Source organism: Nicotiana sylvestris, chromosome 12 (genome assembly GCF_000393655.2).
Source record: "Nicotiana sylvestris chromosome 12, ASM39365v2, whole genome shotgun sequence".
Classification (NCBI taxonomy): domain Eukaryota; kingdom Viridiplantae; phylum Streptophyta; class Magnoliopsida; order Solanales; family Solanaceae; genus Nicotiana; species Nicotiana sylvestris.
The window spans coordinates 120,749,771-120,821,437 of record NC_091068.1 but is presented as its reverse complement, the minus strand read 5'-3'; the positions used below and the strand labels follow the sequence as shown (position 1 = coordinate 120,821,437).

The following is a 71,667-nucleotide window of genomic DNA, read 5'->3' as shown; positions in this document are numbered from 1 at the left end:
GATACCATGAACCTTATAAGGTCATTCCCAAGTTGGACTTAACTTTCCCGCATTGGCTGCCCTCGAGGATTGGAAAACTTTCTTGAGTACGTAGTCACCAATCTTAAAGTATCTGAGACGAGCTTTCCAATTGTAATACCGCTCAATAACTTATTTTTGTGTTGCCATCCTTATTAGTACATTTTCCCTCCTTTCTTCAAGCAAATCCAGGTTTACCCGAATCTCTTCTTCGTTCGATTCTTCGGTAGCTTGAATATATCTTGTACTTGGTTCCCCTATCTCGACGGAATTAAGGCTTCAGCTCCATACATAAGTGAAATGGTGTTTCTCCCATACTTATTTTTGTTGTTGTTCGGTAAGCCCATAAGACTCCAGGTAGTACCTCTGGAAAATTACCTTTAGATTCTTCCAGTCTTTTCTTCAAGTTATTGATAAATGACTTTATTTGTTGATTCAGCTTGTCCATTACCTACCAGATGGTAAGGAGTCGAAGTAATCCTTTTAATTCGCCAACTTTGGAAAACTTCTGTGATTTGTGCACCTATAAAATGAGGCCGTTATCACATACGATTTCTTTTGGTACCCCGAATCGACATATGATGTTCCGCCATATGAAGTCTCTGATCTCTTTTTCTCGTACATGTTTGAAGGCTCTCGCTTCTACCCACTTAGTAAAATAATCAGTGAGCACTTATAAAAATCTTACCTTGCCTTTGCCTTGTGGTAGTGGACCTACGATATCCATCCCCCCATTCATAAAAGGCCATGGTGCAACGACCGGATGTAATAATTTAGCTGGTCGATGCATGTTGTTACCATGTCTTTGGTACTTGTCACATTTTGCCACAAAATTTTCTACGTCTTCTTCCATTTTTGGCCAATAATAGCCGGCTCTAATGATGGTTTTTACCAAAGATCTTCCTCCAGCGTGATTTCCACAGTGTCCCTGTGTATTTCCCTCATCACGTACTCTGTTTGAGAAGGTCCGAGGCATCTTGTTAGAGGACCACCGAACATTTTTCGATAAAGATTGTCTTGCTTTAAACAATAGCGATCAGCTTTTTTTGCGAAGTGCTTGAGCCTTTTTCTTATCCTCAGGTAAAATTCCATGATGCAAAAAATTGACAATCTCGTTCCTCCAATCCCAAGTTAGATTATTATAATTTACCTCGTTTTTGTCTTGATCGAGTACTGAATGAAACAAATGAATCATGAAAGCATTCTCTTCATTTGTCACTTCTACAACAGATGCAAGATTAGCTAGGGCATCTGCCTCGGCATTTTTTTCCCTTGGTATTTGCATGACTTTCCAAGTTTGAAATTGCCTGACCAAATCCCGTGCCTTTTCTAGGTATTGCTACATCCTCGCCTCTCTGGCTGTATAAGTCCCTTGCATCTGGTTTACAACAAGTTGTGAGTCGCTTTTGATTACTACCTGCTTTATTCTGAGCTCTCGTGCTAACTCTAAACCTGCAATCACAACTTCATATTCTACCTCATTATTAGTGATTGGATGACACTTTATTGCTTGTCTTATGGTTTCACCCATAGGTGGTACCAGGATAATGCCCAGACCTACTCCTTTTACATTTGACGAACCGCCAGGAAATAAGGTCCATGTACCTGGATTAGATTCGTTAAAGGCCTGCAGTTCTTTTTCTGCTTCTAACTGTATCCCTTGGCTAAAATCTGCCACAAAATTAGCTAAAACTTGTGATTTTATTATAGTTCTAGGTTGATATGTAATGTCATATTCACTTAGTTCTATAGCCCATTTGGCTAATCTACCAGATAACTCTTGTTTATGCAATATATTACGTATGAGGTAGGCGGTTACCACAGAAATAGGATGACATTGAAAATAAGGTCTTGATTTCCTAGATGCCATAATCAAAGCTAATGCAAGTTTCTCTAAATGAGGATATCGAGTCTCGGCATCTAGCAAAGATTTCCTAACATAATAGATTGGTGATTGTTTACCTTGATCTTCTTGAACTAATACGCCACTTACCGCCACTTCTGAAACTGAAAGGTAGACAAGCAATTTCTCCCCATCTTTTGGTTTGACTAGCAATTGTCGATTTGATAGGTATGCCTTTAAATTCTTAAGCGCTTGTTGACATTCTTTAGACCATTCAAATTGGTTCTGCTTTTTTAAAGCTGAAAAGAATTTGAAGCATTTTTCTGATGACTTGGAAATAAACCTGCCTAAGGCTGATATTCTTCCTGTCAGCCTTTGAACTTCTTTTTTGCTCGTGAGTATGTCTGGAATCTCTTCGCTAGCTTTAATCTGCGCAGGATTTACTTCAATACCATGGTTAGAAACAAGAAATCCCAAGAACTTACCTGATGAGACGCCAAATGCACATTTCTCAGGATTTAACTTCATGTTGAATTTGCGAAGAATCTGAAATGTATCAGTCAAGTGTTGAATATTGTCCCATGTTTGTTGTGATTTGACCAACATATCATCTATATACACTTCCATGGTTTTGCCTAAATGTTCTTGGAACATTTTGGTCACTAGCTTTTGGTATGTGGCCCCAACATTCTTTAAATCAAATGGCATGACTTTGTAACAGTAAGTCCCCCTGTCCGTGATGAAAGAAGTTTTCTCTTCATCTAGAGGATCCATTTTAATCTGATTATATCCTGAATAGGCATCTAAAAAACTTAACAATTCATGCCCTGCAGTAGCATCAATCAGCTGATCTATATGCGGTAATGGAAAAGAATCTTTAGGGCAAGCTTTATTCAGATCAGTATAATCTACACAAACTCGTCAGTTACCATTCTTTTTAGGTACTACCACAGTATTAGCTAACCAATCTGGACAGTTTACCTCATGGATAAACCCAATTTTTAAAAGTTTCTGCACCTCATCTTGAATCACCTGGTTTTTGAAGGAGCCTTGCTTCCTTTTCTTTTGTTTGACAGGTGGGTATGATGGATCTTCATTTAATTTGTGGGTCATTACCTCCGGTGGTATATCTATCATGTCTGAATGGGACCAAGCAAAATAATCTGCGTTAGCTTTTAAAAATTCAATCAACTTACGTTTCATTTCCGGGCTGAGGTTGGTTCCAATGTAAACTTTTCTATCTGGCCAATGTGCAAACAGCACCACAGCTTCCAGCTCCTCGATCGTTGTCTTGATATTTTCATTTTCTTCTGGTTCCTGAATAGTATCGGGCCTCGAATCTACATCTGTTTGCACATCTTCATTTGAGGTTCGTGTTGATGCGTCCTCAACTTTATTCTGTGATTGCTATTTTTCATCACTTTTTGCATTTGAATCTGCCACGGAATTAATGCTTCGTGAAGCTTGTTGGTCACCACGGATTTGCCACATCCCCCATTGTGATGGAAACTTGATAACTTGATGCAGAGTAGATGGAACAACCTCTATTTCGTGAATCCATAGTCTACCGAGAATCATATTGTAATCCATATCCATTTCTACCACCTGAAATTTCGTATCTTTATCCTTCTACGAATGTGGTGAGTATTATCTCCCCTTTTGTTACGACACTCGAGTTGTCAAAACCAGATAAGGTGTGTGACTTGGGTATCAGCTTATCATCAACTTGCATCTCGTTTACCACTCTTAACAGAATGATATTCACAGAACTACCTGGATCAATCAAAACTTGTTTTACATTAGTGTCATGTACAAGTAAAGAGATTACCAGTGCATCATTATGCGGGGTTAGCACACCATCTACATTTGCATCATCAAATGTAATACTTTCTTCTTCCAAAACTTGTTGAACTCGCTTCATGTGTGTGACTGTAATTTTTGAAACTTTCTTTGTTGTCGCCATTAATCTCTTCTCCTCCGCTTATGACATTAACCATCATTTTTGGTGAAGGAGGTTTAGGGGGCTCCTACCTATTTTTCATATATGCTTGCTTACCTATTTCACTAAGCAATTCGGTTAGATATCCTTGCTTTAATAAATGTTCAACTTCACCTTGCAGGAATCTACAATCCACCGTTTTATGACCATGATCGTTGTGAAACTCGCACCAAAAATCAGGATTTCGCCTATTCGGGTTTGATGTCATTTCCTTTGGCCACCGTACCTTGTCTCCCATGCTCCTTAAAACATCCACCAACTCGGATGTGCTAATATTAAAATTGTAACCGTCGATCTTTGCCTTCGAGCTTCTGTCATCATCTCGCGACTCTCACGTGTTTCGTTCTTTTCCTAACCTTGATGATGAACCTGACTCCCTATCTCGTGATTTATGATCGTACCTCGGGTTTTCCTGTTTTGAACGAGAGTCTCTTCCTGATGGTCCAATGTAAGGCTCGTACCTATTTTTCCGGACCTTTTTTTAGTTTCAGCTCATCTTGTACTTACCTTTCCTCTTTTCAAGACTGAGTGATGGTATCCTCTTCTATCTGCAGCTTCGTGTTGTATCTGTTATAAACATCATTCCAAGTTGTTGCTGGAAATTCTCGTAGACTTTCCTTAAGTCTTCTCGTGGCTTCTAAACTTTTCTCATTTAAATTACTAGCAAATGTCGTAGCTACCCAGTTATCAGGTACACGTGGCAACATCATCCTCTCACGCCGGAATCTGTCTACGAATTCTCTAAGCAACTCTGTATCTCCTTATTTTATTTTGAAAATGTCCTCCATTCTTTTTTCAACTTTTTGAGCTCCCGAGTGTTCTTTGATAAATGAATCTACAAGCTCAGCAAAAGAATCTATAGAATTTTTGGGTAAAAGAGAATACCATGTTAAGTGAGTGTTTTGCCGAATTTTTCGACCAATACTGATTCAATTTCTTGCTTGGTCAAGTCGTTTCCCTTTACACCAGTTGTGAATACAGTTACATGATCTTGTGAATCGGTTGTTCCATCATATTTCGGAATATTAGGCATCTTGAATTTCTTCGGAATTGGTAGAGAAGCAGCACTTGGCTTCCAAGGTTGTTGTGAGTATTCGTCCATATCTATTCCCTTGATTACAGGTGGCACTCTAGGTATTTGCTCTATGCGGTCGTTCTGCTCCTTGAGCTGTTTCTGCAAAGTTAATACTAAATTTTGTAAATCAAAATTAACTGGGTTACCTGGTTCTCCATCACGAGATTCGTTGGAAGTTCCGTCACTACCTGAATTAACGAGTCCTGAACGAGGATTTTCCAGGGTGTTGTTGTTTGGAGTTGGTGTTGGTGGTACAACTGGCAACTGACTGGTAAAAGCCTGAAGAGCATTGCTGACCTGTTGAGCGATTAATTTCTTCAGAGCTTCATCGATGGCTTGATCATTTGCAAGTCTATAATTTTCATTCGATTCAGATCTGTCAGGAGACCCCTCTCGTGATTGTCACTAAGAATGTTGTGGAGAAGGAGGGGGAGTTTTGTCACCTTGTTGGTTCAGCTGTTGTGATTTCCTTGGAATGGTAAATTTTGTTGGTTATTGTCGTTGATATTCGACATGATTGTTTTCGATAAATAATCGATTTGGAAAGCACAAGATTATCAGATTCCCGGTAACTGAACCAATTTGTTTAACCAGAAAATAGGAATTTCGGTCAAAGATTACTTTTAGAAGAACTCGGGTTACTAATAATCAAATATAAAACAAATAAGAGAAATTGACTTAAATGATAGCAGAATAAGTAAAGGAAAGCAAAGTAAATCAATGTATTCCAATGATATTCTGTGTCTTTACAAATGTTATTTCTCTACTTTTATAGCTATTTCTAAGTAATACGTTTCTTTCCTCTCATAACAGAGCCATTATGCGCATTTAATGGCATTAATGTAACGTTATAATTGGCAATCGTAACTGTTTCGTAAAGATTCTATAACGTTTCCCATCATTGATGCTCATTAATCACGGATAATACGTATCTATACTTTTTTGCTATCTAGGTTCACTCTTCCGATGCCTCTTCAAATTATCAAGAGGTCCGAATAACCGTTCCTTCCTGTTTTCTTGAATATTTACCCGGGCCTGTTAAGGTTCGTGCCTCTTCGACTATTCTTTGCCAGCTGTCATTCTGTTATTGATCCACGTGTCTTGACGTGTCAACACTTAATTAATTCCAAATGTTAACTTGATTTTTCAATACACTAATCATGGGATTTCTTACTGTATTTAGGATTGTATTAAGGGTAGGACTCCCCTACTATATAAAGGGGGTCTGATAATTTGTAAAACACATTATATTCAAGTTACATAAAGCAATATACTATCTTCTTCTTTTTAAAGCTCTCAATACTTTGTTATTCTGTTCATACTTTCCACCGAAGTACTTGTTTGATTCGAAGACGACCTAGCTCGAGGATCAAAGCTATACATTTCTTTTGGTTTGCTTTATTTCTATTTGCAGTTAATTTTAATAACAATATTACGTTTTTCTCAGTTTGTGCCAAGTAAAATCACGTGTCCTTAAAATCACAGTATAAATTCAATTGTTATCCGTTTTTAGGGTAAACACTCACCAAGTGATCTAGTCCTCAACACCAATGGCCACGTCTTAGTTGGAACAAAACTGGAAAGGGGAACAAAACTGAAGAGGATTCCAAATGAAATAATCCTTCTTTTTTTTACAGTATTTTTTTTTACACTTAACTACAAAATAAAATATGTTCATGAACCACACTGAATCAAAAGACCCCATAAGGTTTAAGGGGCTCGGATTAATTAATTGACAAAAGGTACTAAGTATCAAAACAAAGTTAATTTGAGTTGCTCCTTTTACAACTTAATTTCTCTATACAATTGCTATTAAATTAGTGTATATATATCTATGATGATAAAAATGACAAAATTCCATGAAGCATAAGTTTCTTCAAAGCTTCAACAGCAAAAATTGTTGGAGTCCTCCCATCAAATTCAGAAAAGAAAAACAAGTACTATATTCCTCGTCAATTGTCCTCTACAAAAACTTTGAATATATAATCGCGAAATCGCCTGGAGTATGCCATTGGATCAACTGCTGAGATTGAGTTAGGGTCACATTGGATAGACTTATATGCATGTTCAAGCTTTTTGGTAATGTCATAGTCTTGAAGTATGTCTATTATTCCAAAATATAAAGTCACAGCATATAACTCTCCTGTTGGTTCTCCTATTAGCTGAAAGTCCAAATCATTTTTCCTGTTTGTCCTTTCAACTCTTGCAGGCATGTTTACTCCCAAACTTGTGCTTGTCAACCTGCATAAAATAAGTTGCACTTTGATATCCACTCAAGTAGAAAAAACAATTCAAATCTTAATGCGACGATACAATTATTAGATGGTGTACTGTTGGGTGTAGGAACAAAGATTCACATTGGTAGCTGAAAAGATATAAAGTGTAGGGATATCTTAATGGTATGAGACCTTCTTGCTTGGCGAAAGCGGATAGTATCACACTATTAAGAGTATATTTGGACTGGTTGAGATAGAATTCAACTTATATACATTGATGGTGTAAATAATTATACGCCATTATTGTATTTTAACATGTTATGACAGATGAAAAACTTACCCTGCAGCATTAAGAAGTAATAGATCCACATCTGATCGAGAAAACCGATGAACCGGTTCAATTTCTGAGCTGCCATTTTCTGCAACATGAAAAAGTTCATACTTTCTTGTTTTTTACAACAATGTTTGATCCTTGATTATGAGGAAAGCAGTTAACAGGTAAAAGAAATGAGTTGTCCAAAAGTGAAGAAGATTTACTAAAAGCTAGAAGATAATTTCTGCCATGATTGATAAATGTAAATGCTAGTGTTGTGAGATTAGCACCCACCAATAGGTGTTTTACAGCCAGAAGGAGTTTGATATCCAGTAACAGTAGCATTTCCTTCTCTAAAATGAACACCAACTAAAAGACTGTAGTCCATCACTCTTTCCTGTTCCAACAGCTCACAATCCCTATCAACTTGCCTGCAAATTGAAAGTAATATTAGAGCCAGAGGGACTCAGGATATAAACTTAATAGGTTCAAAGTTTTGAGTTCTGTGAAATTATTGTATATGCCAGAAAGCGATGGTTCAATGAACACATAATCAGAATTATAAGCCCACCCCTGATAAGAGTTCTTTCTTGCAACACCAAAATAATATTTATAGTTAAAAGACCAGATATTGGTATTGATATCAAAGTTAAATAGTCAGTTAACCTGAGGAAACAAATTTTACCTCCTGAATTCTTCAAACCATGATTTTTGTAGCCTGAATATGAAGTTCAGATCAAGGTCTTTAAGAGTTGTTGTTGTATCAATTTCTGATTCTGGTTTATCTGTTATTCTGCCAAATGTTGATCCTTTCAAGTCAAACCGTCTATGAATAGTGTAATTGGTGCAGAAAAGATTTCCAATGATCACGAACCGGACCTAAACCATTGAACAGATTGGAAGTTTTTAGTGGTGAATAATTTCTAGCAACTAAATATAGTGTACTTTTCAATGTATTATTATGTGAATACCTTCTTTTGAGCTGGTCCATTTAGCTTCAGGCAATGCAGGCCATAGTACTTAGTCACAAGGGTGTTCTCAAAAGAACGAAAATGATTGTAGTAAGCGCTGAGCATCCTTATAAGTACCTAATAAGCACGCGTTGACAGGAAAAATCAGAAGAGCAATCATGTGGTTTTCATAATCAAGAAATACTGATTCTCGGATCATGTGTATGAGAGAAGAAAATAGCCACATATATAAAGAGCAGAACCAACTAACTCTAAATTCTAAAATTCGCTACTGATGGCAAGTACCTCAACTTTGAACCTTATTTCATTGCAATTAAGCGCATATATTATGGAGGATGTTAGAGATCTCACCTTTACTTCTGCCTTTTTCATTGTCTTGATCATGTATCTATCGTCATTTGTCAAGTAAAAAAAGCTTCCACTTTTTCCAGGAGAGCTTAGCTCTCTGAGAGGGCCACAAATGGAGAGCATATACTCTGTTGCATCCACCTTAAATAACATCCTTAAAGCCCTGGACAATATATTGGTCGAAAATGCTTATTGTCTTTTTGCAGATAAAAGCCTCCTAACTCTGTTTCAATCACAGTATACAAAGAAATGAAGTTGTCAATGTTGCATGCTGAGGAAGTATTACCTGAAAACTTTTGGGCAATAATCTTTCCATCTGAATTCACAAGACTGATGACGCGGCGTATGCTTGGATCCTTCAGGCGGAAATCTTGTCCAGTACTTCTCTTTTGGATCAAAAGCTGATGGCTCCAGATCAAGTGTTGGAACAGGACCAAGCTTTTGTATTGTATGCCTATATGTTATTCACATTACAAGGTATCATACACAAACAAAACGTACTCTTCTCAGCCTAAATATGCAAGATGACAGACACTTATTACAGGTTTTCACTTTTCAGAAAGGATTTAATTTGTATACACTGACAAGTATATAACATTGTAATTTGGCCTATTATAGCATGTCTCTTACCACTTATTCCAAGCCACTGATAAATGTTTATTATATAGAGTTAACTGCAAGTCCCGTTTAAGTGATCTAATTGTGCAAATATGTCTTATTTCGTCAGTGCATAGAACCAAAACTATAGGCAAAAGGTACTAAAATGGTTCATGTCTTGTAATATTGCAAGTTAATACCTTGAAATAACTGCTAAATTGACATAGTAAAAGGGCAGCCCGGTGCACGAAGCTTCCGCTATGCGCGGGATTCGGGGAAGTGCCGAACCACAATGGTCTATTGTACACATTCTTACCCTGTATTTCTGCAAGCGGCTGTTTCCACAGCTTGAACCCGTGACCTCCTGGTCACATGGCAGCAACTTTAAAAGTTACGCCAAGGCTCCCCTTCATGTATAAATTGACATAGTAAATTGTCTTTATTTACACCAGTTTCTCTAGGCTTTTCATGTATAAAAGATAGGAGTTCAAGAAATGAAAATGTAACAGGAATTAGAACTCTATATGAAGTAAATTTAGCTACCTGATTCCCAACTGCAAATTGAGCATAAGTTCATAATTTTTATGCCCTTTAGAAATGGTGACTCCTTGCCTTTTAACAACCTTAGGAATTCTAATAGGACTACCTCCTTTATATCCTTCAGCTTCTTGCAAACTAACCATGGCTTCAATATCTGAACAAGAATTACTTGTAGTAGTAGTAGTTGTTCCTATTCCAGTAGTAGTTGTTCCTATTCCATCTGATAACTCCATTCTACCAAATTCCTTATCTACTGCTGCATCTATCGATATCCTCCTCGGCCTACTAACGTTGTTGTCCCCAGGCTTCGATGATATCCTAACCGCGAGTTTTTTCTGTGAAGGCAATATTGAAACCTTCTCATTTGGAGAAATTGTACATCCCATCAAATCAACATTGAAAACTTGTTGAGGATCCCATTCAAAATTCCCTCTTTCTAATAAAGATTCAGATGGATAAAATGTACCATTTAATTCATCTGGATCTCTACTCCAATTACCAACATAATAACTCCCATCACCCCATCTAAATGTCCCTTTCCCCTTAGGCAATCCATCTTCCCAATTTCCTTCATATAAATTCCCATTACTCCAATACAATTTCCCATTCCCACAAATTGTACCATTTTCCCATTCACCAATATAATAATTCCCATTTTTCCATGTATACTTCCCATTTCCTTGTTGTAATCCTCTACACCATTCCCCATCATAACAATCACCATTTGCATATTCTTTAATACCATGTCCATGTTTCAAATCCATTAACCAACAACCTCTAAATGTATCTCCATTTGGTGCTGTATATGTTCCATTTCCATCCATATAACCATTCTTGAAATTCCCTTCATACATTGCACCAGATGGCCAGCTAAATATACCTTTTCCCATCATTTTGCCTCTAAACCAATCTCCTACGTACATACATCCGTCTGTCCACCAATATTTTCCTTGTCCGTGAGGTACATTATCGACCCAATATCCAGTATAATAATCTCCATTTGGAAGAAATTTTTCTGAGTGATATAATTCTCCATTTGTGTGACCTTCATTAATATTTTCTTCTAATTCTTTTTCTTTGTTAAGGTCTTGATCATCTACCTGTGTTGGTCCATACGTGCCGAAAATTGTGTGTGCTCGTTTTCTGGCTACCAATTGTGTTTTCCTTACGGTTGCTTCCAATGCCTTCATTATATAATTCTTCTTCTTCTTCTTTCTTCAGGATCAAAGTGATGAATATTTTCTCAACATGGATTTCATCATTGCTCAATATTTTTAATTCGATATTAGCGAAAAGGACAATAGATTTTCTCTACTTTTATTTTGGTCGAAAAAATGGATCAATAAAGTAGCTATGGTTCGAACATGCAGGGACATGCAGAGAGATAGAAATTAGATCACTCAGTTTTACTTTTCTTGATCCATTGTGTGTCTCTTTCTCTCTCCTCCTTACGTGTGATGTAATGAAGGAGACAACCAACAGAAACCAAGAACATAATACGTATTACTTGTCCATTTTTTCCAATATTTTTAAAAAAAATACTACCAAATTTTATTTTATTTTGGTTATCAAAAATGCAAAGGAAATAAACTGTAGTCCTCTAAAAATATATACGGACGCAAATATGTGAAAGGGAAGCAAGCATTATCGGAAGAATTATTTATTTTTCATTATTTTCACAAGTTGAAATTAAAGAATTATCCAACCATAACATTTTCCTATATACTAATTTGGGTAAAAAAGTAAAAAGGGCAAGTTACATATTGGACGGTTAGCCAAAAATAATTGCATTCTCCAATCAAATATATATAAAAAAATATGTATATATACATTAATATATAAAAAATATAAATTTTGCCGGCTATCATTTTTTGGAGTGCTGTACTTTGTAGTTTTCCCCAGTAAAAGAGTCGGCCATTTTGTTTCCTTTGGGTGGTTGAAAGGAGGGGAGAAATTCAAAAATAGCCAGATTTACAAGTGATTATTCAAAAATAATCACAGTTTCAAAAGTAGTCAAAATTTAGCTACTTTTCATGTAAAAATAAACCTGAACGAAAATACTGTTCAAAATCCGGAAAAATACTCCAGCATAATATACTGGAATTATACTGGAACTCCAGTCTAATATATTGAAGTTCCAGTATAATATACCAGTACAGCATAGGAGTGGCAAATGGGCGGACCGGGTCGGATATGGTTGGAGTCGAAAACGGGTAATGAAAAAACGGGTAAATTATCCAACCCGACCCATATTTAATACGGATAAAAATGGGTTAACCGGCAGATAATATGGGTAACCATATTATCCATGACTTCTTACATATGATCATTTTTGGGAGAATTCTTAGTCTCCCTAACTTGAGGAACCCCTAATTTGAGGCTTTACAAATGTAAAAGTAAGACCCATTGGTTAACCATTGGTTATCCATTTAGAAAATGGATAATATGGTTTTTATCCATATTTGACCCGTTTTTAAATAGTTCATTATCCAACCTATTTTTTAATGAATAATATGGGTGGTTAACTATTTTCTTTGAACCATTTTGTCACCCGTAGTCCAGCATAATATACTGGAGTTTGGAGCACCGGTGCTCCAGTCTCCAGTATATTATACTGGAGCCAGCAAAGTATACCAGTCCAGCATAATATGTTGAAAGTTCATACACAGGTACATTGAACTCCAGTATATTATGTTGGATCGGTCTCTGTTGCAGCAAAATAGTGGCTATTTTTCAATGACTTGGCAAACATTGGCTATTTTTGAATGACCCGTCCGAAAACTGGCTAGACTGTGCTATTTTAACTGAAAGGGGGGCTGGTTAAACCGCGAAAACAAACTAATATTTGATGTTTTACGTATATGACATTTTATGCGGCTGAAAAATATAAGAAAAAGCATAAGCCCGAGTAATTATATTTGGGATAAAATTGGATTATTAAAGTAAAAAATCTTGTAGGATTATATTTGTTTTGGTTGGAAAAAGGTTACTTGAATTATTTATTTCGTTATTTAATTTGGAATTCTTGTGTAAGCGTCCACACACATATAATTTATAAACGATGAGGCGAAATTTGGAAGATCATTGGCAAGAAGTTTTTCCTGTTGGCAGAGTGGGATCATTTAGACATGGTTTACCAATATAAGTGGAAATTTCTCGAATCTCGAATTAGCTGCATTTGAACAAGGCGGAGAATTGCAGGGAAATAAAGTTTTATCTTTTTGGTTGTAGTGAACCACAATTGGTTTATTTTTGATGTTTTAGACTTCAATACCACACAAGAACGTGTCGCGTTCAATTTTTCGCTTAAATTGATTATGAAAGGATCTGATTCTTCTATGTGTTCCAATTACGACTGTTGCGGAATAATAAGTACAGAAATTAAAGAACATAGAGATTCTTATGTGAAAAATACCTAGCTCAAAGGTGAAAAAACCACGACCTACTACTCAGTAGAATTTTTCCTAACACTTCACTAAATTACTGAGCCAAAACAGCATTTACAAAACTCTTTGTAAACCTAAGGATTAACTCTAATCCCGTTGTAGCAACCAGCCTCTAACTGTTGCGACAACTTCAAGTTAACTCTAACTTGAATACTCAAAGTACCTATTACAATTGCTTCTAGATAAAACTGAAAGGTACAATATGAAAACACCTGCTACAATTGAATTAGAAATAAAGAGAGACACATAGAACTCTTTATGGAGCTGGTTCTTCAATTTGGTTCATGTAGCTTCAAGTTTGCACACTTGAATCACGCTCGGACCGCTTGCAAAAACCCTTGCTATTTTGCTCTCAATTCACGTTTAATTTCTGCGTTTTTGTGCAACACTGTAATGTGAGAACATCTTGCAATTTATAGAGTTAGTAGATGAAGAAATAACTAGAGTTCTGATGCAACTCTTCCTTAGTGGAAGAGTTCTAGTTTATTTCAACTTCTAACTCCTTCCCTATCTTAGATAGTGTTCTCTTTGATTAAGGAGTCCTTCTCCTTATCAATTATGCAACCTTTTCGATCAGGAGATATTAAATACACCAAGTTAAGCTTATCTCCTTCACGTGCATCCCATATGCTCGAATATGCACGTTCTTATGAACCTGAGGGATGGGCCTGGTTCATGTCTGAGTTCCTTTGTCAATCTTCAAAACTTAACATTTACTTGGGCCAACAAATTCCCTCTTTTTGATGATGACAAACTTTGTGCTTTTCATACACTTAGGCCCTGTCAGAACTCAGCTCAACATCAATGCAAAGTTAGAAATTTTTCACTTATCATCAGGGACCAGATACATTAGGTTATAAATATTACTGTTCAAAGTGTAAACATCACTTGTTTAAAGCACAACTTTTTCCCCCTTTTGACATCATCGAAAAGATGCATAAAAAATGTGAGATAACTAGATTTTAAAGCTTACTCATATCCACTGAGACTACTTCAAATGCAATCATGGATTAATCATCATAGATCAAGCTAAGAATTTTAACCATCAAAGAAATATAAACAAATAGTTAGAGAAATAGACAGTGAATTTCATTGATGATTGATAAGATTCTACCACAAAGCATAAGAAGAAATAAAAATACTGAAAACATGATCAAAAGAAACAAAATGTCCCGAACTGGGTCACTGGTTGATCTACACTAGGCTAGGAGGCTTAAGGCTGAGAAGAACTAGGTGCTTGCTTTTTGACTTGGAAGGTTTTTATCATATCTTGAAGAATGCCATCATTCTTCTTTTTTCTCTTGCCCAACTCAGTTCTGAGAGCATCTCTCTCTGTCTCCACCTCAACCAACCTCTTCTTCAGCCTTTCAATCTCAGCATCTTTAGCTCCACTTTCTTGCACCAAGGCTCTGACATTGCTATTCACTAGTACCTTTTGGATGAACTAGGTTCTTTAAGAGTGACATTGACTTCATAATCGCAAGCAAGGAGAGTATTAACTCCACTTTCATAGGTACATTGAAATGTGCAGGCACAGTTGTGAGAATGAAGCCATAGGGAATGGTATGAGTTTTGGTGCCATTGATAACTCGATCAAGAAGCTGGATTATAGTTTTCAGTCACTTTCTTCTACAGGTCTGCGAGGGTTTCCTCTACAGATGAACCGAGTTCATCTCTCCAAACAACCATTGCACTTGCGTCTTTGGTTGAACTTACAAGAGTGGGTGAAGAATCAGCCACTCTTGTCCTCTTTCCCCTCATAGTACTCCTAGCACCCCTAGCTCCCCTTTTTTCCCTTTCATTTTTACCACCAACTTCTTTAGATTCTGTAGTCTTAACACCTGCTATAGATCCTACCAGTACAAATCTATTTTACAAATCTGCAGCAACTTCAGAAATTGTCTCAATAGTAACTTTAGAATCAGAAGATACCTGATCAGTTTCGGAAGAACCGCTTACTTCCCCCTCAGTAGCAGACGTAAAAGAATCTAGGTAGTTTGATACGGTTAGGAGTCTTGAATGGAACTGGTTCACTTATAACGAATAATTTCAAAAGAACTTTGGAATTTGGTAGAACTCTGCTCATGATCCAAATATTATTATTTCAAATTATGTAGAGTGTAGAAAACATACCGTGTTATCTTGGTGAACTAGGTTCTTCACCGATAATTCTCTTGTGTAAGTCTAAATTTGCCAGAATAGAGAAAATATCATTAGAGATTAATGAGTCATTTTAACACATAAAACAAGAGTATACTATTGAAAGTATAAGACTGAGCAAGATTTAATCTAATTATACACAATTTACAAACTTCTAACCAAATATTTTCAATTTTCAATTTTTTTTTCATTTTTTTCATCATTTTTTTTCATTCATTTTTTTTGTTTAACCTTGAACTGGTCCTTTTAGGTGATCTTAATCATCCCTAATTCCAACCTGTTCCTCTCAAAGTGATCTCTACTTAAGGCTTTTGTGAAGATATCAGCAATTTTCATGTCAGTAGCACAAAACTCCATGGAGATCAAGCATTTCTCATAACTGTCCCTTAAAAAATGATGTCTAACATCTATGTGCTTAGTCCTCTTATGATGAACCATGTTCTTTGTCATACTAATAGCACTAGCGTTATCGCAAAAAATAGGGATGCAACCGACATCAATTCCAAAATCCATTAATTGCTGTTTGATTCACAACAATTGAGCACAACATGAAGCAACAACAACATACTCAGCTTCATCAGTAGATAAGGCCACTGAATTTTGCTTTTTAGTAGCCCATGACACAAGACATGAACCAAGGAACTGTGCCATACCTGATGTGCTCTTCCTATCCACAAGGAACCCTGTATAATCAATGTCAGCATATCCCAGTAGGTTAAAATTACTACCTTTTGGATACCAAAGGCAAAGGTCAGTAGTGCCTTTCAAGTATCTCAATATTTTCTTGATAGCAATCAAGTGGGACTTCTTTGGATTTGCCTGAAATCGAGTACAAAGACCTATACTGAAAACAATGTCAGGTCTGATAGCAGTAAGATACAAAAGAGAACCAATCATTCCCCTATACAACTTCTAATCAATAGATGAACCAGGTTCATCTATATCCAATTTCGTGGATGTTGCAATAGGAGTGTCAATTTCTTTGGATGTTCCGTCCTGGTTTTGTTACTGAGGAATAGGTTCATGGATAGGTTCCCTCGAGGTTTGAGGATCAGTTCCTCTCTAGTCAGTTCCCCCTGTCATGTTGCCCTGGGTGGAAGGACCTGTTCCATCACCTGTTCCTTCCTATGATGCATCTTCAAGCTGGACTGTGGTTTCACCATTTGAATTTCTTATCAGCCCAATCTCTTCATTATCTTATTCCTACTTTTAGAAAGAATGTTAGTTTTTAAAAATGTATATATTTTCTACATACATAGTTCTTTTATTGTATATCTTATAAGCTTTACTATGTGAAGAATATTCCAAGAATACTCCCTCATCATTTCTGGGATCATACTTACCTAGGAAGTCTTTGTCATTATTGTGCACAAAGCACTTGCATCTAAATGCCCTAAGATGGGATATATTTAGCTTTCTCCCTTTAAGTGACTCATAGGGAATCTTCTTAACAAGAGGTCTAGTCATGCAACTATTTATGATGTAGCATGCAAAAATTCAGCAAATTTAGCATTTTCAAATTCAGTTCCATGATCAGACCTAATTGATGCAAGTTGATTACCTAGTTGTTTCTGAGTTTTTCTAACAAAAGAAGTAAACATGTCAAATGCTTCATCTTTAGATGTTAAAAGCAATGTCCAAGTAAACCTAGAGTAATCATCAACAAACTCCATCACATATCTTTTACCATCTCTGCTTAATGTTCTCATTAGTCCACAGAGATCCATATGGACTAGTTCCATCGTGCTGGTGGTGCTTACCATTTTCTTGCATTTAAAAGAGGATCTTACCTGCTTCCCCCTTGCACAAGCCTCACAAACTTTGTCTTCCTTAAACTTGATGTTAGGCAGCCCTATCACTAGATCCTTGGAGACTAATTTGTTGAGTTGACTCAGACTTGCATGTTTAAGTCTCTTGTGCCAAAGGAGGAGATCATTGCCCAACACACTTAAGCAAGTGAGTTCATTTTCTGAAAGTTTGGACAAATCTACAATGTATGTATTGTTTACTCTTTTTCCCTGCAAAACAATCTTATCAGTGGTAAGATTAATCATAAAAACATTTGGTAGAGATTAATGCTACCAAGTTACCTATATCACATAATTGTGATATACTGATTAGACTGTACTTTAGGTCATCTATCAAGTAGGCATTCACAATAGAGTGGGAATCAGTCTTACCTACCTTTCCAACCCAAATGATCTCACCTTTCTTCTCATTTCCAAAGGAAACATTACCTCCTTTGAGGTCCTCAAGTGAAAGGAACTGGTTCTTGCTACATGTCATATGCTTTGGGCAACCACTATCCATGTACCATATTTGGCTGCTCCCCTTCATTTGGACCGGCAAAAGAAATTAGGAGTTAGTCTTAGGAACTCAAACTAGTTTAGATCCTTTTCTATAGACAAAAGGGTGAATTAAATTCTTTTTGGCCCAACCTGGCAGCTTATTTTTCCCTTGAACAAATTCTTTATTCTTTTGACTAGCCTTTTCTTTTGGAATACATTCACTTTTATAGTGATCGGTTTTACCATAGTGTGTGCAAATTTTATTCTCAGTTACTGTGAGACTTGCTTCTGGGATCCCACTTAGGTACATGGGTCCCATAGCCAAGTCCTCTCTTATTGCTACTATGGTATTCATATAGCCATGAAAGTGAATCGGAGGACCTATTCCATTAACAGGTGTCACACCTCCTTTTTCCGCACCCGCGGGGGCGCAGGGGAGTTTTTTCCAATTAAAGGACAATCGAAACGGGATTTGTTTATTTATTTCAGAGTCGCCACTTGGGAGATTTAGGGTGTCCCAAGTCACCAATTTTAATCCCGAATCGAGGAAAAGAATGACTCTATATTACAATCTGCGCACCAGAAATCCGGATAAGGAATTCTGTTAACCCGGGAGAAGGTGTTAGGCATTCCCGAGTTCCGTGGTTCTAGCACGGTCACTCAACTGTTATATTCGGCTTGATTATCTGATTTTATACAAATATGAACTTATGTGCAAATTTTATCTTTTAACCGCTTTTATCATTTACTGTTATTTTTATCAAGAATGGCAACATCGTGGAAAACACACCTCGAACCACGTTACAATCAATGTACCCGTGGTTAGAGCTACATTTCAACTCTGTTGAGATTGGGATTTGGGTCACATAAATGTGCACCCGAGTTTAGGAAGATAACATTATTAAATACGTGCCTAAAGCAACTAGCGTATTGTTATTTTTGGGAAGGGCCGTGAAGTTCGCTAAACGGCATGTCCCGAATTCTAAGTATTTTAATATATATACATTCAGAGGGCCCCGCAGCTTGTGCATTTTTGTTTGTCGAGGCTCGTCTCATTCATTATTTTTAAATGGAATTTGCAACGTCATGGAAATGCATCTCCAACCACGTCACAATCAATGTACCCGTGATTAGAGACACATTTCGACTCCGTTGAGATTTGGATTTGGGTCACATAAATGTGCACCCGAGTTTAAGAAAAATTAAATTATTAAAGGCGCTCCTAAAGCAATTAGCGCATTATTATTTTGGGTAGGGCCGTGAAATTTGTTAAACGGCCCGTCCCGGAATCTAAGTATTTAATGCATATATTTTTGTGAGGGCTCCGCAATCTGTACATTTTTTATTTTTGGCGAAGCTTGTCTCGTTTTTTTTTATTATTTATTTATTCTTTTATTATTATTTTTTTTCTTATTTCTATTTTTAAAATAAAAAGGGACAAAGCTAAAATACCTACATTTTGGCTACTTTGCGAGGTCACGGGTTGTAGATTGAACTTATTTGATGAAACGAGTATTTTTCCGCGAAATTAAAATCACTACTATAATTTTAACATTACTACTACATGTGCAAACAATTATTAAGACAACTAAAATAACTAACATCTTACAGAATGTGTACGAACACCTATTGTGACAAACATCAATAATCTAAACATGAAGAAAAAAAAATGCCGAACAACCACTTGAAGTAACGAAACCAAAGGAAAAGACATTCACGGCCACATTTCAATATCATACGGATTTAATTAACAGGAAATAGCAATTCACACACATCATACGTATATGTCTCGCTCGCATACTATCCGCATGAACTAGGACCGTATTTCGCCAAACACATGTACATATTACTAAACAGCAAATATGAAGGACACGGACAGAGATGACCTACTTGATATTATCGTCCGCTGCGTTGGACCTGCTATGAAACCTTGGACAACAACCTCGACGTACCGGACCTCGACGAACCAAAGACGACCTCGATGGAAATAGAAAGCTCGGACCAAAGACTATCGCTGCTGCTGGATTTTTCGAGAGGTTAGCTGCTGCTGGATTTTTCGACGCAGCAGGTGATGATGGTGGTTATGGCGTTTGGACGTAGGGTCGACGGGCAGTAACGACGGAGAAGCTGGACGGGATGGGTGGAGTTGGTTGCGACGAGGGGTGCGACTGGGTTTTGGTCGTTGATGGTGGCTTTGGACGTGAGGGAGTAGGGGCCGCTCACGGTGGTTGATGAAGAAGTACGTGAAGCAGCAGCAGCAGCGACAGCTGCTGCTCGACGGGGAAGTTTGGAAGGGTGGAGGTTACGGGTAGCGTCGTTTGGGTGGTGGCTATGGCGTGGAGCAGTTGACGGAGATGGAGGGAGCTAGTAGTTTTCGGATGGTGTCGAGGGGGCAGTGGTTGTTTGACGACAAAGGGGGGGTGATGGTCTTCTTTGAAGAAGAAGCCTGAACAGTACCCCTCCTTTTCAAAACAAAAATCTGTCCGTTTCAAAATTTTCCAAATCCTCGTCCGTCCAAAAAAAATTTTTAAATCCCCCCCTTCAAAATGTTTTTGACCGTGCCTTTGTAATGGTTTTGCCCAGGGAAATGAGCCTCACGCGTGGTGGGGTTCGAGACTTGTGTCCCCCACGCATGGTGGGGTTCCCCATGTGTCATGGACTCGAATTATTATGGGCTAAGTCCGAAAATTAGGCCTAAAACCGGGTAGTTTGAACCCGAATATTATTCTTTTCCTCGGACCCGATTAAGGACACGACGTTGCTTAACTAGTCCTATGCAAGAAAAATAACTACCAAAAATAAGACTAATATTTAAACAAAACTATATCTTTTTTTTTAAATATTTTTCAAGATTTAAAATAGCTACAAAACATTAATAAAACTATTTTTTTGTAATTTTCGTTTTTTAATAAAGACAAAATATAAAGTAATATTTTTTGTATTTTTCCAAAATTAAAATGACTACAAAACATTAATAGAATTATATTTTTTTTGTAATTTTCGAATTTATATAAAGTACCAAAATAAAGTACAATTTTTGTATTTTTTCAAGTTTATGAGAAATACATAAACTAAAATTTATATATGTATTTTTGTGATTTTTTCTTTTTGCAACGAAATAAAGTAAAATAGTTCAAATGGCTATATTAGACCTAATTTCACATATTCACGCTAAAAATGTGAAAATTCTCGGGGAGGGTCAAAAATCCGGTGTCTACAGCTGCCCCTCTTTGACTGGAAACACGAAGAGTTTTCCGACAAAGAACGACTAGACATGTTTTTGACCCGACCATTACTTGGAGGGACTACACTAAGGAAAGGGAGGGAATGTGACCGAGCCCTGGTATCTGAGTTGCCTACATATCTTTGGTTATACATGAATTAGGCCACGTGTAGTTCGGGAATGAGAGATGGTAGATTTTACCGAGGTGAAGAGCCGATCGAGGTGCCGTTCCGTTGAGGTTCCGGTCCGCGGTCCTGTCATTACAACAAAAATGAAAACTGAAAAAGACTAACTAAGCCTATCAGCTACTAGTTACAAGGATTCCTATCTTTAAGTCTTCTGAAACTTGGTCTTGAGTCTTGAATGGTGCTTCATACAGACTTTGGATTTGAACCTTGATACTTGCTAGTTGTAGGTGCTAGTTCTTGAGCAGACCACATTTGTTCTCCACTTCCGTATTTTTCTCTTTTTTTTTTTGTTTTTCTCTTTTCTTGTTCTTGTTCTTTTCTTTTTTCTTTTATGTTGTGTCCAGCTTTTGTTGACCATCTCAGAATGTTGACTCGCATTCTTGAGGCGAGCTTCTGCTATTTATAACTTGGTTGAATGCTGGGATTTTTTGTTGTAGCCTTCTGCTTCCCGGTGCTAGGGATCTTTATTGTTTCCTGCTGGGGATTCATGTTGTAACCTTCTACCTTCCGGTGGGGTTACTGATTTCCAAAATCTGCGGTATAAGACTAAAAAGTATTCCTCTTGTTATACAGGTGGGCGCCTGAAATATGAAATGTAAAGACTGGAAAGTATTCCTTTCGTTATACAGGTGGGTGGCTGGTTTCAACACTTGAAAGTAAAGACTGAATGTATTCCTCTCGTTATACAGGTGGGCGCCTCGCATGAAATGTAAAGACTGAAAAGTATTCCTCTCGTTATACAGGTGGGCGCCTGGCTTCAACACTAGAAATCTAAAGACTGAATGTATGCCTTTGTTATATGGGCGGGCTCCCAACTTCAACACTTGAAAGTAAAGACTGAATGTATTCCTCTGTTATTATGGGCGGGCTCCCAATTTCAACACTTGAAAAGTTAAGACTAGAATGTATTCCTCTGTTATTATGGGCGGGCTCCCAATTTCAACACTTGAAAAGTAAAGACTGGAATGTATTCCTCTCATTATACAGGTGGGCGCCTGGCATGAAAAAGACTGAAAAGTATTCCTCTCGTTATACAGGTGGGCGCCTGGCATGGAATGTAAACATTGATAATCTTAAGAAAACTAAAAATGACTCTTTTTTTTATTATTATTCAAACGTTGTTTTTTTTTTCAAATTATACTAGGAGAAAATTCGTCAGACTAGGATGTTTTTTTTTTGGTATCTTAGGAGAAAGATTCATCAGACTAAGAATTTGATCCTAGGAGAAGGTTCGTCAAACTAGGTCTCTATCTTAGGAGAAAAATTCATCAGACTAAGATTTTGATCCTAGGAGAAGGTTCATCTGACTAGGTCTTTTTGTTTTTTTGGTATCTTAGGAGAAAGATTCATCAGACTAAGATTTGGATCCTAGGAGAAGGTTCATCGGACTAGGTCTTGTTTTTTTGGTATCTTAGGAGAAAGATTCATCAGACTAAGATTTTGATCCTAGGAGAAGGTTCGTCAGACTAGGTCTCTATCTTAGGAGAAAAATTCATCAGACTAAGATTTTGATCCTAGGAGAAGGTTCATCAGACTAGGTCTTTTTGTTTTTTTGGTATCTTAGGAGAAAGATTCATCAGACTAAGATTTGGATCCTAGGAGAAGGTTCATCAGACTAGGTCTTGTTTTTTTTGGTATCTTAGGAGAAAGATTCATCAGACTAAGATTTTGATCCTAGGAGAAGGTTCGTCAGACTAGGTCTCTATCTTAGGAGAAAAATTCATCAGACTAAGATTTTGATCCTAGGAGAAGGTTCATCAGACTAGGTCTTGTTTTTTGGTATCTTAGGAGAAAGATTCATCAGACTAAGATTTTGATCCTAGGAGAAGGTTCGTTAGACTAGGTCTCTATCTTAGGAGAAAAATTCACCGGACTAAGATTTTGATCCTAGGAGAAGGTTCATCAGACTAGGTCTTGTTTTTTGGTATCTTAGGAGAAAGATTCATTAGACTAAGATTTTGATCCTAGGAGAAGGTTCGTCAGACTAGGTCTCTATCTTAGGAGAAAAATTCGTCAGACTAAGATTTTGATCCTAGGAGAAGGTTCATCGGACTAGGTCTTGTTTTTTTTGGTATCTTAGGAGAAAGATTCATCAGACTAAGATTTTGATCCTAGGAGAAGGTTCGTCAGACTAGGTCTCTATCTTAGGAGAAAAATTCATCAGACTAAGATTTTGATCCTAGGAGAAGGTTCATCAGACTAGGTCTTTTCTTTTTGGTATCTTAGGAGAAAGATTCATCAGACTAAGATTTTGATCCTAGGAGAAGGTTCGTCAGACTAGGTCTCTATCTTAGGAGAAAAATTCATCAGACTAAGATTTTGATCCTAGGAGAAGGTTCATCAGACTAGGTCTTGTTTTTTTGGTATCTTAGGAGAAAGATTCATTAGACTAAGATTTTGATCCTAGGAGAAGGTTCGTCAGACTAGGTCTCTATCTTAGGAGAAAAATTCGTCAGACTAAGATTTTGATCCTAGGAGAAGGTTCATCGGACTAGGTCTTGTTTTTTTTGGTATCTTAGGAGAAAGATTCATCAGACTAAGATTTTGATCCTAGGAGAAGGTTCGTCAGACTAGGTCTCTATCTTAGGAGAAAAATTCATCAGACTAAGATTTTGATCCTAGGAGAAGGTTCATCAGACTAGGTCTTTTCTTTTTGGTATCTTAGGAGAAAGATTCATCAGACTAAGATTTTGATCCTAGGAGAAGGTTCATCAGACTAGGTCTCTATCTTAGGAGAAAAATTCGTCAGACTAAGATTTTGATCCTAGGAGAAGGTTCATCAGACTAGGTCTTTTTTGGCATCTTAGGAGAAAGATTCATCAGACTAAGATTTTGATCCTAGGAGAAGGTTCGTCAGACTAGGTCTCTATCTTAGGAGAAAAATTCGTCAGACTAAGATTTTGATCCTAGGAGAAGGTTCATCAGACTAGGTCTCTATCTTAGGAGAAAAATTCGTCAGACTAAGATTTTGATCCTAGGAGAAGGTTCATCGGACTAGGTCTTGTTTTTTTTTTATCTTTAACAACCACTTAGGAGGAAATGCATCTCCTACAGGTGAAACTAAAACGAACTTAGGAGGAAATGCGTCTCCTAGGGGGTAAAACTTAAACTTAGGAGGAAATGCGTCTCCTATGGGTAAAACTTAAACTTAGGAGGAAATGCGTCTCCTATGGGTAAAAGTGAACTTAGGAGGAAATGCTTCTCATATGGGTAAAACTTAAACTTAGGAGGAAATGCATCTCCAATGGGTGAAACTAAAACAAACCTAGGAGGAAATGCGTCTCCTATGGGTAAAACTAAAACAACCTTAGGAGGAAATGCATCTCCTATGGGGTGAAACTAAAACAAACTTAGGAGGAAATGCATCTCCTATGGGTAAAACTCAAACTTAGGAGGAAATGCATCTCCTATGGGTGAAACTAAAACGAACTTAGGAGGAAATGCATCTCCTATGGGTAGAACTCTAATGATTTCAAACTAGGAAGTGCGTCTCCTATTAATGAAACCTTCGCTTTTTTTTGAATTATTTACTTACATGTGTTGTCCTCCCTCGAAACTATTGGGGATTATTTAGATGGGGATGACTTTTTACCCTTTTTTCTTTTTTTTTCATTATTATCTTTTTATTCTTCTTTTTTTTTATTCTTTTTTTTTTTGCATAGCTTCTTCCTTCGAAGACTACCTCCCTTGAGAGTCGTTTTGCCTTTCCCCGAAAGGAACCGCTGAGGATACCGACTTTCCAACCTTGTGTTGGACTCCTCGCAACTGCTAGGGATAACACTGTTGGGGAATTATTTACTTACCTGTTGGGGGGTAAAATGTTATCAGCTGGGGGTACCTGACTTCCAGAAAATTTTCTAAATGGAAGGAAAATTTTCTGCCCCAGTTTGATAATATCCCTTGTGGCATTCGTTTCTGCATCAATGCCATTTCCTTTACCTGTTTCAAATCAAATAAAATTTGTTAGTTTAAAACATGGTGGTTGGCTGTGATGCTCCTATTGGGATGGCTTTCCCTTTCTCCTTCATTGCGCTGTGCTCCACGACTTGTTGGGGATGATATTATATGCTGGGGATAATCCCTTCCTGCTGGGGATATCCCTCTTCTTTTGTGGCATAGCTTGGAAACCGGCATTTCCGAGGCCTTTTAGTCTAGCATGAATTTCCCCACATCATGTTTACTACTTTCCTTGCTTTGTTCATAGGCCTTGGCTTTGAGGTTTATAACCTTGGTTTGGCAAGGATATCCCTCTTGACGCTCGTCAATCCTTTTGTCAATTCCCTTTTGCTGGGGATATCTTTATTGACACTGGCCTCGCGCTTGTTCTTTGCTGACTATACCATTTGGAGGTACTAGTCAGATCTCATCTTGAAAAGCTGATGGCATATTTGAAGTCATTTCATACTTGTTCTGACCAGACAGACTCTATTGGGGAATTTTTCTATGAAAGGAGAAAGATAAAAGAAACAAAATAAAAGACAAAGGAAACGATGACTCTTTTGCAAAAGAAACTATAAATAAAAATCTATCAAACGCAGATACCGACTCTAATGGCCATGACATGCGTATGTGGCCTATCCTCTACCGTCAATCATCTTTCAAGATATTCAATTGGCGATTCCCCATCTGATTCTCAATCTTATTCGACTTGTAGTGCCCGAAGGGTTTTCACTATCAAGTCTCTCTCATTTTTGGTTCTTTTCTCAGCTTTCATCGCCTTATGGTGCCTGTGAAGGTTTTCACCAATAAGACTCTCTCGTTTTATATCTCTCTCCAGCTGGGGGATTTGGAGTGTTGCCGGTACGACTCTTTCTGTTGGAGATTAGAGTCTTTTCTGCTGTGGAACAGAATGTTATGTTCACCGGTAAGACTCTTCATTTGTCTGACTTGGCATCTTTTGAAGACTGATCAGAAGGTCTTTCTTTGGACCGTAATGTGGGTTTTGGATAGGCTAGAAAGAAAAGGTATAAAAGGCTCAAAAAATACATTAATTTTGGGTTATTAGTTACAACCTTCGGAATTAGATTTATTTACAACAAACGCAACATTTGCCCCAGTTTCTTGCTTGGGGATATTTTAATTGATTTTTTTTTTCATTTTTCAAAACTATGACCGAGCCGTGAAGATCCTACGTATCCTCTTTGAAGAATCAGGTCAAACGTAGTTCCCAATTCCTCTCTTCTTCTTTTTTGACTTTCCTCTTCTTCTTTTTTCCTTCTCTTTTTTCATCATTTTTCTTTCATTCTTTTTTCATTTTTCTTTTGTCATTTTGTTGATTTTTTTTTATTTTTTTTTAGTTGCTACTGATTCCGAACGAGGGGTATGAAAGAAAATAAATAAGGCTCAAAAGGGGTAACGAAGGATAAAGTGTTTAGGTAGCAGAACAAAATGCCTTCGTCATTCCAGTCTTCAAAACATGCCAAGTGCAAACAACACGATTAAACAATAGATTTATAGTCTCTTCCGATGGTGCTGGGCTTGACAATTATGTTAAACATTTGCTTTTTCCTTTGTCATTTCTAAAGCACCGTTGGGCGACACTCTCATTATCATGAATGACCCTCATGCCAATTTGGCGAATCTTGCTTTTAAACGGGTTTCTTTGTGTTTAACTTGCCCCAGTTCCACATGACTCGAGCTCTGAATAATCTCAAACCATCCTTATTTTCTTTAAATGGTTTGATCGCCTTTCTGGGGTTTTATGATTAACTTTAAAGACTAGGCCCAAACTGTGTGCGCATGTCATGTCCCTAGAATCGGCATTAAATCAAAAATGATAAAAGGACTAAACAAAAAGATGACTAGAAATAAATAGAAGACCGGATTTTGTATTAGATTACCGGTGAAATGGTTTGAAAAAATAAAAACAAACTGGAATAAAAATCCTAAACAACCTGGACAAAACTTAAACAAACCACTATGACAAAAAAAATGGAAAGATAAGAAGGTTTGACACAGGACAAAATCCGAATTACAATCCTAATAATCCGAACAACAGAAATGACAACAAAATACACCACCACAAACTTCTCTCTTGCTAACCAAGGAACGGAGCGTCCTCCCACTTTATCAAAATTGGCATCTTAGCCACTGAGCTTCGCATCAGTATTGTCCAGACCATTGCCAGCTTTAATATCATCAACCTCTGTCAACAAGTTCCCAATAGGATTCAAGTGCTTCTGTTATCAGGCCTGATCCCCGCAGAGTGTGCATCATGAGGTGCAAGTAAAGGATTTCGGGTGTCATTGTCCGGCTTACCACAAACCAACCACCTTAACGTTATTTGCAAAACAAACAGGTTAGAATGGACTCAGTCGGTCCTCATTATTGACAACATCTTTTTCTTTTTCTTCTTCTTTTTTTCTTTCTTTTTTCTTTCTTTTTTCGATTTTTTTTTCATCGATTTTTCTCATTTTTTTTTTGTTTTTTTTTGTGTTGTGGTCGAATCTTATGGAGATTGCCTACGTATCATGACCCCGCATGAATCAGACCTTGCGTAGTTCGGACAAATAAACGATAAATAATAATAAAATATTTTTTTGAATTTTCAATTTCATAATAAGACAAACTTGATTACAAAAGTTTAAAAACTAACAATACTAACAGATTTTGACAAAAGACAACAAACGGTCTCGAAAAACAAATAACCCGCATACTCTAAAAATATTATAAACTCAAAACAAAAGGCCAGCTCCCTTTCTCCGTTTGACAAATGCAACCAAACGGTTATTTTTGCAAATGTGGCCCCTGGCAAACTTCACATGAATTTTGAGGCCGGGGAGGATTATTTGACACTTTACAAACTTGTCCATTCTTTTACGAAAATAACCTTTCGACAACTGAAAGATACTCTAAGGTTATTTCGGCAAGAACGGTTTAAGACGCGGCTGAAGCTGGCTCGGCTTATTATGACAAAATTCAAACGGTATTCACCTGACCGTTGACTCTTTGTTTTTTTTTTCTTTTCAAAATTACAAAAAAACCTGGTGTTGCAAACACGACCCTTCAGCGCCTCGGGGACGAAGATTTTTAAGGCTGTGTGGGTCCATATCTCAAAATGACCCAAAGATGGCTGTTTATGCCAAGTCAGCCTTCCGGCGTCCCTTTCGGGAACATTCGGCTATTTATGACAAAACAGCATCACCTGACTTATTTATAACTCTTTTTTATCGTTTTTCAAATTAGAAAAGTCAATATTGCAAACACGGCCTTTCAACGTCTCGGGGACGAAGATTTTTAGGTTGTGGGGGTCAACTGGACTAAGTCTTAAAAATGACCCAAAAGTGGCTGTTTATGCAAAGTCAGCCTTCCGGCGTCCCTTTCGGGAACATTCAGCTATGTCTTGATAAAACAGCGTCACCCGACTTCTTTATGAAATTTGACATATATATTTTTGCTATTTGTTTTGTAAAAGGGGAAGTTGGACATCACCCGACTTATTTATGAAAAAATCTTGACATATTTTTTTTTATTATTATTATTTGTTTTTGGCTTTTTAGCAAAAGGGGGGTTGGACCCGATGAGGGTTGCCTACGTATCTCACATCCGGTGAGAATCAAACCCGCGTAGTTCGGGCAAAAGAACTACTTTAAAAGAAGAAAGGAAGCATTTTTTTTGATTGATTTTCTTTTTAAAAGAAACACTTCTAAGATATATTTTTTGAATTTTAATTTGCTCTTTTTTTTTATTCTAAAGAAGAAGAAGAAAATATATTTTCGGAATTTTACTTTTAATAAAAGAAATGCTTCTCAAAATGTTTTTTTTTGAATTTTGAATTCTCTTTTCAATTTTGAAAAAAGAATCAAAATATTTTCGGATTTGTTTTTTTTATATTATATTATTTTTTTTAAAAAAAAAACAATTAGAAAGACTTTCTAAAGAAGTCAATAATGGAAAAAATATTTTTGGATTATTTTAATTTTGTCATTTTCATAAACAAATAAATAAAACATATTTTAAAAACAAGACTCTTTTTTTCATTTTTATGGCAAGACCAGCTATTTTCTTTTCTATTAATTTTTTTTTAAAGAAAAAACAAGGCAAAACAATGATGGTTTTTTCTGCTTTTCCTTTGCTTTAATAAAACAAACTAATAAGACATATTTTTTTTCTCTCAAAATTTCGGCAGAGTTTCACCACTTACTTGGACATTTGTTTTTTTAAAAAAATAAATAGTTAGATCTCTACACTGTTATTTTCTCATCTTTTCACTATTTTCTAATTTGTGGAAAATGATGACAACATACAAAATCTTTTTGAATTTTCCAATGCTCTTTTTTATTTATTATTATTTTAAAAATGTGGCATGGGGGACATGGAGAATTTCAAGACTTCTTGGATTCCACAAATGTTCCCCATGTGCTTTTTCCCAAAAATGAAGCGTGGGGGACATGTGGAATTCCAAGACTTCTTGGATTCCACAAATGGTCCCCATGTGCTTTTACCAAAAAATGAAGCGTGGGGGACATGTGGAATACCAAGGCTTCTTGAATTCCACAATGTTCCCAATGTGCTTAATTAACATAATAGCATGCTTATCAAAAATAGTGCAACTTTCTTATTTAACGTGATCAGCATGATAAGGAGTATCATTTGTCCGTAAATATCATTGGTCCGCCAAATGACCCATTCACCCTTGAATAAATAACATGTAGCACATAGGATGCCAAAGATGGTCTATTATTTTCAGGTTGCTTGTCCTAGACGGACTCAACCCCTGTGTTGAGTCCCCTAAGTCAAATGCACATGATGCAAATAAACGTTCCTACTAGGGATCCGACATGTGGCTTTGTTATACTAAGTTCATAACTTGGGTATTTGTTCTAGACCTGGCTTACCCGAGCGGACAACTCGAGCCGAGGATGGGAGCTGTGTACCGGTAACCAAAAGGCCATCCGATTTTGCAACTCCTCCGAATCCTCGTTCTATTTTGGTAAATGACACTAACAGAAAGAAGCCACGACCAGCGTGCACTCCTTAAGAGAGAGAAGAGAGGTTTCAGCACAGTTTATATGTACAGTTCAAATAATATCAAAGCAGTAAAAGCAGCACTTAGCACATTAGGCTCAAACACGTAAAAATCAGATAATAAATAAAGCCAAATAATAACAATTATTTTAAGCTCGAATTCTTAACCCTGAACCAGTGGTTCTGGGTCAAGAATCCCCAGCAGAGTCGCCAGAGCTGTCACACCTCCTTTTTCCGCACCCGCGGGGGCGCAGGGGAGTTTTTTCCAATTAAAGGACAATCGAAACGGGATTTGTTTATTTATTTCAGAGTCGCCACTTGGGAGATTTAGGGTGTCCCAAGTCACCAATTTTAATCCCGAATCGAGGAAAAGAATGACTCTATATTACAGTCTGCGTACTAGAAATCCGGATAAGGAATTCTGTTAACCCGGGAGAAGGTGTTAGGCATTCCCGAGTTCCGTGGTTCTAGCACGGTCGCTCAACTGTTATATTCGGCTTGATTATCTGATTTTATACAAATATGAACTTATGTGCAAATTTTATCTTTTAACCGCTTTTATCATTTACTGTTATTTTTATCAAGAATGGCAACATCGTGGAAAACACACCTCGAACCACGTTACAATCAATGTACCCGTGGTTAGAGCTACATTTCAACTCTGTTGAGATTGGGATTTGGGTCACATAAATGTGCACCCGAGTTTAGGAAGATAACATTATTAAATACGCGCCTAAAGCAACTAGCGTATTGTTATTTTTGGGAAGGGCCGTGAAGTTCGCTAAACGGCATGTCCCGAATTCTAAGTATTTTAATATATATACATTCAGAGGGCCCCGCAGCTTGTGCATTTTTGTTTGTCGAGGCTCGTCTCATTCATTATTTTTAAATGGAATTTGCAACGTCATGGAAATGCATCTCCAACCACGTCACAATCAATGTACCCGTGATTAGAGACACATTTCGACTCCGTTGAGATTTGGATTTGGGTCACATAAATGTGCACCCGAGTTTAAGAAAAATTAAATTATTAAAGGCGCGCCTAAAGCAACTAGCGCATTATTATTTTGGGTAGGGTCGTGAAATTTGCTAAACGGCCCGTCCCGGAATCTAAGTATTTAATGCATATATTTTTGTGAGGGCTCCGCAATCTGTACATTTTTTATTTTTGGCGAAGCTTGTCTCGTTTTTTTTATTATTTATTTATTCTTTTATTATTATTTTTTTTCTTATTTCTATTTTTAAAATAAAAAGGGACAAAGCTAAAATACCTACATTTTGGCTACTTTGCGAGGTCACGGGTTGTAGATTGAACTTATTTGATGAAACGAGTATTTTTCCGCGGAATTAAAATCACTACTATAATTTTAACATTACTACTACATGTGCAAACAATTATTAAGACAACTAAAATAACTAACATCTTACAGAATGTGTACGAACACCTATTGTGACAAACATCAATAATCTAAACATGAAGAAAAAAAAATGCCGAACAACCACTTGAAGTAACGAAACCAAAGGAAAAGACATTCACGGCCACATTTCAATATCATACGGATTTAATTAACAGGAAATAGCAATTCACACACATCATACGTATATGTCTCGCTCGCATACTATCCGCATGAACTAGGACCGTATTTCGCCAAACACATGTACATATTACTAAACAGCAAATATGAAGGACACGGACAGAGATGACCTACTTGATATTATCGTCCGCTGCGTTGGACCTGCTACGAAACCTTGGACAACAACCTCGACGTACCGGACCTCGACGAACCAAAGACGACCTCGATGGAAATAGAAAGCTCGGACCAAAGACTATCGCTGCTGCTGGATTTTTCGAGAGGTTAGCTGCTGCTGGATTTTTCGACGCAGCAGGTGATGATGGTGGTTATGGCGTTTGGACGTAGGGTCGACGGGAAGTAACGACGGTGAAGCTGGACGGGATGGGTGGAGTTGGTTGCGACGAGGGGTGCGACTGGGTTTTGGTCATTGATGGTGGCTTTGGACGTGAGGGAGTAGGGGCCGGTCACGGTGGTTGATGAAGAAGTACGTGAAGCAGCAGCAACAGCGACAGCTGCTGCTCGACGGGGAAGTTTGGAAGGGTGGAGGTTACGGGTAGCGTCGTTTGGGTGGTGGCTATGGCGTGGAGCAGTTGACGGAGGTGGAGGGAGCTAGTAGTTTTCGGACGGTGTCGAGGGGGCAGTGGTTGTTTGACGACAAAGAAAGGGGGGGTGATGGTCTTCTTTGAAGAAGAAGCCTGAACAGTACCCCTCCTTTTCAAAACAAAAATCTGTCCGTTTCAAAATTTTCCAAATCCTCGTCCGTCCAAAAAAAAAATTTTAAATCCCCCCCTTCAAAATGTTTTTGACCGTGCCTTTGTAATGGTTTTGCCCAGGGAAATGAGCCCCACGCATGGTGGGGTTCGAGACTTGTGTCCCCCACGCGTGGTGGGGTTCCCCATTTGTCATGGACTCGATTTATTATGGGCTAAGTCCGAAAATTAGGCCTAAAACCGGGTAGTTTGAACCCGAATATTATTCTTTTCCTCGGACCCGATTAAGGACACGACGTTGCTTAACTAGTCCTATGCAAGCAAAATAACTACCAAAAATAAGACTAATATTTAAACAAAACTATATCTTTTTTTTAAATATTTTTCAAGATTTAAAATAGCTACAAAACATTAATAAAACTATTTTTTTTTGTAATTTTCGTTTTTTAATAAAGACAAAATATAAAGTAATATTTTTTGTACTTTTCCAAAATTAAAATGACTACAAAACATTAATAGAATTATATTTTTTTTGTAATTTTCGAATTTATATAAAGTACCAAAATAAAGTACAATTTTTGTATTTTTTCAAGTTTATGAGAAATACATAAACTAAAATTTATATATGTATTTTTGTGATTTTTTCTTTTTGCAACGAAATAAAGTAAAATAGTTCAAATGGCTATATTAGACCCAATTTCACATATTCACGCTAAAAATGGGAAAATTCTCGGGGAGGGTCAAAAATCCGGTGTCTACAACAGGTTCTGTCTAGCTCATGCTTAACCTTGTTTAGATCCTCCTTAAGGACTCTTATCTGCTCATCTCTTTTGTACAACTCATCTTTTATTTTTCCTACATTTTCTTCTAATGTGAGTTGTGTGTGATCAGCTTTCTTTTTACCAGTTCCTAATTTCAATTTTAGATTTTCATATCTAAGCTCTAGGACAATGGTGTCAAGTTCATGAACCTGGTTCTTTAACTCAGTATTTTTACTTTCACTTTCACTAGCCATAAGTTCCAGATTTTTGCACTTAGCTTTCAAAATTACACACTCCTTAGACAGCTGTTCATTTTCATTGTTTAGATCCTCAGATTCATTAATGAAATTCAGGAGTAACTCAGATAGCCTTTCTTTAGACAAAAATTTAATGTCTTTGAGATGAATTATACTTACCTCAGATTCCTCATCGGATTCTCCAATTTCCATAAGTGCTTGTTCATCTCCATATTTATCCTCTAAGTCTTCATCTGAGCTTTCTCCCTAGGCAGCAACCATAGACTTTGTTGATCCTTTGTTCTTCTTGGGTTGAACCTGTTCCTTCTTCCTATTCCTTCCTTCAACTCTTTCCTTCTTCCATTCAATTTCCCATTGAGGGCAGTTTTTTATGTGGTGATCAGTCCTCCCACACTTGTAACACCCCTCATTGGTTTGTTTTTCAGGAACCCTTGGTTTGTTGTAGCTTCGACTTCTTGAAGGACCCTTTCCTCTAATTAGGTACTTCTTGAAGTCCTTTGTAATCAAGATCATTTCATCATACTCTAGATCAACACCTTCAATGATTCTGAATGCCAGGCTCATTTCCTTCTTGAGTGCATCCATCTTCATGGTTTGCCTTCTAAGTTCATAGGCAGTGAGATTTCCAATTAGCTCATCCAACTTAAGAGTGGAAATGTTCTTTAATTCCTGAATAACAGTGATTTTGTTTTCCCAGGAGACTGGCAGAACCCTTGTCAAAATCTTCTCAACTTTTTCTTCTTCAAGAATAACCCTTCCAATAGACTTCAGTTCATTTGTTAGTGTGGTGAATCTTGTATACATCTCTTGGATGATTTCCCCTTCCTTCATGGTGAAATTCTCATATTGACAATATAGCAGTGTTCCTTTGGACCTCTTCACTTGAGGTGTTCCTTCATGAGCCACTTGCAAAGTGTCCCAAATTTCCTTAACAATAGTGCAACTTTGAATTCTGTTGTACTCGTCTGGACCAAGTCCACACACAAGCCATTTCTTGGCCTTAGCATTCTTTTCCCACTTCTTCAAGTCCTCACTAGTGCAGTCAGATCTAGTCTTTGGCACATCCACTGCTTCAGCATTTTTCTTCATTGTAGCCAGGGGACCATCAGTAACAATGTCCCAGAGTTCATAGTCCTCTCCGATGATATGATCTCTCATCTTGTTTTTCCACTAGGAGTAGTACTGGCCATTAAAGAGTGGAGGCCTAGTAGTGGATTGTCCGTCCTAGTTTCCAGGTGGTGCATTCATCTTGATCTGTTCCTAAGGTGTTAACCTCTTCAAGGATAACATGCTCTAATACCAATTGGTGTTTTAGACTTCAATACCACACAAGGGGAGGGGGTGATTTGTGTGGTGACCAATTTTTCGCTTAAACTGATTATGGAAGAGCCTGATTCTTCTATGTGTTCCAACTACGACTGTTACGGAATAATAAGTACAGAAATCAAAGAACACAAAGATTTTTACGTGGAAAACACCTGGCTCAAAGGTGAAAAAACCACGACTTACTACTCAGTAGGATTTTTCCCAACACTTCACTAAATTACTGAGCCAAAACAGCATTTACAAAACTCTTTGTAAACCTAAGGATTAACTCTAATCCCGTTGTAGCAACCAACCTCTAACTATTGCGACAACTTCAAGTTAACTCTAACTTGAATACTCAAAGTACCTATTACAATTGCTTCTAGATAAAGCTGAAAGGTACAATATGAAAACACCTACTACAATTGAACTAGAAATAAAGAAAGACATATAAAACTCTTTATAGAGCTGGTTCTTCAATCTGGTTCATGTAGCTTCAGGTTTGCACACTGGAATCACGCTGAACCGCTTGCAAAAAGCCTTGCTATTTTGCTCTCAATTCACGTTTAACTTCTGCGTTTTTGTGCAACACCATAATGTGAGAACATCCTGCAATTTATAGAGTTAGTAGGTGAAGAAATAACTAGAGTTCTGATGCAACTCTTCCTTGGTGGAAGAGTTCTAGTTTATTTCAACTTCTAACTCCTTCCCTATCTTAGATAGTATTCTCTTTGATTAAGGAGTCCTTCTCCTTATCAATTATGCAATCTTTTCGACCAGGAGATATTAAATACACCAAGTTAAGCTTATCTCCTTCACGTGCATCCCATATACTCGAATCTGCACGTTCTTATGAACCTAAGGGATGGACTTGGTTCATGTCTGAGTTCCTTAGTCAATCTTCAAAACTTAACATTTACTTGGGCCAACAATTTTCAGGGCCAATCAAAAATCATATACATACCCGTTGTATCTCAAGTCAAGAGCAGTGGCGAAGCCACATGATCACAAGGGTGGTCAACTGACCACCCTTCGCCGAAAAATTGTATTGTGTATGTAAGTAAAATATTACGTTTTAGAGGTATATAACATATATTGAACACCCTTTGTCCGGAAATTTTTTCACTTCTTCAAATTTGAATACCCTTAGAAAAATTTCTAGCTTCGCCACTGGTCAAGAGTACTGTGGGAAGGCTCACAAAGTTTTCTGAATGATATATGTACATCTATATATGCATCATTCACAAACCAGCATTCTTATTTATCTTTTTTCTCAGATTTTCACAATTTTCTCCTCTTTTTCTCCATCTTCTATGTAATTTTTCAGTATTTATATCCTTGGCAGAAACTTTAAGATACATAATTAATTCTCACCTTTTAGAGTAAAGGTGTCTTTTCTAATCCTATCAGTTACACCGTAACCTAAATATATTTCTCCAAAAAAAATTCAGTTACAATTTCAGGCGCCACTTCGTTACAGAATTTGAAAGGACACTTCCACCTTAAATTGTGACACAAGTATATAAACAGATAGACCATATGAACTCACAATCTCACTTTTTCACAATCCAAATCCAAATCTTGTGCAACGTGAATTAGCATGCATAGGTCAGATGCACAAATGAATGAGAGCAGAGGACTACGATATTAAGAATCCAAAGCCATTATGTATTTTAAAGGTATCAGACACTGTTACTATCTTATGCTCCTGTATGATCAACACCATACCTTATTATATAAGTAACTTCATCTTTTCCTTCACTCTTCAAGTATTCCAATACCGGTCACATGGACACAACAAAAGGAGATGGACTTCCACTGGGCGGGATTTAAGTTTTCATGGATATCTTGGGGTGAAATAAGAAGAAGAAAGGAAGCAGGGGTCAGAATCTTTGTAAAAGTTTAGGTCTGAAACTACAACATTTTTGCTGAATGTAGTTTTCTAATATGTGTCCTATTCGTTTTTCTTTTAATTGGATCACTTTGAATTTATTCACTGCCAAAAAGAGCACTTTTATAGGAGAAAATGATGAGAATCGTTTAAAGAAAATCTTACTTTTAAGGATTTTGCATAAAATTAGGAAGAGATAAAATAAGAAAATATAGACAAAAAGAGGGGAGTAATCCATATATGGAGTAACAGGAGGAAAAGGAAAAGAAATAAAGAAAAATAACTAGAAGAAAAAAGGAAATCAAAGATTCTATATCTAGAATCTGTCAAAAATTGGGGTTTAATTTGAAACGGATTCATTTAGTTTGTTCCATACATAGAGTCGGCCTAAATGGGAGTTTTCAGCTACTTTATTTATCCTTTTACCTTTTACTACTTCTTTCTTTATTTTGTTTTTTAAAAAATATTACAAAATTTACAAAAAAGAAATAACTATATACAAATACATTTTATAAGTGAAGTACCTATTGATTTGGCAAGAGACATAATTTTTCTCCATTAATGTGCTATGTTAAAAATAAAAATAAAAATAAACTCATTTTCTAGCTCTGCTATGTGACTTTTTGACATTATTAGTTGGTTTATGGTTACAAGTGCTGCATATTTTAATATAAGAACTCGATATGAGTTCCATGCGATGCATATAGTAGTATAAAAAGTCATGAAGCAGACATATATTATGTTTTGTTGAGCCACTTACATGTTTGTTTCTTTTTTATGAATTTGTATTTTATTTTCTTCTTGGGATTGGATAGTTATTATTTGTAGAACAAGAAAAACTATCTTTAGCTTATATGACATATATAATCTATGGTGTTAAATTTTATGAAAAGGTGTTATGACAATGAATACCTTTGTTTTATTGCTTCTATGCACATACTTTTCCAGTTCATGTTGAAAATTCACCCATTGCATGTTCATCAAATTACAAAGATAGTTCTGGATAAATGGCATATGCTACCTTTGTTTGTCATGACACAATTTTAATTCAAATACTTGGTAAATATCAAAATACTTGAAATGTGCGTAACATTAGTAGAGACATTTGCTATCCCCAAGTCCATATGATTGTTCATGTATATTTATTAGCATTAGATTATAGTCTCCTTTATTTATATATGTCTATAACTTGTACATTGTTTATTTATTTTAATAATATATTATATTTCATTGAAAAAGAAACCTAAAGTTATTGCAAGAGAAGGATGACACATAAGAATCTTGTGACTGGATTAATTGATAAACTATAGAAGACCGTCTTTTTCAAAAATTTTGATGTATGTTAGATTTAGTGGAAGTTAAATAGAAAATATGCTTTGTGATGTCTTTTTTTTTTAATTTTTTTTATTGTATTGGGCATTTAATATCAAATATTGTCGATGTATGTTTTATGACTCTAAATTTGTGAGATGATTTTTTTTCCTTTTCCACGTTTTTAGAGACTAGATTGCTTAGGATTTTTTTTCCCGTTTCAATTTCATGAGTAGGAAAAGGAAAAAAATCGAGAAAGACGAAAAAGAAATAAGTTTACGAAAAGTAAGGCGGAAAAGAGAGAGAAAAAGGATAGAAGAAAAAAATACAGAAAAATGGGGAGGAATGGCGATTTGTCTTTTTGATATGTTTAACTATTTTTGCAAATTTTCCTCTCATTTTAGTCGAAAGTTACAATTGAGTTTTCTCTCTTTCTATATTTATCGTGTTTACATCATAATGAATGCGATAAATTAAAAGTGTAATCGTATGAAAAGGGAGAACAAGGGCCTAAAAATATAATAGAGGGAATGGATAGAAAATAAAAGATGAAGAAGCAATGAAAAAAAACAAGAAAGAATAGGAAAAATTAAGTACATAATGAAAATGGATTCAATGAATGTACACCACAATTGCCACTTAGTTATTATATATTGTTTTCTTTTTGTTATTTTTAAATTTTTTTATTTCGTAGTTCTTTTAGTTGAATTGAAGAAATTTTAGAGAAAAACAAGTCTTACTAGCTATCTAATGAAAAAATCGGCTAATAAAATATTTTATCTCTTACTATTCTAAATTTAGTTAAAATCATTTAAATTCAATGATAATTTTGCAACCACGCGAAGCGCGGAAAATTTCACTAATTTATATTATATGGTGGCCAGGAAATAACATGTAACGCCAAGCAACCTATCATATTCCAGTGAAAGGATTCTTTATTGTTCATTATTTCTACAAGTTCAAAGGGAAATAGCGGGGTGAGGAAGTATATTATTTCCCATTTCAGAGATCAAGTTACTTGGAACAACCTAATGGTATCTTAAGTATTCACACCTTCCTCTATTAAAGATTAATAAAATGGCAAAAGGCCAAATATATTCATGTGCTATGAAAAAAGATTTAAATATACGTTTCGTTATATTTTCGGTCCAAATATATTTATGTCATATCATATATTATTGATTCAAATATACCCCTTTTCTGTTAAGTTTGTCCAAGGTTACTGACATTTGATGAGGTGGATGCCACATGACATGCCACATCAGCGTCCCTATTCCGTTAAATAGAAGGGATGGGTAAAATGGGTTAGGAGCGTTGAGGTGGCATGCTATATGACATCCACCTTATCAAATGTCAGTATCACGTAGGATGAGATGTTCACATTGGGCAAACTTAATGAAATAGGGATATATTTGAACCAATAATATTACGACATTGGTATATTTAGATTGAAAGTATAACGATGGTTATATTTAAACCTTTTTTCATAGTACAAAGATATATTTGGCCCTTTGTCGTTAATAAAATTGTTCCCGCCGGGGCATGCGGGGGAGGAACTTAAGATTCACTAATGCAGGGAATGCTACTTACTTCTTTTTTGTGGTAAATAAACACTTTTATTACCAAACATGAGAAATTACATGCAACATAATTTAAACTAGACTTATAATTGTATAATTAAAGTAATGTAATCCAATAAAAAATTTGTCTTGGTATGCAATTCACACACATACATACCAGGTGGTATATATAACTTCGCAAAGTCGTAGCCCAAAAAAGATAGGCTAAGATTCAAAATCCAACTCCAAATATGTTTTCGAAATCGCTAAAAAAACCTCAAATTTTTAACCCAATTTCTGAATAAGTATCAGCGAGTCAAACATTAGTTCAACAACAAATTCATTTGACGATGAAAATTAGAATTTTAAGGTAATTCACCATTTGGAGCGGGTGTTGTTTAGATTTGTTAGAAATAGTCTAAGGAGATTGTTTACAAAATTTAAAGTCGTTTAATGGAGATTTGGACTTATAAACAAAAATTGCAACTAAAAGTTATATGCTTTTATACGAGACATGTACACTATTTATATAGGTGTATAGAAGTGTATAAGAGATGTTTACATACCAATATATAATATTATACACTATTATACTAAACTAACTTCGTCTTCTTCCTTGAGCCTCTTCTAAAATTTAACTCAAATGTACTCCAAATCACTTCAAATTTAAGATTTGAACTACTCTTGATGTTTCCAATTGATTGGAACAACACCCACTACTAGAAAAATGCCAAAAACCGTCCACATTATATTGATCGAAATCGGTCGGAAGAGAAAACCGACCGATATCGATGGGAAAATATGTAAATTGATCACAAAAGCCAAATAAAATTTTTTACACAAAGATACCGACCACCATCAGTTGAAAAAAATGGTCCCACAATAAAGAAATACTGCTATGTTTGACACATAAAAAAAATTTCGATCAATGTCAGCCCGGAAAATGGTCAATCTTTGACCAAAATCTAGTCAGACTTGCATATTATTTACCAAAAAAAGTTTAATTAAAAAAATGTCAAGTATACCGACTGAAATCAGTTGAAAATTTTAATTTCTTTTTTCCCGCCTAGGGTCAATTTTTTTTTCATAAAAAAAAAATAATTTTTTAAAATTATTATGAAGTTACCGACCAATTTTGGTCCGTATCAGTGGCCAAAATGGCCAACCGCTTATAAATTGTTATTTATAATTTACATATATTTAACAACATAATTTTTTTTTGTGTGTCTCTCTCTCTATATAATCATCTTGTTTGCTACCTTATCCATAAAATTCTCTTTCATCTTGTATCTAATATTGCTGATCACGCTTAAAAATATAAAAGGAGATCTCTTGGACAGAAAAAATCTTTATTTATTTAAATTTTTAATTTTTGTATGTGTTTGGCTAATTTTGGTAAGTTTATTATTAATGGCTATAATCGGTAAGTAGGACTTATTTGAGATTTTTCCTTAAGATATTCTTTTTCTTTTTCTTTTTCTTTTTTTCTTGTTTTTTTACAAGGATAATCTTTTTCAAGTATCCACAAAAAGTTCATAAGCGAACTGAAACAAAAAAAAAAAAATGAATACAGTAATAATAATAAATTAAAATTTAAAAAATTGACTGACTGACCACGTCAGACCCCATGTTGCTCCGATTCATGCGCTGCTTTTAACACCCTTTTCCCTTTTACTTCCTCTTTTCACTATTGTTTCTCAATTTTTTTTGACAAAACCAAGAAAATGGGAACAACCTTTTTTGCTGTTTATGAAGAGAAAAAAGGTTGAATTTTTATAATGCAGAAAGGATAAATATGGTTAAGGGCTTTATCTATTATTGGATTTACCAGCTTTAGCAAATTTTTTGTATATATTAATAGATATTTGAATATAAATGTCTGAATTGGTAGCTCGAACGGGTCGGCATCAACAGCGATATGAAGAAGGTTATCGACTCATTGCTGGGTATCTTTCTTTTTCCTTTTCTTTATTTAATTATTCTCTATTTTGTTTGGATTTATTTTAGTTTTTGCTCATTTGGTTCTTCTTAGTTTTGGTAAATCTTTTTATTGAATGTGGATATTTTTGGTTCGAATCTAGCGGGGCATTTGTAGTTCTTTATCTTAGTTTTTCTTTTGTGAAATTTGCTTGAGGTATTGGGTTTGTGCAATTCGATTTGAAGAAAAAGTAAATCTTTTAGCTTTCTGTAGACTAATAAAGTTAGTATCTTCAAAAAGTTTGTGGTCAATGAAGTTGATGGAGAACCATGAGGTCTCAGGTTCGAATCTAGCAGGGCAAAAAGAAAATACTAGGTGACTTTGCCCAAGACCCGATACGTGTGCTCGTGGAGGTAGCAGATACCCGGTTGAATAGTCATGCCGCAAATTGTCGCACTAGTGGTGTCTGGGGAGGGTGATAGTACGCAGACCTTACCCCTACAGTGAATGTAGAGAGGTTGTTTCCACTAGACCCAGGTTGTTTCCACTAGACCCTCTGCACGATCTTGGCGCGAGAAAAAATGAAGGTCTACCCTCCCCTGACCCCACTTGTGGTATTATACTAGGTTTGTTGTTGTTGTTATTGTTGTTGTACGGTAGTGTACGGGCCCGTATACTGCCGTCATTGAAAAAAAAAAAGAATTTGAAGTCTTTTCTAAAGAGCAGCATTCAAGAACTGTTAAGACATGTTGGAATAGGCTGCCATTGTTCTCTTTAAGTGCTTATTAAAAAAAGAAGTAAAATTTGAGGCGGTAAAAGAAGAACAATGAATCTTGTAAATCTGGAATGTAGGAATTGGGTGGCCCTATCTGGTCTGAGTTAATTTTATGTTTTTGGTTTTCCAATTCAACATTATTTATAATTTCTTTTGGAGGCGACCTGTGATTGGATAAGCTTAAGATAAATCAGAATTGGGGTTATAGACTTATAGGGGTGAAATAATTTTTGTTTCCCGCTGTTTCTTCTTATATTAAGTTCTTTTGCTGATCCAATCAGAAGGAAGCTATCCTTTTCCTTCTCATTACACTTGCTCTAAATCTAGTTTTGGTTCTTATTCTGCTTAACATCTCCTTGACAATGGAGTCATAACTCAGAAGCCATGACATATAACATAAATAAAGCACAAAAAGCATGTAGTGAATCTCTCGTTATCTTCATCATCACGAGTGCAGAGTTATTTGACAGCAGTGATCAAAGAATCCAACTGACCCTATCGCAATCAAACTGGTAAGTGGTAACATGGCTCCACTGAGACAGTCATGCGATGAGATTATTCTCAGCTCAAAAGTGTGAGAAGGAAAAGCACCGAGCATTTGCAGTAACGGGGTCTTCCATGTTCTATATTGTTAAGGATAGTTGGTTTTCGAGTATTTTGCTGTTCGGACTCTTCTAAGGGTATGTTATGCAATTGAATACTTGATGTGTTCTTAGAAAGGATATAGAGAAGCAACAGCATAAGGTAGAGAAGTTCAGGAACACAAGAGAAATCCTTCCGTGGCTAGAAAGTATAGAATGTGATTCTCGTTAAAATATCCTCTTAGAATAGAAGTGTATTGATTTTATGGAGCAAAAGTTTCTTAATCTTTTAGCTCCTAAAAATTGCAGTAAGCTCAAATCTGAAATTTTAGCTCTTCAAATTAAATACCAAGCATGTCTCTTGAAGTTGTCATTTGAGTTCTTGTTGTGGTTTCCCTTTTCACGACAAGTTCAGTTGGTACATTTTCTGGCTTTTGTTTTTGGGGTCTCTTTTTCACGCAGCATCTTTAAATGGGTTTCAGTCTCCTGGTAGTTGGTATGTCGTTTGATATCTTTTGTCTGTCATTTTTTCTGCTTCTTAAAGGATTTGAAAACAGGGAACAACATCTCTTTTTAACTTCCTGGGTTTGCATTTGAAGTCAGAATAATATTTTCTCGAAACCTGTCTATTCTGAATTCTTACCAAGTTGCCGCAGGTGTATTCCGTTTAAGTTCAGGGATATGGAACAAAATGGTGGTGACGCATCCAAAAAGATAGTTGAAGTACTGATGATAAACTCAACAAGTGGGCCCGGTCTTCTGTTTCCGAAGGTGAGAATTGTTCTATTGGATTTCAAGCAATATGCTATGTTAGTTCTTATGATTAAAGTGTTTTCTTGGGCTAGCATTAAGTTACCTTATGTGACTTTATCTTCTGATGGATCTGATAGTAAGGTCTTTTTTAGCACTTTGTATTTCTACCTCATAATTAAGAGATTTGCTAACTTTCTTCCTCCACTGCGAAACTGAACCTTACCAAGTTTAACAACTAAAAAGATATCGGGTGTGTTTGGCATGAAGGAAAACATGTTCTAGAAAATGTTTTCCAATTTTCCTATGTTTGGTTGGCTTAAATATTTTGGAAAATATTTTCCCTGTGAACTCATTTTCCTCCGGTTGAAGAAAAATGACTTCCCAATCAAGAGGAGGGAAAATATTTTCCAAAACACTCTTTCAACATTCCCTACCCCTACACTCCCCCCCCCTCCAAATCCACCTCGGCCCCCAACCTCGATCCCGGACCCCCACCGCCCTGCTCCTCCCCGGCCTCACCCATTTCGTTTCCCATAGTGTTTGCCTAAATTAAATATTTTCCAATAAAATACTTTTGCTAACTAACCAAATACTAGAAAATAAACAAGAAAACCATTTATATTCCAAGAAAACATTTCCGTCATACCAAATACACGTTCAAGTTTGCCAAGTTTTACATTGACGATTGACAAGTTTCACTGTTTAATGTTCTTGTTAAAATACAGCAACCATATTTAACATGCTCCATTCTCTTGATGACTACTTATGCTAGCTAGATGTTGCTGCATTGCGATGTTTACATGCTTCATTCTCTTCATGACTACTTATGCTAGTTAGATGTTGCTGCATTGAACCTGGTAGCACTACTAGCAGGTTATTCAATCAAAGGTATACAAGCGTGTGCGCATACTTGAACCAGTGAATTGGCATTTACAGTTGGTTCTCCTTTTTTTCTTTTCCGGCCATTACACATTTACACTTGACTTGATAGACTTCTTGTTCTATTCTTTAATTGTTCTTTTTCTTTTGTTCTGGCCTCTGTTTTTTTTGTGGTTAGCAGCACCGCCATGTTGGGGAATAAGTTCTTTATGTTCATGTTTTAATTTGCCTTAGAGCTGACAAGATGCCTATGAGTGCTGTTAATTGACATCTCTGTCTTTGTATATATAGGGAGGGTGGGAAAATGATGAAACAGTTAAAGAGGCAGCTGTTCGTGAAGCCATAGAGGAGGCTGGAGTTCGTGGGGATTTAGTGGTGAGATTGTTGTATCCTATCTTCATTTATTCTGTAGCATTTGGATACACAAATAAGTTATTCCTGCCACATGGAGGTTCATCACGCTTTAGTGGGTTTTTCCCAGATGTATTTGCATGTTAAAATAGACCACATTGGCAAAAGCGACATTTCCACTGCCTTTGAGCTTTGCATGTGGTCGTGTCTTTTTGTTGCTTAATCATCTTTAGTTCTCTCTGCTCAGAATGTTATTTTATTGTTAATGGAGTGAATTTCTTACAATATGATACTTTCTGTCGCACTCCTTTTGAGCATGATGATGTGATAAAACTTCAATATATTTCTCTCTTCCAAAGAAAGTTACTGTCATCTGTAATAAAAATAATAGAACTACAAGAGGGGTATCAATGTGATGCAGTAATAACATTCAACGAAGGGTGAACTTGTTTTGGATTATTTTAAAGAGTCGAAGCTAAAGTTCATTAACTGATCACAGTAATCTTAAATTTATCATAGTGACTTACTAACGAAATGTGCTTGTCGCAGTTTAGACTGTCTTCAGTAAACTTTTTGTTTTTAAATAAGTAACTTATATAAATAAACTTGTAGGTTGGAGCGTATGTAGACGTTACGTGATTCCCTTGTATTTTGTTTTCCATGAATCTGTGGGATTTATACCTCTTCTTTTTCAGCATTTTTTGGGATACTACCTCTTTAAAAGCAAAACACTTCAAGACGAGTACAGTCCAGAAGGTTTGTGTAGAGCTGCCATGTTTGCTTTGTTTGTGAAGGAAGAGCTTGACTGTTGGCCAGAACAGAACCGCCGGAAAAGAAGTTGGCTGACAATTCCTGAGGCAGTTGAATGTTGCCGGCACCAATGGATGAGAGAGGCCCTTGAGGAAGGATTTCTGAAGTGGCATGAGGGTGGTATGGTAAGCACAATTAACAACGACGAGGACTAGTTTTTCTCTTTACTCCTCCCTGACCAACGTTGAAGGTTTTTAGAACTTTAAGGGGTAGAAACCAATTTGAAGTAATGTTCTTTTAGATATTGAGCCATGTTTTGATGATTTTTAACTGATTCATTGCTTTCCCAGAAAACTGATGGAGAACCAGAAAGAAAAGAAACAAGAAAATTATTCCCATCTTCATCATTTTCTTGCTAACTACATCTGGTAGTGGACTAACCAAATTAGTCAGAATAGCAGATGATGCTTTTCTGTGTAACTACAATTTCATTATCTATTCTTCATTTCTTGGGACATAATAATGACATGCATATTATGAACAGTCTACGCAATATAGTATATCAATTATCTCTAGTAGGAGGACAAATAATGGTAAAAACTTACATGCACTTTGTGTTTATATAAAACAATGAATGCAAGACGTGTATCTCTTCAATTTATAACTACGGCAGTTAAATTGTTTGATTTGGTGTAAACGTAGATGAAGGCAAGTATTTACCGACACCTCTTGAATAGGCTTCACACTGTGTATGCTTAACATTTAAAAGTTGTCTGATGAATGCTAGTTGTTAGAAGTGGCGGCATAATTATCTTTATAGCAGAAATTGTAATTTGGTTCTTTAAATAAAGTTGCTGATAGACTTGCCACATATGATAGCAACCACTAGAAGACATAATGTAAACTCCGCAACATCCTTTGCATTGGAATTCTTTCTTCTTTTCTCTCTCTCTCTCTCTTTTTGTGTGTGTGTAAGATTATCTTGGACTTGTCAATATTGAAGCGTGATAGTCTCACATAAAAGATTATATTTTTAGATCAAGTGATCGCAGAGATCAATGTGGTATCCGACCAAGAGGAGATTTTGGAGTCGAGTTTCACCATTAAAAAAAAAAAAAAAAAAACCTTTGATGTGCTTGGCTCATGAAAAAAATCAAACTCACGAGTAATGAGACGTATCCTTCCACAATTGAGGTTGGTGGTTCAAACCCTATGAGTAATGTAATATTCGTTTTGCCATCTCCAATGATTTTTTCAATTTGTCAAAAAAAGGTTCCTACTTATTACGTTGAACATTTATTCTATAGTTTTTCTTCAAGAAATATCACGGCATAAGAGACAACATTGAAAGTAAATAGTACAGTTCCGACTTAAGGAAAATGACAATTTCTAGAACGCAAAAGTCGATATATCTTTTCGGTGTAAATGTGAAAATTAATTTTTAAATATTTTTACTTATATAATTAAAAAATTGAATCACATAGGATCACCATAACTTACGTCTTTTATTCTTAAAAGAGTATTGGAGGGATATTTAGAATAACGCGTTGTGGTAAAGAGATTTCTTTGACTCCCATTTTTTGTGGGTAGAAATACAAAAATTTCATTCATTAGATAGTACGATTAGGTAAAGCTGAGGTCCCATTGGTATCACGGGCAGTTACAGTCATAGGGTTGTTGATATTAGGACTACAATTAGCAAAAGGATTTCCAACTTCAACCAAACTATTAAGAACATTTGTAGACACGAGCATAGAACTAGTTGAGCCGATTTTGTCTTCATGGAGAAGCTTCAAAAATGCAGCAGGAGGGTATATCCAAAGTGATAGTGGGCTGTTGCTTTCCTGCTTGGATCCTTTAGTAGCCAAAAAGTGAGCAACTTTGTTTCCTTCCGTAAAGTTATGCCAGATCGGTGGGCCAGTTTCTTCAGCAGTGACCTGCACCAGTAATCAAATTAGTATAAAGTGAACAACCGTAAAGTCCAAGTAGGTGGATGACATCCGTAGCATCAATTTCAATCTCCAAACTATGAAAAGAAAATTCTTCTCATAAGCTAATTGTAGTCCAGTTCTAAGGGCCAGCAATTCCATGTAAGTAGGAGTGTAGGCATAAGCTAAGTTGTAAAGTGAGCTAGTGTTCAGAGTAAGGACTTAATAGTAGAAAGTTTGGATGTGCATCATTCCAAAAGTTCATTGCTATTAGGAAGTCAAAGAAAATGTGAGTACTGGTCTCCTCAGCACCTTTACAAATTGAACAAGTAGTGTCTATGTCGATGCCAATGTGATGGAGGTAGTGCTTAGTGGGAAGTCGATTATGGGAGCATTGCCAGAGAAGGAATTTGATTTTATGTAGTGTATTTAGTTTCCAAATCCAATAGAAATTATAGTTGGTGGATGGTGGATGGGAGATTATCTTGTAGGCAGAGTTGGCAAAGAAAATACCATTTGGAATAAGCACCCAGATTGGGATATCCCTAGTATTATTGATGCTAGTGCGGTTTATGGAGAGAATTCTGATCTTGAAGGGAGTTCAAAGGATAACTTAGAAAGATCACATTGGTTATTTGTCCAAAGGTCCCTGACTTTGAGAAATAGGTCTGACTGTTTCAACAACCCTTGGATTAAAGTATTTAATGGGAAAGCGAACAACTAATGTTTCCTGGACCAATTATCCATTCAAGACCTTTAATATAGATTTTCCAACTTGTCAGTATGTTGTTCCAAATGAAGGAGTGAGAGGTGGGATTTCTCTTATGGTTGTATTGGCTAATAAGTGTTATGACCCAAATGGAGCCTGGGTTGGTGAAGAGCCACCAAGAGAGGCTGGCAAGTGAGGCCATGTTTTTGTCTGTTGCGTTCCTGAGACCTGGGCCCTCAGCTTGTTTGGGTTGGGTAACTGAGGCCCATTTGATGTAGTGGATTTTCTTTTTCAAAGTGGTAGTGCCCCAAGTGAAGTCTCTTTGGATTTTCTCGATTTGTTTAAGTATAAAGGAGGAAAGTAGGATGTATTGCATTGAGTAATTGAGGATAGAGTTAAGAGTTGATCTAGCTAATATTGTTCTTCCTGCAATAGAAAAAAAAATTATTTTCCAACTAGTTAGTTTAAATTCATGTTGTCAATGATGAAGCGCAAGTCAGAAGCCTTAGGTTTGCGCATGAGATAGGAAATCCCAAGTATTTTCAAAAGTTCTCACTAATTTTAATATTGAGAATATTTGCGAGGTGACTTTTGGTTTGTGGGTCACAGTTCTTGGAAAAGATAACATTGGGTTTGGTGGTATTGATTTTTTGCACAGAAATTAAGGAGAAGAATTGAAGGCTTCATTTTATGGTATGGATTGATTTTAAATTGGAATAAGCTGAAAGAGTTAAATCATCCACATAGAATAAATGAGAGAATAATGGACCGGTGGGATTAAGCTTGATTGGATCCCAAAACCAATATTATCTTGGTGACTTATATATTTGGAGTAGTTCCATACATAGTATAAATAGATATGGTTACATTGGGTCACCTTGCCGAATATCCCTAAATGGATAAAAAGAACTTGTTTTGGACCCATTAAACTAAAATAGCAATTCTAGAGGTGTCGATGCAACTCATGATAAGCTTAGTGATTCACGAAGGGAATTTAAAGAAAAGGAGGGCTCAGTATATAAAGGACCATTCAAGTCTGTCGAAGGCCTTTTCAAGATCGATTTTTAAGAGGACTTTGCCCCGGCGACCCTTAATTTTTTGGAAATGGTTAATAATCTCTTGAATTATTATGGCATTATCACTAGTCTGTTTGTCTTTGAGAAAACTAGATTGATAGGGGTGAATCAGCCTATCAAGGTAGGCTTAATCTTGTTAAAGATAATCTTAGTAATAACCTTATAGATAGTGTTGCAAAGACCCGCTGGGCAAAAATTGTTGAGATTGTTTGCATTATGGAATTTAGGAATGAGACAGATATAGGTAGAGTTGAGAGTTTTTGGAACTGAAAGATTTTTAAAGATGTTGTGGCAAAATGTTAAAACGGAATTCCTGATCACATGCCAATATTTTTGATAAAAGAATGGGGGAATTCCGTCAGGGCCTGGTGCTTTAAAAGGCTTAAAGGAAAAAATTGCACGGACAACCCCAAAATCTTTCAATGGATAGTCTAGATCTGAGAGGTCTATGTTGTCAAAATAAGTTTGTGAATTAAGAATATTTTTCCATGGTGTATCTATATGGTCAGTTTGGAAAGCCTTTTGGAAAAATTCCGACGTATAATCTAGGATTTGCCCTGGGTCATTGATCCAGCTACCATCACTATCTTTGAAGAAGGATACACTATTTGTTTTTCTCATACAATTCACTACACTTAGGTAATTTTATATTTGCATCGCCGTCATTAAGTAAATTTATGCGAGACCAAATTTTTCAATAGTCTTCCTCAATTTTCAAGAGGTTATTATAGTCATTTATAAGGTCATTTTCCAGTAAGTGTAGAAAGTGGCCAGTAGGATAACATGGTAAAATTGAATTACATTGAGCCTATTAAGAATTCTATTTTTTTTTTCCTATTAGTGTTACCAAAGATAGATTTGACCTAATCCAAAGCCGTATGTTGGAAACAGCTAGTGGCTTCGAGCAGTTGCTTCCCATGCCAAGAATCCTTAACAATATTATCAAATTCATGGTGATAACATCAAAAAGTTTCAAGTCTAAAAAGTTTCTTATTAGGGAGAGGGCTAGGTTTGGTAAAGTTCAGTAGTAGAGGAGTATGGTCTGAGTGTATTCTAGGTATGTGAATAATAGAGACATCAGGATATTGGTCTAGCCAAAGAGAATTAGCACGATGTCTATCTAGTCTTTCTAGAATAAGACCATTGGAATTAACTCTACGATTGGTCCAAGTATATTTTGCTCTTTTAAAGCCTAGGTCAATTAAGTTGCAATAATTCACACAAGACCAAAAATATGAGGAATATTTTGCTCCTTTAAAACCTAGGTCAATTAAGTTGCAATAATTCACACAAGACCAAAAACATGAGGAACGGTTAGTGTTAATGGATCTACCACTTTCATTTTATGAGAGAATTTCATTAAAATCCCCACCCACTAGCTAAGGTCCATAGTAAATGTCCACTATGGAGCACAGATTATTTCAAAGGTTATTACGGAGATTGAGTGAATTACTAGAGTAGATAATACTAATAAGACATGAAGGTTGGTTAGGAGAAACCTGTAGCGTTGTATGAATTTTTTGGCGTGACTTGCTAATAATATTGGTAGTAACCAAATTTCTAAACCAAAAAATATCGATCCCGCCAGCAAAACCTATGGCTGGGACCTCAAGCATATCAGTGAAGTGGAACTCATCGTAGAGTATAGTATGGTCAGCCATTTTAGTCTCCAGAAGAGCAACCATGCAGGGATTATGAGTACTAAGTCTCTAAAATTTCTTTTAAAGTCATCACTATTAGCACCTCTAATATTCCGCACTACAAGAATCATTTGTCTATTCATTAAAAGTTGGTTGGTGTTGAAATTGGTGTTCCCCAGTCCCTCCTGTGAGAGTTGAGTGAACTTCCTCAGAGAAGGGCTCAGTACTACTGCAAAGTTCCCGTTGCTTTGAGGATTGGATGTCAGATCTCGATGGAGCATTTGTAAAGAGCTAATGGGCACTTGAATATGTACTCCATGTCCGTCATCTCCTAGAATAGCATGAGAGATGCTTCTTTGATGCTTGGAATTTTGATGAACGATCCCTTGACCTATGGAATTATTATTTCCTCTACCATCTCTTCTACTATCTCTTGATCTTCTTGTTCTTGCTCGTTGTGAGTGTGTTGTTGGTTGTGGATATCTAGAGGGATCGGATTGTGCTGTGGGATTGTTGCCATGGATAAAAGATGGGGTTGTCCATCGCTTGATTGACTGGAGTAAAGAATAGGAGTTGGTAAAGTAACTTTATGTTGTTGAGGGGGTTGAAGTGATGTGGGAGATTTCAGTGTGCTCGCATGTTGCAAAAGAGGGCAGGAGCTATTGTTGGGGCTAGTGGGTCTAGGATGTTATCTAGCCACATATGGTTTATGTAATTCCCCACGACTAGTGCCATATCTTCCAAAATTAATTGTGCCAGAAAGTTTGGATTTTAGAGAACAATTTATACCTCTTGACCATTGATGGTCATTGGGAAGAAGGTTGCGTGTTTTTGTAGCCCCTGCTCTATCCAAGTCTGGGGGTCCTGGTAGGGAAGAAGGGGTGGAAATACAAATGTTGGGGGATGGAATGGAATTTCCGGTAGGAATGAGGGAAGTGAGCCATCATTTTCCTTAGCATGAAGGTTAAAGGGTTCCTGTTGTGATTGAGATTGGTTTGAGGATTGTTAATGGCTATTTGGAGAGGAAGATATAATTACTGTGGTTGAGTGTGTATTTGATGGTAATAATTGCAAATCTATTGAATTGGATTTTGCAAGCATGAGGGTAGAGGAAGCTTGATGAGAAGGATTTACATTGATTGGGGAATTTATTTTTATTGACACTTGGCTAATTCCCTTTGCAAGGTGTTGTTGATTATTTTGGACGATGGTAGGGTGCTAACTTGCGTATGGTCTATATCAGTAAGGTGATTTGCTAGCAATGAGTTGGCAAGTAGATTAAGGATTGAGTAAGTGCATGCATTGAAATTTCCACGTGTACGTTTGTTACTGGCTGAGCTTTTGGAGGAGAGTGCCAGTGTTGGAGTTATCGAATAAGGTGTGAAGGAACACGTTAATCTAAACATATTAGATAGCGCGTAAATCGTAAAAAGGAAACTTACTTGTTCTTCGTGAAGCAGAAGCAAAAATGGATTGAACCGCGGCTGGAATTATTAGTCGGCGGTGATTGTCACGGTATGTTGGAGCAACCCTAATTCCACAGTCTAAACCCTTGTTTGGATTGAGAGAGAGAAAGAGCGCGTGGAAAAATACTGCTTAGAGTCTTCTTTGTGTACACACTAAGTGTACTTATATAGGGAATATTAGGGTTAACTAATAACCCTATTGGGCCTTAGAGAACTCCTTATGGGTGGAGCCAATATTTCCTATATCTCCCACTAACACATAATGGGAGTGCTCATCTAGCCTGAGAAACATATTCTCAACTCATCTCCTCAATTATTCATACATGGAAGTAGACCGTGCGACCAACATACTGTGAGAGCTAAGTGCTATACATCTTTTAGGAGTATATAGCCTCTCATCGAGCGCAAACCTGCAAATAGATCATAAAGTATGCAGTACCCTAGATCATATAAATCACATTTGATATAGTCTCAAAATCTCATATATCATTATTTCTTATATTCATAATCATAACTCATAAGTTATAATTGGTGTACCAATGAATACAAATAAATGAGATTCTATCAGTGATATTCCTCTTCTCACGATTCCCTTAACATTAGTATGCCTGCTTTTCTAGATATGCTCCACTAGACCGAATCGGTGTACATGGTCTTTTGGAAACACACTAAGATAGCTAACATCCAGTGTTTTCAAAGGCTCTTTTGGGACTCGCATCAAGGCTCGCCCCGGGGCGGGGCACTATCAAAACGCCTTGAGATTCATGTGTGGGGCTTAGTTCTTTGAGGCTTACGCCCCCAAACGCTTGACTCTACGCCCTAAGCATGCATAACGCTCAACGCTCGGGACTCGCCCAACAGCTCCTATGCAAATCATGTGTTTAATTCACTAATTTACACTGTTGACTCTCAAAATTCTTTAACAAATGAATGATTAAAGTTCTTTTTATCTATAGGAATATAAAAATTATGAATAACTCAAATAACGAACTATAGTATTGCATAGTTACTAATTGAGAATATCGTGATGGTGAATATCATTTGAATATTTCTTCTAAAAATAGATAATCAAAATTTATATCGATCCTTACTTGATAGATCTTCACGTCTTAGTTCTATGTCTCTCAAAATTATCATATATTTCTTGTTTTATTATTTAAAAATTATTTTATATTTATTCATGAAGAAGTAATATTTTAAATTACAGTATTGATAAAATTTATTGAGTATTTACTTTTAAAGAGGTTACTACAACCTCTCTACTTTCAAACAATTAAAATTATAATTTCTTGAAAAATATTATCAAACTGCATATTTTATATTTCATATGAACTTATAATGTATCATTTATATTTTTATTGTGTTATAATACTATATTATTAATTCATAAACTAAAAAATTAAAGATTCATGGAGCTTACGCCCTATGTTTCGAGGCTTTCGCCTCGCCCCGTATTAAGCAAAACACCCCGCCTCACGCCTTCGCCTTTTAAAACATTGCTAACATCACACTAAGTCTCAAGTATCTGATCGGAGTCTCTAAGGGTATAAAATCTTGAGCTTTCAAAAAAACTCTGGGTCTTACACAACAATAAGTGGAGAATGAACTTATGTTAACCCAATTGACCGATATTAGCACACATGATATGAAACATGTGCTACAGTATTTTGTCCCTTTTCCCAGGGAATGTATGTCTTTATCTCATAAAGAATGTTGTACAAATTATATTTAGACACCATAAATATCTAAATTTGAGTTCTTTGATCTACAATATCATTTCTAACATACATCTGGCTCACAAAGTAGACTAGGTGAACGTTTTACACCATAATGACCATATGTCATTGTTTAAGTGACATTCTAATTTTAAGCGAATAGCTCTCAAATTATCCTTATGATAATTTTGCTTAAAGTCATGTCTCATCTCCTCACATCACTAAGATAAGGAGGCAGTTTTCTGTGTTAGAAGGCCAACCTCTTGTCTACTCGATATACTTTAAAAAATTAACAAAGAATGTACATAACATTCAATAATAAAAATATGTATGTATGTAAATAAACTTTATTAATAATCAGAGAATATCAATTTTGTGAACACGGGAAAATAAATAACAAAATAAAGTATCTCAGAGTCTACGCAAGCCTTGAGACCTAGTATGTCTCACAAATACATCTCTAGACAAAGTCTTGGTCAATGGATTTGTTAGCATATCTTTTGTTGACACATACTTCACATTCACTACCTTGCGTCTAACCATGTCTCTCGCATAGTTATACTTGATATCTATATGTTTGGTTTTACAATGAAACTTTGGGTCCTTGGTGGAGGATATTGCAGCCTCACAGTCATACTAATACTGGTTCAGTATTTTCAGTGATATCCAGCAAGTGATCCAAGAACTTTTTCAACCAAACAGCTTCTTGTGTTGCTGATGCGAAAGCCACGTATTCGGCTTCCATCGTTGATAGTGATACACATGATTGTTTCTTACTGCTCCATGATATGGTGCCATCACTGAGTAAGAAAACATATCCTGAGGTACACTTCCTCTCGTCTAGATCTCCTCCATGATCAGCATCACTGTATCCAACTAATCACAGGTCATTGCCGCTTTGATAACAAAGGGCATAATAAGCAGTTCCCTTCAGATATCTCATGATCCTCTTTACTTCTTGCCAATGTGCTAAACCTGGGTCGGTTTGATATCTACTTACCAAGCTAACTGCTTGACAGATATCAGGTCTAATGCACACCATAGCATACATTAGACTTCTGACTGCGCTCCTATAAGGAACTTGGCTCATTCTTTCTGTCTCTTCAGGAGTCTTAGGACACATCTGACTTCCCAATGTATGGCCTTTACTGATAGGAGTTTCAACTGAGCTACTATTTTGCATATTGAATCATTCAAGAACTTTTCTAATGTAATTCTCTTGTAAGAGATACAATAGTTTCTTTGGACGATCTCTTGAAATCTTAACTCCAAGAATATACGTAGTTTTGCCCATATCTTTCATATCAAATTGAGATGATAACAATGACTTTATCTCGGTTATAAACTCCTTATCATTTCCAGCTATAAGAATGTCATCTGCATACAATGTTAAAATCACAAGCATGTTTCTTGATCTCTTGGTATAAACGTAATGGTTTTCATCTAGCATGGTAAAACCATTGGATACAAGAACATTCTGAAAGTATATATACCACTTCCTTGAAAATTGTTTAAGGCCTTAAATAGACTTCAAAAGTCTACAAACTTTTTGTTTGTGGCCCTTTTCAATGAAACAATCAGGTTGTTCCATATAGATTTCATCATCTAGTTCTCCATTGAGAAAGGCAGTCTTTACATCCATCCTATTCATTAGAAGTTGGTTGGTATTGACTTTGGTGTTCCCCAGTCCCTCTTGTGTGAGTTGAGTGAACTTCCTCAGAGAAGGGCGCAGTACTACTGCAAAGTTCCCTTTTCTTTGAGGATTGGAGGTCAGATGTCGATGGAGCATTCGTAAAGAGCTAATGGGCACTTGAATATGTACTCCATGTCTATAATCTCCTAGAATACAATGAGAGATGCTTCTTTGATGTTTGGAATTTTGGTGAACGATCCCTTGACCTATGGAATTATTATTTCCTCTACCAACTCTTTTACAATCTCTTGATCCTCTTGTTCTTGATCGTTGTGAGTGTATTGTTGGTTGTGGATATCTAGAAGGATTGGATTGTGTTGTGGGATTGTTTCCATGGATAAAAGATGGGATTGTCCTTCGCTTGATTGACTGGAGTAAAGAATGGGAGTTGGTACAATAACCTTATGTTGTTGAGGGGATTGAAGTGATGTGCAAGATTTTAGTGTGCTCACATGTTGCAAAAGAGGGCAGGAGCTAATGTTAGGGCTAATGGGTCTAGGATGTTGTCTAGCCATATATGTTTTATATAATTCCCCATGGCTAGTGCCATATCTTCTGAAATTAATTGTGCCAGGAAGTTTGGATTTTGGAGAACAATACATACCTCTTTATCATTGATGGTCATTGGGAAGAAGGTTACATGTTCTTGTAGCCCCTGTTCTATCCGAGTATCGGGGTCCTAGCAGGGAAGAGGGGGTAGAAATACAAAGGTGGAGGATGGAATAGAATTTGCGGCAGGAATAGGGGAAGTGAGCCATCGTTTTCCTTAGGAGGATGGTTAAAGGGTTCCTGTTGTGATTGAGATTGGTTTGAGGATTGTTCATGGCTATTTGGAGAGGAAGATATAATTATTGTGGTTGAGTGTATATTTGGTGGTAATAATTGCAAATCTATTGAATTGTATTTTGCATGCATGAGGGTAGAGGAAGCTTGATCAGAAGGATTTACGGTGATTGGGGAATTTATTTTTATTGACACTTGGATAATTCCCTTTGCCAAGTGTTGTTGATTATTTTGGACGATGGTAGGGTGCTAACTTGCATGTGGTCTATATCAATAAGGTGATTTGCTGGCAATGAGTTGGCAAGTAGATTAAGGATTGAGTAAGTGCATGCATTGAAATTTCCACATATACGTTTGTTAGTGGCTGAGCTTTTGGAGGAGAGTGCCAGTGTTGGAGTTATAGAAGGAGGTGTGAAGGAACACATTAATCTAAACATATTAGATAGCGCGTAAATCATAAAACGAGAACTTATTTGTTCTTCGTGAAGCGGAAGCGAAAATGGATTGAATCGCGACTGGAATTACTGGTCGGCGATGATTGTCATGGTGTGTTGGAGCAACCCCAATTCCACAGTCTAAACCCTTGTTTGGATTGAGAGAGAGAAAGAGCGCGTGGAAAAATACAGCTTAGAGTCTTCTTTTTCTGTACACACTAAATGTACTTATATAGGGAATATTAGGGTTAAACAATAACCCTATTGGACCTTAGAGAACCCCTTATGGATGGAGCCAGTATTTCCTACATCTCCCACTCACACATAATGGGAGTGCTCATCTAGCTTGAGAAACATATTCTCAACTCATCTCCTCAATCATTCATACAGGGAAGTAGATTGTGCGACCAACACACTGTGAGAGCTAAGTGCTATACATTTGTTAGGAGTATATAGCCTCTCATCGAGTGCAAACCTGCAAGTAGATCGTAAAGTATGCATTACCCTAGTTCATATAAATCACATTTGATAGTCTCAAAATCTGATATATCATTGTTGTGAACACCTAATTTTTGACAACATTTAATTTTTTAAGACTTCTTTTATGTAAATATTTTAGGGGTTTTTAACCTACTATTGTTTTAGCTTTATTAAACTTTTTATTATAGGATAAAAATACCAAAAAAAAGGTGAATTATCACTTTCCGAAAATATTTATTTTAAAAAAAATAATAATTTGGGAATGATTTAAAAAATAAGAAAAAGGGAAGTATTGAATAAAAAAATATAAAAGTAAAAATAGGTGGAATTCTCTTTTAAAAAAAAAGTAAAAGAATGTAGAAAATTAAAAAAAATAAAAAGTTTTGCTGAAATTTTAAAAAATTTAAAAGTAAAAGAAGGTTGGAATTAAAAAATAAATATAAAGGTACCTGAAAATTTAAAAAATTTAAAGTAATTGAATGGTCCTTTGTTTATAAAACTCTTAGGTTTTTTAAATTTCCCCCTAAACTATCCCGTCTAATAATGCATTGCATTTGTACAAGCTCCATGAGTATCATAGTAAATGGTGTGAGAACTAGCTTCTTCCAACCAAGTCGAGGAATTCGTCAAGGTGACCCTCATTCCCCCTATATTTTCATTCTTTTCCTTGAGTTATTATCTCGACTAATAAATTATCAAGTAGATACGTTGCAATGGGACCCCATCTATTTTAAACATAAAAATCCTAACTTCTCTCATATCTTCTTTACGGATGATATTACCCTAATGGGCAAGGCTAACAAAAAAATGAGTTTTTGTATCAAATCTTGTCTTGATTTCTTTTGCACTGAATCTGGACTTGCCATTAACAAAACAAAGTCCAAAATTGTGTTGCCTAACCACTGCCCCTTGAATTAATTTTTTTTTTAACGGACCTCTTTTGTATTAAATCAACGAAGGAATTTGGCAATTACCTAGGCTTTCCAATTCTTAGCCACTCTCCTAGAGCTAAAGACTTCCAGTTTTTAATTGACAAAATGCAATCCAAATTGTCACACTGGAAGTGTTTCCTTCTTGAACATGGCAGGAAGAACCACTCTGGCCTCAAACACTTTGAGTGCTATCCCTACTCACTCCATGCAATACACTCTTCTACCTCCTAAAATCCTAAAAAATATCGACAAGGTCCAAAGGGACTTTATCTGGGGTTCCTCTAATTCCAACAAAAAACTACACCTAATCAATTGGCAAGTTGTTACTAGGGATAAAACTAAGGGAGGATTAGGGATTCATCAAGCAAAGTCAAACAATCTAGCCCTTCTTTCTAGTCTTGTTTGGATACTCCTTAATAATACTTCATCTCCCTGGGGTCAAATTTTGCTATCCAAATATGGCACTAGGAATACCATACATAACTCCTCCTTTATCTGAAAATCTATTTTACAAGGTTGGAAAGTTTGCAATAAGGGGATTCTATGGCACCCTTGTACCAACTCCAATACTAACATTTGGAACAACATTTGGATTTATAATTATAAACCACTTAGAAGCCTAATTGAAGGTCCCCTCAACATAAGTGATCTGGACCTTTGTTTAAAAAACCTCATTCAGAGGAATGAATGGAATAGCAAGGTCATCTCTTTTGAACTACCTGACAATATCCTCAACAACATTCTCTCCAATCCTACTCTTGGCAAAGGTTTAACAACTGAAAAAATATGTTGGCATCCTAATTCTTCAGGTAACTTTTCGACTAAGTCTTGCTATAAACTAATCCATGAATATGACCCTACCACAAGACCCTTTAAATGGATTTTGGAGCTCCATTTCTCGGTTAAAATTAAATTCTTTTTATGGCAATGCATGCACAACCTTATTCCTTGTCGGGCCTACTTAGCTAAAATAGGTATCAATATTTATCCCAACTATACAATTTGTAGAGTAGGAGTTGAAGACATACAACACATCTTTACTAGTTGTTCTATCTCAATGCACTTTTGGGATAAAATGGGCTTACCACCTCTGGATATTGAGAATAATAAAAACTGGCTAGCAAACTTAAGAGATTTCTTCATTAAGAATTGCAATTATTCCGGAAAGTGGACTACTATATTTCCCTATTGTATATGGGAACTATGAAAAAACAGGAACAATAATAACATCAACAACTTAAATAACAACCTGGACATAAGAAAGGTCATACATGCATCTTGGGAATTTCTAATCGTGGATGTGCTTACTAGTTGAGACTCCCTATTCTGTTAGTGCCATACCCTGAAATAAAAGAGGCTCAGAAAGTTTCTAAGTCGGTTGGCCTTTTGGTTCCTGGAAAGGAGCTCCTTCCTCAACTTGAGTTGTCCGCTCGGGTACACTGTCTAGAACATATACCCAGGTTGAACCTAGAATAACTTGACTTCATGCCGGATCCCTAGTAGGAGAGTTTATTTGCATCATGTTGCATTTGACTTAGGGGACTGAATATCTGCTGGGGAGGTAACCCAGAATCTCTGGTTCAGGGTTCAAGAATTCAAGCTTAGAATAATTGTTATTATTTGGCTTCATTTATTATCTGATTTTATTACATGTTTTAGCCTAAATGTGCAAAATGTTACCCTTACCGCTTTGATATTATCTGAACTGTATATATAAACTGCTACGAAATCCCTCTCTTCTCTCTTTTGAGGAGTGCACGCTGGTCGTGACTTCTTTCTGTTAGTGTCCTATCCCAAAATAGAACGAGGATTCGGAGGAGTTGCAAAATCGGATGATCTTTTGGTTACCGATACGCAATTCTCATCCTCGGCTCAAGTTGTCCGCTTGGGTAAGTCAGGTCTAGAACAAACACCCAGGATAAACCTAGTATAACAAAACTTCATGCCGGATCCCTAGTAGGAACGCTTATTTGCATCATATTGCATTTGACTTAGGGGACTCAACACAGGGGTTGGGTCCGTCTAGGACAAGCAACCTGAAATGAAAAAAAGACCATCATGCTGCATCCTGTTTGTTTTGCACATTTATTTGCTTCAGATCTGCATGCTGACCGGCTTCTGAAATCGGGAATTTTTGAAAAAATTGTGAAAAAGAGAAAAAATAGCAGTGTAGGGAGATAACTACTTATTTTAGAAAAATAAAACCAATGTCCAAGTAGTGTCAAAACCCTGCCGAAATTTTGAAAAATGAAAAAAAAAATTTGTCTTTTTTAGTTTGATTTATTTGAAAAACAAAAGAAAGGAGTCTTGTTTACAAGTTTAGTTTATGTTGCCCGAACTACGCAGGTCTGATTCTCACCGGATGTGAGATACGTAGGCAAACCTCTTCGGTTCCGGCCCACTATATTCAAAAAAATCCAAAAAAATATTTCCCGTTACTCGCTTCTTTAGAAAGTCTTTCTTTTAGACCTCAATTTTAAAAAAAATTATACAAAAATATTTCCTTTTAATCTCTCTCAAAATCCAAAAAATATTTGTTTAAAAATTCAAAAAAAAATTCAAGATTCAAAAATATTTTTTCTTTTCTTTTGTGGTATTTCTTTCATAAATTCAGAGTAATAGTCCAAAAATATTTCCTTTCTTCTTTAGAAGTTTTTTTCGAAATTTCCAAAAAAAAAAAAGATAAAGAAGTTAAAATTCAAAAAATATTTCTTTAGACGTCTTTCTTTTCAAAAAAAAAAACAAACAAATCGAAATCCAAAAATATTTTCTTTCTTCTTTGTAAGTATTTTATTCGAAAAAAAAAAGTTAGTTTACTTCCTTTATTCCTGATCGGCCCGAACTACGCCGGTTTGATTCTCACAGGATGTGAGATACGTAGGCAGCCCTCATCGGGTCCAACCTACCCTTTTGCAAAAATAGCCAAAAATGTCAAAAAAATTTCGTCATAGAGTTGGGTGATGCTGTTTTTGTCAGAAATAGCCGAATGTTCCCAAAAAGGACGCCGGAAGGCTGACTTTGCATAAACGGCCACCTTTGGTCATGTTTTTAGGATTTTGGTCGGTTAGCTAAAGCAACCTTAAAATCTTCGTCCCCGAGGTGCTGAAAGGTCGCGTTGGCAAAACCCGGTCTTTTATTTTTTGAAAAATAATAAGAAAAAGAGTCAGTGGTCAAGAATACCGTTTAGATTTTTGGTCAAAATAAGCCGAGCCAGCTTCGGCGGTGTCTTAAACCGTTCTTGCCGAGATAGCCTTAGAGTATCTTTCAGTTGTCAAAAGGCTATTTTCGTAAAAGAACGGACAAGTTTGTGAAGTGTCATAAAATAATCTTCTCGGCCTCAAAATTCATATGAAATTGGGAAGGGGTCACGTTTGCAAAAACAGCCGTTTGGTCAAAATCGGCATATAGAGGAAGGAATCTGTCATTTTATTTTGCTTGAGTTTGTATTTCTTTTGATTAGAGAATGTGGGCCGTTTGATTTTCGAGCAAGTTATTCAACTTTAAGCGATTCCAAAAATGTTTTATTGTTGTTTACCGTTTATGTGGCAGAACTACGCCCGGTTTGATTCATGCGGGGACATGATACGTAGGCAATCCACATAAGATTCTACCACCACTAAAAAGAAAAAAGAAAAGGCAAAGTGAATAAAAGAAAGGAAAAGAAGGACATAAAAAGAGAGATAAAGAAAGTAAGCCGGAATGACGCATGCAGTCGAAGCAAAGACATGTTAAAAATAGTTAAACTGCCTAGAAACATTGCATTCCCAACGTGAAATTGCAATATGTGTTAAAATCTAACGCTAACAAGTTTGTTGTTGATCCAGAGATTTCGAAACAGTTAGCTCGTTAGAACGTTCTGGCAGATTACCATTACCACACAAGATCTATAGGGCCCATTCCGGAAAGTATGTCTGGTTCGGACAAAAGTGTTGAGGAGGAAAAGACAGAGATGCAAATGATGAAGGAGGAAGTAGACAGGTTGAGACAAGAGATAGCTGGGATGCATCTAGCCTGGACTAGGGGACAAACATCGTCAATCCTTCCCCCTACTCCTACCCTCTCACCGGCTCGGACTCCGGAACACCCTCCCACTGGTCCATCAACGAGTTTCCCCATTGCCCAATACTATCAAGGGGAAACTTCCTATAATCCCCAAGCTCCACCACCCAAACAAAATCCTCCTCCACCAACTGTTCCTGTTTTCGTAGCACCTCCACCCGCCACGTTGCAAAAATCAGCCAATGAACCAGTGTTTCAGGTTCACGACAACCAGTACTATCCTCCCGAACTCACCTTCAAAGCACACGAGCCATACACTTACACCCCTCACCTTCAGCTCCGGGTAGAAACTGAGTGGCGGGCTAAGAATCCGGAGCAGGACGAAGTGCTTCGTAAAGTGAAAAGCCTGGAGCAATCCTTCAGGAATGTGCATGGATTGGGCAGCCAAGTTAGTGTGGCCTATAAAGATCTGTGTCCCTTCCCCGATGTTCAGTTGCCAACAGGTTTTAAGATGCCAAAGTTTGATCTATATGGGGGACATGGTGATCCCATGGAACATCTACGAGGTTTCTGTAGTAAGATGAGAGGGGCAAGTGGAAATGATGAGTTGCTGATAGCTTATTTTGGTCAAAGTGTAAGCAGGTCCGCACTGGAATGGTACACGAGGCAAGATCCTGCAGGTGGTATACCTGGGACGATCTAGCACAAACATTTGCAGGTCACTTCCAGTATAACCTTGAGATCGTCCCTGACCGTCTCACACTGTTGAAACTTGAGAAAAAGCATGGAGAGAGCTTCAGGGAATTCAGATTCCGTTGGAGAGAGCAAGCAGCAAGAATCGATCCACCAATGAGGGAAGGTGAAATGGTGGACTACTTCTTACAAACTTTGGAGCCAACTTACTTCGGTCACCTGGTGACGTTAGTTGGTAAATCTTTTAACGAAGTAATAAAAATGGGCAGTATGGTTGAACAAGGACTCAGATCCAACAAGATAATGAGCTATTCGGCAATCGAGGCCACAACTCAGGCTATCCAAAGCTGCACGGGAGGTGCGCTCGGGAAAAAGAAGAGAGAGGAGGTCGCAACAGTCGAGGCAGGTACTTGGTCTAGATTTGGAGCCCCCCCACTACCAGCCCAGACCCCATCACTCAAATTACCCACACATGCCATATGGCCTTCCACAACCCTACTACCCACCATCAGAGCCACGCTTTTCCGCCCATCACGCCCAAGCATATACCCAGCCTCTGGCTCAATCGCAATGGCATGCACCTCCCCTACAAAATACATACCCACCTCCACAAAACACATACCCACATCCACAATACACATATCTACCTCCGAGGGCCTATAGAAATCCTCCAGGGTCAGGTTTTCGTGGGAATCAAGCTTTCAAGAATGAGAGGAAGCAGAAATATACTCCGCTAGGAGAATCCTATACTACTTTGTTCCACAAATTGAGGCAGTTAGGCCTGTTGAATCCTATTAAGCCCAAATTGCCAAATCCCCTTCCTAGAAATCTTGACCCGTCAACAAGCTGTGAATATTGTTCGGGGGCTCCCGGACACGATACTGAGAAATGTTGGAAGTTGAAGAATGTCGTGCAAGAGCTTATTGATACAAATAGGATCGAGGTTCAGGCTCCATAATCACTAAACATTAATCAGAATCCGCTACCGGCGCACCATGAGACCCACATGATCGAACTAGTACACAAGGGAGGGGAGCTTAAGAAGCCCTCACAAACGGTAATGACGATCCGTGCCAGTGAAAATAGTTCGAAAGAAAAACCGACCAATGGAAAAGCAGTGGTGCAGTGTGTAGATGACAAGCCAGTTATGGTGATGGGGGAAGGGTCCAGCAAGGCGGATGTACAGTTTGTGGGGCTGAAAGCAAAAATCAACAATTGAATGGCTACTCCTCTTCCTATCCGAAGGGAGTCTTGGTAGTGGGCTCTGATTTTCTTTCTTGTTGTCTAGATTATTCCAGGGTTGTAATCCAAATTTCTTTTTATGCTCGCCAAAGTGTGAAACCTTGCTATCTCGTATTTTAATAAAGTGAAAGTTTTTTTTTCTTCATTCCTTATTTTGTTTTAATTTTTCTTCTTCTTTTTCTCTTCTGAATAGTTCTCTTTATACTGGTTCTAATGACATGGCATGCACGACGGATCTTCAACCTTGTCTAAAAAATCAATCTGATTTCGAACTTATAGTACAAGATTGTGATGATGAGTCGGAATACGATGAGGATGAAGCCTTCGAAGAAATTAATAGAGAGTTGAGCCAATTTGAAGAAAAAAAAACCAAGCCCAACTCAAATGGCACGCACAAATCGAGAAATGATCCAAATTAAAAAAAGAATGACACAAAAGCCGTCAATCTAGGGGATGCAGATGATATCAGGGAAGCTAAGATAAGCGTCCACATTGAACCAAACAAAAGGGAAGAACTAATCAAAGCATTTATTGAATTCAAAAATGTTTTGCATGGTCATACGACGACATGCCGGGTTTAAGCACCAATCTAGTGGTTCACAAATTGCCCACTGACCCGGCATTTCCTCCCGTCAAGCAAAATTGAGGAAGTTCAAAACCGACATGAGTGTGAAGATTAAGGAAGAAGTAACCAAACAGCTGAATGCTAAGGTTATTCGGGTCGCTCGATATCCTGATTGGTTGGCTAATGTGGTGCCAGTGCCAAAAAGATGGAAAAATCAGGGTGTGTGTTGATTATCGCAATCTGAACAGAGCAAGCCCAATGACGCTTTATGTTTAATAGATATCGAAGGGAAATGCATCGACATGGCTATCAATTCTGACGCAGTTAAGAGATATTATGTATGATTTCTTGTAATTGTAATTGTTGTTTGTTTGTACTTAGCATTTATCGGAGAATGAAATGACGGAGGCAATTCTTTCTTCTATCCAAACATTTTAACCTTTGCTTCCCCTTTTGAGCCTTATTTATTCTTTCATACCCCTCTTTTGGAATCAGTAATGAAAATGAAAGAAAAAGAAAAGAGAAAAAAATAATGATAATAAAGACAAAAGAAAAGTCACAAGAAAAAAAAACAAAGGAATTGGGAACTACGTTTGACCTGATTCCTCAAAGAAGGATACGTAGGCGCCTCACGGCTCGGTCATAGTGTAACATAACGCGCGTAATGTAACATAGTGTAACAAAAAGTAAAAATCCCCAAGCAAGAAAAACCGGGACAGAAGTTTGTGTTTGTAATTTTGGAAAGAAAGTGTGATTCCAAGAGTTGTACTATTTTACCCATCACGAAAACCCATATTGATGTCCAAAAAAAAACAACCTCCCGATCAGTATCCGAGAGGTGCCAAGTCATGCAAACGAAAGTCGGGAATAACACTCTGATCCCCAGCAGAGAAGAGTATCATAAGCTGGAAATGAATCGATAGCCGAAAAGAATCCCTAGCAGAGAGAGTCATATCGGCAGCACTCCAATCCCCAACTGAAAAATAAAATAAAATGAGAGAGTCTTATCGGTGAAAACCTTCACAGGCACCATAAGACGATAAGAGTTGAGAGAAACGAGAGAGTCTTATTAGTGAAAACCCCTCGAAGGGCACTATGAGGCGACAAGATAAGATTGGCAGAAAGGATCCGCATTTGGCAAAGAGTTGGGTGCCTGTTTATCCCCAGCAATATGAGGCCGTCTGAAGGGTTGATTGATACAAATAGACTGGGTTGATTAATCCGGAATGCGCGACATGATCATTGGGATCGGTTATATCATTCAGATAAGTTTTTTTCTTTCTTTTTCCCCAATATTTGTTCAGAAAGACTTCTTCTTTTTTTCTATTTTTTGAAATCATCATTTTTTTTATTTCTTGGTTTAAAGACTTTACCTTCCCAACAGTTTGTTTTTGAAAAGGATTTTCGGAGCTTACTACCAGTTGCCAAAATGGTGCAAAGCAAAATGCGAATAGGACAAGCCAAAGATAAGGCGACAAAGCGAAAAGAAGTTGGTCGAAAGACCAAATGATGAATGGGTCTAGATCCCAAGAGGACCAAATTTCCAGGGAAAGTTGGAGAAAAACGGAAAAGCAACAGTTAAAAGGTTATGAGGATCCCCAGCAGATTTGCGAGATGCAGGAACAATTCTGACAGATTCTCGACCAAGTTCTGCAATAGTCGGACAACATAGAGAGGGGAAGGAAGAGAAAAGAAAAACCATCCCCAGCAAGAATATCATCCCCAGCAAATAATATCATCCCCAGCAAGTTTTGTAGCAAAGCAGAGAAAGGAAAAAGGGAAAAAACCATCCCCGGCAGGAGTGGCACAACCACTCACCACGTTTTAAACTAACAAATTTTTCTTTGATTTGAAGCAGGGAAAGGAAATGTTATTGACAGCGGGGAGACGTGGCCACAAAGAAGATTATCAAACTGGGGCAGAAAATTTTCTCTCGTTGCGAAAATTTTCTTGAAATCAGATACCCACTTGGGGAAGATGGAAGATAACACAAGTTTTGAAGGAAATGGAATCCCCCACAGTTTATAGGAGAAAGAATACAAGTTTTAAAGAAAGCAATCTTGGAAGAAGCAAGATAACCCAAGTTTTAAGGGTAGTGGTCTTTGAATCAATATCATGCCCACCATCGTTGAAGGGAGGAAATTAACTAGTTTTAAAGAAGGAAGGTAATTCCCCAGCAGTGTTATCCCCGGCAGGTTTCAGAGAAGTGAAAACACCAGCTTGAGGAAAGTAGTTCCAAGTGGAAGGAAGGCACTAGCTTTAAAGGAAGTAGTCTGTGAAGAAGGAAAATAACATAGTTGTGAATAAAACACTGGTGTTGTCCCTAGCAAATTTCGGAGGAATAAGACACCAGTTTTGAGGGAAGCAGTTGAAAGAAGATGATTCAAGTTAAAGGAGTCAGGAGCCCTCCTGGAGAATGGAGGCTGAATTATTTTAAGTTGTTGTTGGAGTCAGGAGCCCGCCTGTAGAATGGAGGTTGTTACATTTCAAGTTTAGAAGTTGGGAGCCCGCCCATATAATAGAGGAATACATTTCAGTCTTTGCATTTCAAGTTTTGAAGTTGGGAGCCCACCCATATAACAGAGGAATACATTTCAGTCTTTATATTTCAAGTTTTGAAGTTGGGAACCCGCCCATATAACAGAGGAATACATTTCAGTCTTTACATTTCAAGTTTTGAAGTTGGGAGCCCGCCTATATAACAGAGGAATACATTTCAGTCTTTACATTTCAAGTTTTGAAGTTGGGAGCCCGCCCATATAATAGAGGAATACATTTCAGTCTTTAAATTTCAAGTCCGGAAGTTGGGAGCCCGCCCATATAACAGAGGAATACATTTCAGCCTTTACATTTTAAGTTGAAGAAGTTGGGAGCCCGCCCATATAACAGAGGAATACATTTCAGTCTTTAAATTTCAAGTCCGGAAGTTGGGAGCCCGCCCATATAACAGAGGAATACATTTCAGTCTTTACATTTTAAGTTGAAGAAGTTGGGAGCCCACCCATATAACAGAGGAATACATTTCAGTCTTTACATTTCTAGTTTTGAAGTTGAGAGTCTGTCCATATAATAGAGGAATACATTTCAGTCTTTACATTTCAAGTCTGGAAGTTGGGAGCCCGCTCATATAATAGAGGAATACATTTCAGTCTTTACATTTCAAGTCCGGAAGTTGGGAGCCCGCCCATACAACAGAGGAATACATTTCAGTCTTTACATTTCAAGTTTTGAAGTTGAAGCCCGCCCATATAACAGAGGAATACATTGAAGTTTGAAGTCAGTAAAGCAGAGGGTTACAACAAAAATCCCCACTAGAAATCAGAAAGAAGACCACAAGTTGAGCCAGAAGTAAAGAAACATCAGAGGAAACACAAGGCAACAAGACAGCGAGGCAATAAGGCAACAACAGTCCCATGACCAAGTTTAAGAATAAATCTTTGTAAAGCATAGATTATAGCTTAGTCTAGCTTCTTCATTTTTTTTATGGTGTAATAAGGAGGTCAGTAGGCAGTATCAACAGCAGCAGCAGTAACAACAAAACCGCAGCTTCATGGTAGTCCTAGCTACCAAAAAATTCTGAACTACACGCGACATGATTCCCTTATAACCAGGGATATGTAGGCTGTCCAAAACCAGGACTCGGTTGCGCCTTTCCTTTTTATTTTCTTCCTCTTTTGAATAACGATATGATCAAAAATTAGTCGCATTGTTCACTTTATCTTTGCTCGAAAGATCTTCGTGTTTTCGAGCAAAAAGGGGCAGCTGTGAACACCTAATTTTTGACAACATTTAATTTTTTATCACTTCTTTTATGTAAATATTTTAGGAGGTTTTAACCTACTATTATTTTAGCTTTATTACACTTTTTATTATAGGATAAAAATACCAAAAAAAAAATTAAAAAGTGAATTATCACTATTAATATATTTTTTTTTTGTTTTTTTTATATAAAAAAAATCCGAAAATATTAATTTTTTTTAAAAAAAATAAAATAATTTCGGGAATGATTTAAAAAATAAGGAAATGATTTTAAAAAAATAAAAAATAAAAAAATAAAAAAAAGTAAAAGAATGTAGAAAATTTAAAAAAAGTAAAAAGTTTTAAAAAATTTAAAAGTAAAATAAGGTTGGAATTAAAAAATAAATATAAAGGTATCTAAAAATTTAAAAAATTTAAAGTAATTGAAAGTAGCATTTTTAAAAGAAAAAGAAAAAGAAAGTGGTTTGTTTTTTTAAAGAAAAGTTAAATAAAGTGAGATTCTCTTTTAAAAAAATAAAAAGTGGGATTATAAATAAGATAAAAGTAATTAAAGTTGGAATTTTAAAAATAAAAGTAAATAAATGTGGGATTTCTTTTCCTAAAAAAATAAAAGCAATTTGTAAGTGGGATTTCTTTTAATTAAAAATAAAAAAACAAACCTGAAAATTTCGAAAATTTTGCTATAAATAAAAGAGTAAATTTAGGAAGAAGAGGGTTCAAAAAAAAGGAAAAAATAGATAGATAGAAGAAAAAAAAGAGGGGGCGGAAAGAGCGGTATACACTTGATATACACTCTAGATACAGTGGATATACAGGGACAGAATTCATTTTAGAGAGAGTAAAAAAAATAGAACCAAATTTTCTGAAATATTGAGAGCGGAAGAACACCAGAGAGAGTTCAAAGCTAGAAAGAGAAAACAAAGAGAGATTTCCGGACTATTTTTCTTCTCCATTTTTACTAGTTTTCACCGTGTTGCTGGGATTTCTGGATTGAGGTGTTGAAGCTACTGTGTTGGGCTTTCTGCTGCTGTATTTTGCTGTATTACTACTGTTGTTGACTGCTCCTTCATCTTCCTGTATTTCCATTATCCAGGTACATGTTCTACATCTCTCAAATTTAAAGGAAAAGAAGTAAAGAGTTGTTGGAATGGATTTCTGAAAATAACTATTTCTTTGTGTTTAATTTGATGTATAAGCAGTAGTTCACTTGATATTTCATAGTATGTATTGGAATGATTTTGAAATGCATAAACTGGACTGATTGAATCTATTTCTACAAACATGGAACATCAATTGTAATTAATCTGAGTTGGTGATTACTAGTTATGAAATATACCGTATTATATTCTTTTGTTCAGTAGTCGTGAAACAGTTTCAAAAAGTTTATGTCATAAAACAGGTTCAAATAGTTTATGGAAATCAGCATGTTGGTTAAATAGGTCTAATTCTGAAATCGCGAGTTCACTTGAGTAAATAACATCATTTTAAATAGCAATGTAAATAATGTTAGTAAATAATGTTAGTAACTAATGTTAGTTCTCGAATGTTAGCGATTAATGTTAGCTTGATGTCAGTTTTAAGCATTGATGCATTTTTCAACAAAACCGTAAAAGAAAAAAATGGTTTTGTATTCCACATAGATTAACTCCAATAATCCAATTCATATAATAAAGCTAAAGTTGAACTGGATCGAAATGATAGCTGGTTTGTTAATATTTACAACGGCAGGTGGCGGATCTTAAGTTAGGTAGCGGGTTCAAACTAGAAGGTGTTTCCTTTTTGTTTGGACCCGGATTTGAATTTGAAGCCCGAACTATTAATGCTAATTGATTAGGATTTTTCTTTATTCTTAGAGACCAATAAATAGGAAATCATAGTCGCTTTAGGATATCCTTGAATAAAAAATGAGATGAGCCTCGCCGAATAAAAAATACAAAATTGCGGGGCCCTCAATAAATATTTGTTTTAAAATACTTAAACTTAGGGACGGGTCGTTTAGCCAATTTCACGGCCTTCCCCAAAATATAACAACGCGCAAATCACTTCCGGCGCGCTTTAAATAATTTACTCCCTTAAACTCGGGTGCACATTTATGTGACCCAAATCCAAATCTCAACGAAGTCGAAATGTGTCGCTAATCACGGGTACATTGATTGTGACGTGGTTCAATATGCATTTCCACAACGTTGCAAATTCCTTTTAAAAAATAATGAATAAGACGAGCCTCGACAAACAAAAATACACAAGCTGCGGGGCCCTCTATACGTGTTGGTAAAATTACTTAGACTTCGGGATGGACCGTTTAGCAAAATTTCACGGCCCTACCCAAAATAATGATACGCTAGTCGCTTTAGGCGCGTATTTAATAATGTTATCTTCTTAAACTCTGGTGCACATTTATGTGACCCAAATTCAAATCTCAACAAAGTTGAAATGTGTCAATAACCACGGGTGCATTGATGTGATGTGGTTCGAGATGTATTTTCACGATGTTGCAATTCTCGGTAAAAATAATAATAATAAAAGCGGTACACAGTTAAAATTTGCACATAGATTCAACATGTATTAAGAATCATATAAATAAGCCAAATATGACAGTTGAGCGACCGTGCTAGAACCACGGAACTCGGGAATGCCTAACACCTTCTCCCGGGTTAACAGAATTCCTTATCCGAATTTCTGGTGCGCAGACTGTTAAACAGAGTCATTCTTTTCCTCGATTCAGGATTCAACCGGTGACTTGGGACACCACAAATCTCCCAAGTGGCGACTCTGAATCTTTAAATAAAATTCTGTTTCGATTGTCCTTTAATTGGAAAAACTCCCTTTACGTCCCTTTCCTTTGCGGGCGCAGGCGAAAAAGAAGGTGTGACAATTGTTTCTTGTATTCACAATCATAAATCATAAGTTATAATTGGTGTACCAGTGAATATAAATAAATGACCCTTACTACTGACTCTTTGCCCTAAAAATGTTAACCACTTTA

The 71,667-nt window shown here is 36.6% G+C and overlaps 5 protein-coding genes across 6 annotated transcripts; 1 reads left to right on the top strand and 4 right to left on the bottom strand.

Moving 5' to 3' along the window:
• Positions 1-2,782: 2,782 nt before the first annotated feature.
• Positions 2,783-3,824, bottom strand: LOC138883631 (uncharacterized). The gene is made up of 2 exons (XM_070164327.1): positions 3,528-3,824; positions 2,783-3,259 (listed from the first exon to the last, which is right to left on the bottom strand). Exons 1-2 carry the CDS (start codon positions 3,822-3,824, stop codon positions 2,783-2,785), a joined length of 774 nt encoding a protein of 257 aa, XP_070020428.1.
• A 2,805-nt stretch (positions 3,825-6,629) lies between these two features.
• On the bottom strand, positions 6,630-11,352 carry LOC104238293 (phosphatidylinositol 4-phosphate 5-kinase 6-like). Its single transcript, XM_009792619.2, has 8 exons — positions 9,924-11,352; positions 9,070-9,237; positions 8,787-8,946; positions 8,436-8,552; positions 8,150-8,343; positions 7,759-7,895; positions 7,492-7,570; positions 6,630-7,176 (listed from the first exon to the last, which is right to left on the bottom strand). The coding sequence occupies exons 1-8, from the start codon at positions 11,108-11,110 to the stop codon at positions 6,888-6,890; spliced, it is 2,331 nt and encodes a 776-aa protein (XP_009790921.1). The 5' UTR covers positions 11,111-11,352; the 3' UTR covers positions 6,630-6,887.
• A 4,702-nt stretch (positions 11,353-16,054) lies between these two features.
• Positions 16,055-34,652, bottom strand: LOC138883630 (intracellular protein transport protein USO1-like). Its single transcript, XM_070164326.1, has 6 exons — positions 34,377-34,652; positions 33,792-34,319; positions 33,654-33,740; positions 33,264-33,542; positions 17,711-17,857; positions 16,055-16,438 (listed from the first exon to the last, which is right to left on the bottom strand). The coding sequence occupies exons 1-6, from the start codon at positions 34,650-34,652 to the stop codon at positions 16,055-16,057; spliced, it is 1,701 nt and encodes a 566-aa protein (XP_070020427.1).
• Positions 34,653-41,244: 6,592 nt separating this feature from the next.
• On the top strand, positions 41,245-45,965 carry LOC104228564 (nudix hydrolase 16, mitochondrial). Of its 2 annotated transcripts, none has more exons than XM_009781043.2 (4): positions 41,245-41,506; positions 43,491-43,605; positions 44,758-44,841; positions 45,513-45,965. In XM_009781043.2, the coding sequence occupies exons 1-4, from the start codon at positions 41,436-41,438 to the stop codon at positions 45,780-45,782; spliced, it is 540 nt and encodes a 179-aa protein (XP_009779345.1). In that variant the 5' UTR covers positions 41,245-41,435; the 3' UTR covers positions 45,783-45,965. The 2 variants fall into 2 exon arrangements, with proteins under 2 accessions (XP_009779345.1, XP_009779344.1); XM_009781042.2 differs by having other exon boundaries at positions 41,255-41,506; positions 43,482-43,605.
• Positions 45,966-54,732: 8,767 nt separating this feature from the next.
• Positions 54,733-55,284, bottom strand: LOC138883629 (secreted RxLR effector protein 161-like). Its single transcript, XM_070164325.1, has 2 exons — positions 55,077-55,284; positions 54,733-54,977 (listed from the first exon to the last, which is right to left on the bottom strand). The coding sequence occupies exons 1-2, from the start codon at positions 55,282-55,284 to the stop codon at positions 54,733-54,735; spliced, it is 453 nt and encodes a 150-aa protein (XP_070020426.1).
• Positions 55,285-71,667: the final 16,383 nt, after the last annotated feature.

Coding starts and splice junctions, on each gene's coding strand:
- LOC138883631 (XM_070164327.1), bottom strand. CDS start 3,824: ATGGCGACAACAAAGAAAGTTTCAAAAATTACAGTCACACACATGAAG. Junction 3,260..3,527: donor GTTTTGACAACTCGAGTGTC/GTAACAAAAGGG, acceptor TAGCAATCACAG/AATAAAGTTGAGGACGCATC.
- LOC104238293 (XM_009792619.2), bottom strand. CDS start 11,110: ATGAAGGCATTGGAAGCAACCGTAAGGAAAACACAATTGGTAGCCAGA. Junction 8,553..8,786: donor TGAAAAAGGCAGAAGTAAAG/GTGAGATCTCTA, acceptor CGTGCTTATTAG/GTACTTATAAGGATGCTCAG. Junction 7,896..8,149: donor TGGTTTGAAGAATTCAGGAG/GTAAAATTTGTT, acceptor TTCAATTTGCAG/GCAAGTTGATAGGGATTGTG.
- LOC138883630 (XM_070164326.1), bottom strand. CDS start 34,652: ATGAGAGATCATATCATCGGAGAGGACTATGAACTCTGGGACATTGTT. Junction 34,320..34,376: donor CTCATGAAGGAACACCTCAA/GTGAAGAGGTCC, acceptor TTCACCATGAAG/GAAGGGGAAATCATCCAAGA. Junction 33,741..33,791: donor GGAATAGGAAGAAGGAACAG/GTTCAACCCAAG, acceptor GTTGCTGCCTAG/GGAGAAAGCTCAGATGAAGA.
- LOC104228564 (XM_009781042.2), top strand. CDS start 41,436: ATGTCTGAATTGGTAGCTCGAACGGGTCGGCATCAACAGCGATATGAA. Junction 41,507..43,481: donor GGTTATCGACTCATTGCTGG/GTATCTTTCTTT, acceptor ATTCTTACCAAG/TTGCCGCAGGTGTATTCCGT. Junction 44,842..45,512: donor GAGTTCGTGGGGATTTAGTG/GTGAGATTGTTG, acceptor CTTCTTTTTCAG/CATTTTTTGGGATACTACCT.
- LOC138883629 (XM_070164325.1), bottom strand. CDS start 55,284: ATGCAAAATAGTAGCTCAGTTGAAACTCCTATCAGTAAAGGCCATACA. Junction 54,978..55,076: donor TAGATATCAAACCGACCCAG/GTTTAGCACATT, acceptor ACCTGTGATTAG/TTGGATACAGTGATGCTGAT.